Genomic DNA, 72,089 nt, shown 5'->3' on the forward strand with positions numbered 1-72,089 from the left:
AGAATTTTACTTTTATTTTTTAGTTGTTAAACAAATATTCATTGCCAGACACCATGCCAGATTAAGTGTTGGGATAAGAGCTGACTCAAGAAGCAGCTATAGCCCCTGCTGTCATGAGTTTGCAGCCTAGAAGAAGAGGGAGATGGTTTTTTTTGTTTTTTGTTTTTTGTTTTTTATTGTTGGGGATTCATTGAGGGTACAATAAGCCAGGGAAGAGGGAGATGTTAATCTAATAACCACTCAACTATATAATTACAAATTCTCATATGTGCTGAGAACTACTGTCAACTGAAGAATGATGAGGTTCATAAATTTGGAAAGGAGAGCTTTATTTCTTATCCACAAGCACTCAGCTCAACGTCTTCATTAACAAAACTTTTCAATTGACTATCCACATTAACATGTTTTATCATTCCAGAAAACTCATGTGCTGGAAGCTGAAGATGCAAATAGCTATATAGTTTATTTGGGAAAATCCAATTATCCATATGGTAGATTTTCCAAGAAGCATTCTTTAGGGTATATATCCCTTCTCAGGATAACAGGTTGCTTAATCAGGCTCATCAAATGACTTTTCAAGACTGCTCGGAGATCCTTGCCTTTCTGTGTCCATCAATCCTAAGTGATTACTCTGTGAACTTTGTCCAAGCCCATCTGACCTGGTAGTGAATGAACTGCCTTAAACCAGTCTCCTGAATCTTCTCAGTACCCCACCTTTGCCTTCTCCCTCAGACATGCTACTAAGATTTTGACAAGGTTTTGCTTGCTCTTGGCTTGGTAAACAATGAATTCGAAGTTGGCAGTTGATAGTGCTCTGAAGAAGTGTACTACAATTCTAAGAGACTTTATAACAGAGAATGGAAGCCAACATTGGAGTTTTCCCCGGAGAAGTAATGCATGAGCTGAGTTGTAAAGGATGTAAAATAGTTACTGTGGCAAAAGGAGACAAGTGGATGCGAGAGGGCAAGGAATGGGATAAGAGGAGTGTGCAAAGGTACTCGGGAAGAAAGGAACATGGAACTTCAAGGGACAGAGAAAACTCAGAATGGCTGGAGCCCAGGGGCAAGGCCATCACAGTGAAAGTTTAGGCTGGACATGTAGGAGGGTTCAGATCAGCCATTAGGGAAGTGGTTCTCAACCTGTGGGTCATGACCCACAGGAACTGTATTAAAGGGCTGCGGCATTAGGAAGGTTGAGAACCACTGCCCTAGGGCCTCATAAATTGCCCATGTAAGCAATTGTGGCCTTTATCCGGAGAGTACTGGAAAGCCACTGACAGATTTTTTAATTCAATTTTTATTTTTGAAAGTGCTCTCAATTTACAATCAGAAAGAACCATTTATTAGGAGGCTACTATGGGAATCGAAGACTATAGACACCTGAGTAGCTGGCATGAGCGAGTCAGGGTGCTGGCAAGGAGATGGAAAGAAGTGGTAGATTTGGAAGTTCTGTAGAAAGTCAAAGTGAGGGCTGGAGAAATTAAGTAAATTGATCCAAGTCACAGAGTGGGTATTTAAATTTGTATTACTAAAATTATAGGAAGTAAGAAAAAATACTACGTGAAGTTACACATTCCCTCTTCTCAGTGACATCACAAAGGGCCTCCCTTCCCCCTTAGCCCCCAGAGCACTGAACAGAAATACACTACATAAGTGCAAACCTCACTTGAAAGGTAACCATGTGATGTTTAAATGATGCATGTCCAGTTGTTTATTCCTCGTTCATTAGTACATTGAACCTCTTTTCTGTGCACCTCCCATCAGTTTAGCATTGGTGGCCAGAGGGAGGGTGTCTGTTTGTCTGGGGTGTCACTTTTGCACTGGTTTTGTCTTCACCATCTTTGTAGGTCAGATAAGAACTGGGGGAGTGGAGGAATTCTCAGGACCCTTGTGTCATGTCTTGCCACTCTGGGAGAAGTGTCTCAGCCAGGTGACCTGTGTCCTCTCCTCAGGTGCTGATAGGAGACGTGGAAGACGCCATCTGCCTCCACGCCTTTTACTATGCCATATGGAGGCGCTGCGGTGCCCTCCCTGCGCGGTATAACTGGCAGCTGCAGGCCCCTGATGTTCTCTTCTACCCGCTGAGGCCGGAGTTGGTGGAGTCCACGTACCTCCTCTACCAGGTACTAGAGTGCGCTGAGCATGCTCTGTGTGGAAATGCTGGGAAGACTGTAGCCTCTGGTTCTTCATCAACACCTGCTGACTGAGGTAGAATTCTGTGGTTTCCTAATGACTCTGAGAGAGCTGCCAGCTGTCAGTAGTCTTGTTAGTGCTCAGAACTATTCCTGGCCTCACAGGATAGAGAAGGTGTCTACAAATATATTTTTTTAACCTCACATTTTGAAAAGCTGAGTTATGTTTTTACCATAAGACTTACATCTCATATCTTTAAATATTCAAGAGCAACATGTTGCGTCCAGTTTTGTTCTACATTTATTTGATCAAAAATCCCTTTTGGGGGATATAATTTTGTACTAATGTGCTATGGAACCCTGGTCTGTGTAGTAATTATTCAGACAAAAAGAAAAATTTTTTTTCTTGGTTGTAAGTGAAATAATCTGGGATTCATCTGAATGCCCATCTCTGTTTAATTGTTTTTTTTAAAAAAGCAAACATACAGTGTTCATCTTTCATAAAATTACTTTAGTGCCAGAGGGAAAGTCATTGTAACTGTGAAATGTCTTTTCCATGATGGCTGAAGCCAGATCCTTACACTTCTGTGCATGCCACACATGTACACACACTGAGGTCCTCATCCCTCCACAAACACAGCAGCAGAAGCTGCCAGCTTTCTTTTTTTTTTTTTTTTTTGTAGAAACAGAGTCTCACTGTACTGCCCTCTGGTAGAGTGCTGTGGCGTCACACTGCTCACAGCAACCTCTAACTCTTGGGCTTACGCGATTCTCCTGCCTCAGCCTCCCGAGCAGCTGGGACCACAGGTGCCTGCCACAACGCCCGGCTATTTTTTTGTTGCAGTTTGGCCGGGGCTGGGTTTGAACCCGCCACCCTCGGCATATGGGGCCGGCGCCCTACTCACTGAGCCACAGGCGCCGCCCAGCTGCCAGCTTTCTAAGAAGTTGCTTCAGTGCCTTCCACAGGCCTGCAACAGACTCCCACTGCACAGCTTAGTTCTGGTAGATGCAATGTGACTTGCACCAGCTCTGGTGGTAGGAATTGTACTGGGGTTTGGATTTATTAAAAAAAAAAAAGAAAGAAATTATACTGCATCTTTGCCATTTGCTTCTAGATGGAGAAAGGGGAAATCATGTGAACCAGTAATGTTCCTTATGCCTAAAGACTGACCTCATGAATTTTAGGGAATCTCTCAGAAAAGGTAAAAGATGATATCCTTAAATTTGGCCTCTCTGGGCCCCTATAAAGCAAGACTGCCCGTCAGCCTATCCGCTGCCCTCTGAGCGCTCCTCTTGAGATTAGTCCCGTTACCTGTGAGTTTTATCTCTTTGTTTCTGTCAGTGCCTCTTTGCTATTTTCAGCTTCTTCCTCACTTTGGCTAATTTCTTAGGATCTAGAGAATTCTGGCCCTTTCCAGCTTTACCTTTCCAAGCCACACCTTGTGTTCTTTTAATTCAGAGACAGCTAACCTTGTAGCTGTTTGCTTTTGCTGCTGCAAGTTGGCACTAGGCTTGAATTAAAAAGGCTTAAAAATCTTACCCCCACTCAACTGATCTATGCAACCTAAGGCCATAGGTGCATAACCTATATCACCTTAGGGAGATGTCTCTGGAGCCAGATGTCTAGGTTTAAACTCCAGCTCTCTCCTAAAGGACGTGTGGCCATAGGTGAATAATTTAACCACTTTAAGTCTCCAATTCCTTATATGTAAGAGGGGTGTCATATATTTGAAATCATGAAATGAGATCAAACATTTAAGGCACCTAGCAATTGCCTGGCACATCAAGTGAGTACCATTTTGGTTTAGTTATTCACCTACAAAAATGTTCTTGATGTAAATCAAAGTCATACCTGGGCAGAACTACTGGCTTTTTTCACACCTTCCTCCTTCCAGGCCTTGCTTCCTTAGTGCTGCTGTCTGAAGTGGTTAATTCCAGGAAGGGAGACAACCACAGTAATATAATCTGAGAGTTGTAGGGTGCTTTATAATTTACATAGAACTTTCTTTTATATTTTTTCATTGAATTCTTCAGAACAGCATGAGAAATCAGGTTTATTTTTCCCACAGACACAAGACAAGGAAAGAAGAGGTTTAGATGGTTTAAGCAAAATGCCACAGGTCCCAGGAGTTAGGGAGTGGCAGAACGAGAGTCTGAAAACCCAGGTCTTCTGCCTGTGAATATGAGACTCCTTGCATTCTGATGTGCTCTCTGGGGCTGTGGGACAACTGGATGCTTGGTAGTTCCCACGGAGAACAGATGAGTGGTGGATTTCCATAGGTCCCTGACTCTGCACAACTATTTATAGTCTTCACTATTTAGTTTGCAATGATTCTGGTTTCCATCCAGAGACGTCCAACTGTGGCCTGTGGCTGGCTATGAATGCTTATCCAAGAATTGTCTTGGGCCACACATTAAACACACTAGTGTTAATGAAAGATGATAGCAAGGGAAAAGGTCTGTGCATAAATTTCATGCTATCTTCCACCACAAGTAAGCATTCATAGCCAGCCATGGGCCGGGGTTGCTCACCCCTGTTTGAAGCGATGCCTTTTTCTCTCACTCCATGGAGAAGAGACAACCGAGGGCCATCATCAGTCCTGGGGAACAAGACTCTTTCTTTATCTAATCCGAGGTGTATCTCCTCCCGCTCACAGGTCTCTTTTCAGCATGTTCTTTGTACACGCTTTTCTTCTCTTCCTCAGTATGTCACCCTCACATCTGCCACTATGCTGTAGTCCTAGTACTGAATGACAATGACATCGCTGGGATATGGAAGCACACCAATGCTGATTTTCAGTCTGTCTCTCTAAGAGTTTGTTGCTAGTTCAGTTTTAAAAAGCAATCTAGACCTTAGACTTTTTGCTCTCAAGGATGACCATGACAAAGGGCATTTGAGTTCACTGTACCCTCCTTTCACTCCAAGTTGTTCAAAAATCCCACAAAGTCATTCTTTTTTTCTGCCCACTCAGAACCTGTACTTTTAGCCCTAATTGTGTCACTGAAAAGGGAAGCCACTTAGGAAAGAAATACTTGTAACAAATTCACCTAAAAACATTTAGCTCTTTCTAGAAAATGAGTATTGTGGTTTTTCTTTCCATTCTTACAAACTATTTCAGGATCAGTCCTTAGAAAATTGGAAAAGAGGATTGATTTGGCTTTGGTTTTTCAATTGACCTTCTTTCTGCCTTTTTATTTTTGGAGGAATTACTCAGGACTTTGAGTAGTTAGAACTAGAAACCTGGAGATTAATTAATTCATTAAGCATTTATTGAGTTCCTAATGTTTGTCAGGCATTGTGCTGGAGGCTGATAAACAAAATAGACAAGGTCCCTGCCCATGATGTTGACAGGCTAGTATGTTCTCAGTGGTAAGCACAAATCAATGTAAGCATCAGTTTTCTTATCTATCAGGTGGAGATCTTAATCTTCCTCTATGTAACAGAGTTACAAGATCTAGGATACATGACTATGTTTTTAAAATGTCAGGAGTTGCTGTCATACTATTATTCATGAGATATCATGTTTGAGCTCCTTTGCTAATTTCTAAAAGCATTTTGAGTAATACTTCATAACTCTCATGAAGTATTACTTAGATGTAAACTCAGGCTAGAAACTGTAACCCTGGAGAATAGCATCTATCTTCTCAAACTGGAAGTATAACCCTTAGGGTACATAGTAGTAATGTACCTGTGGGTATAACATACAGGGCAGCAGCCTTATTTGATGCCAAATAGTTTAAGTCTTTTTTTTTCAATATAGATCTCAAATTTTAATATTTAACTAAGACAGCAAATCTACAGAGATACTTACAATATAAAACCATTTATTTAATATATGTTACATTAAATGCATTTCAAATAAGATACTGCAATTCTTTAATTTTATGTATATATTTTAAAATCTAATATAAAACTAACAATATTTTAACTTTTTAAAAATTTGAGTAGCAATGCTTGAGAAAACAATCAGAGATGCTGTCTTACTCCATTTTTTTATTGCTTGCAACAGAAAACCTGAAACTGGGTAATTTATGAAGAAAAGGCACTTATTTCATACAGTTACGGAGTCTGAAAAGTTCGAGGTAAAGGGGCCACATCTGGTGTGAAGGCTTTCTTGCTGTCAGGGGCTCTGCAGAGTCTCAAGGTAACACAGAACATCACATGGCAGGGAGCTGACATGCTAGCTCAGCTCTAGCTCTCTCTTTCTTTCTTTTTTTTTTTTTTTTGAGACAGAGTCTCATTATGTCACCCTGGGCACCTAACTCACAGCAACCTCAAACATTTGAGCTTAAGTGATCCTCTTGCCTCAGCCTCTTTAGTATCTGGGACTACAGGCCTCTGCCACAATGCCTGGCTACTTTTCTTCCTCTTCTTATTAAGCCACCACTTCCACTCCCATGAGAGCCCATTAGTCCATTAGTCCATGAGTGCATTAATTCATTCCTGAGAGTAGGGACATCACAGTCCAATCACCTATTAAAGGATCTGCCTCTCATTACTGCTGCATTGGAGATTAAATTTCAACATGAGTTTTGGGGGGGACAAATATTCAAACCACAGCAGCAGATTAAATGCAAAGTTCAAATAACTTTTTAAAATAAAATAGGAAATGTCAGAGACATTTCAAATTTATGATAGCCTACTATACGCCAAGCCTGCAGAAACATGAGGGGTAATCAATCATTTATACTTTTCAACTCTTAGAGATTCTTTGGTTAAAAAGTTTGAGGTGGATCAAAAGGAGCAATCCTACATGACATAGATTAAATCAAGAAAATAGAAAGCTTCTCCTTCACAGACTCAGGATAATGGTTTCCCGCCTGTGCCGATTGTTCATTCCTGGTATTTCAATACAGAGTACAGGGTTCCTTAATGTATTGCCGACAAAACCTGAGTATAAAGCTACAGCTCCTCAGATACGATAAGGAGAGATGGCTGGAATGCCTTCGTGTTCAGTTTAACTTCTGGATAATGGTTTATCTGCTAGCATTACATGTTCCCTTTTATAAAGCACCATCAAAATAAATAAGAATGCAAATTTTGCCTTTCGAGTGTGATCAAGAACTCATTGAGAGTTCACATGTCTTCAAGTCTCCATGTGGCCTAGAACAGCATTGGGTATAAAGAATTTGTACCTTTTTAATGAGTTAGCCAGATGAATCTTATTTTCTACAAGTATTTGAAGTGGCTGTGAGTAGTATAGGCATTCCATAAATAAGCGTAATTTAAACTTGTCTCTGCTCTTCAATAACAGGATATTAACTAGATTTATTCCTGTTGCTTAAAAATTTTGGCTAAGGCTTCAAAAGTGAGATCAGTGGATCTTTGGAATCAACGGATCAATATCTCTTTGAGATATTAATAAAGATAGGAAATCTAATGACTGCTACCCCCATCTGGGCTGGAAAAGGGGAGGCTAGAGGTTGATAGGAGGGATTCTTTGAAACAAATTCCCGTGACGAAGGGAGGGAGATACTTGCTCCCCTTTCCTACCCTTAGTATTTGCAGCACCTGTGAAAAGGGCACCACATTTATTGACCGAAGCTTTCCATGATGTCAGGAAGGAAAGGGAGGCCTCAGCAGGTGTATTTCCATGGTTTTCAGGGGAAAAAAAGAATGAATTCTTGAGTATCAGATGAATCCCAACATGCTGACAGAATATTAACCAAGAGCTTCCTATCAAGGCAAGGGGACCCCTGAGGATAGAAACCACTAAAGGGGGTTCTCTGGAAGGTTGGCTGGAGAACCTACCACTTGAATCGGTATCACTGGGATATCTAAATAACTACTTATGCACCCTACAGAAGCTCCAGAATTTGATGACTCCTGTAACAGAAACTATTAGACAATTAAAAAAGAACTATGAACCAGTAAGTAAGGAACATTTACCTGTTTTTCTTTGCATTCTTTCATTTTTTGCCTCCTCCTTTCCCTCTTTTCAAATATCACATTAAATCAACATTCAAAGATCCAGAGCCAAAAAGAAAGAGTGTCAGAGAAAAAGGAACATGAAAGAACAGACAAGGCCATCCTGCCAGTTATGTCTCTGAGCAAAGGCATGAAGCCTGAGCTAGGGCAGGGGAGGAGAACGGTTTGATTGCCTGGGAGACTGAAGTTTTAACTTAGGCCAGACCAAAATTTTTAATATTTGTACATCTATAGTATTAAAGGGTAAAAGAGAAACATCCATTTATTGCAGGTAATAATTGAGAAGTTAAAGGTAATTCCTGATTATATTCTACTAAATTCAAATGACTCAACAAACGAACTATAGTTAATTGATTCAAAATGTCACAGTCCTTTGATGATTTACCAATTAAACACCCAGAGAAACATATTGAGCACTTCTCATACCCTAAAATCAGAAGACCAGACCTTAGAAGATGAGGGAATGAAGGCTTTGACATATTATAAGAGTACTTTGGAGAGGACGAACAGCAACTCCCAGGAGGGCAAGTGCATCATCTTAAGGGTAAGTAAGATGCTCTTGCCGTCCTGGGACTTGCTGTTCATCCTGCTTTGTTGCCTTAGGATGCAGAGAAATAAAACTCATTCTGACTTTAAAGATAAGTTAAAAATGGAGTTTTCACTATTTATAATGACCCAAATGCCCACCACCACCAGTGGGTACATAAATTGCAGTATAGCCACCCGGTGAAATGGGAATGAACTATTAGAATAGCATGTGAATATGTGGATGATTCTCACATAGGTAACACTGAGGGAAAGATGTCAGAGCGAGAGTGCCTGCCTCGTGATTCAGTTTATGTAAAGTACAAAAACAGACAAAACTAAACTAGTGGAGGTCCAAGTGGGTAGCCTGGGTGGACAGCGGTGGTTTTCTGGAGTATGAAAGTGCTTCTGGGATGCTGGAAAGTTCTGTTTCTTGATCTGGATTTCTGGGTGTTGTTAGTTTCTGAAAATGTGAATTATACATTTATCATTTGTGTGCTTTTATATGCATATATTATAATTCAATAAATCATTCCCAATTTTTTACCCCTCCCAAAAGTAAATCAAACATTAGCAAGGTACGTGGTGGGTGGTGAGAGAAGGATCCTGAGCTATGTGGATATGCTCACTCTGTGAACATTCACTGAACGCATTTAGCTGTACTCTGCTGCGTGTGCATGTGTGTCTATATCTCAATAAATTTGACATTGAATTAATGGAGTACTTGAATCTGTAACTCCACACTTATTTCGTAGGTCCTCCAACTAAAGTGCTACCTATTAGAACTTTTAGTAACTTAATTATTTAATTAAACATTTCTCACTTAACTTTTCACTAAAGTTCAAACACATCAGTGGTAATCAAATATTTATTCATTGGAATAAATCAATACATTTATTTCTCAATCCAACGAAATACTTCTCTGAATTTCTTATTGTGCTTTTCCATTGGCTTGTTGGGATATTACAATCACCGTTTCATTCATGTGAGTGGTGATGTTCCACCTTGCACACCTGTAGTCCTCACGTATGACATACTCACATGGCTCAAAACTGCCCTGCAAGTCTCATAAATATATCAAATCAAAGATTTGAGCACAGTGTCTGAGAAGACTTCCACCAATGCATGCAAGTTGGAAGACTGTTCACCTTTCAGCTCCTAAAAACCAGGCAGCACCTGGAACCACAGATGGCAGATCACTGTGACAGTCAGTAGATTAAGATCCCAGTCCTTAATCTACTAAATACGTACAGACAAGGAGAGCTGCGAGAGCCAGTTTATCAGATCACTAATAAAATTTTGTAAATAGAGTCATTTTATCGGATAACTACATACAAGATCTAAGCTGGCAACAAATTTTTTCTGTTGTTATTGGGTAGTTACCATTTTAATTAGGCTAACGTTTTAATGAGGAAGGTAGTGAAATTATGCTATTCAGAATATAGATAGGATTTAGCAAACATGGATAGAGAATATAAATACTGCATGTATCTTATTAACTTTTCTATCTGCAAAGCAAAATCTGTTTAATATGTTGCATCTGAAATCAGAAACCACTGAATACCCATGACAAATGGTGAGTCACGGGTCCTATTTCATTCACAATTACATTGAAACAATCACTGAAGGACAAAATAGTACACTGTGAAACAGAAATGGTGCTTTTAGTTATTGAGCAGCAAATACAAAGAGTCATGGAAGGAATAAGAAAAGTATAGGAAAATTATTTTATTTTCTGCCTTAAGCAACATGTGTTTGGCAGCTGAAAAATATGGCTGATTTCAACCACATACAGCAAGCCTATTGAAATAATATCAATAAGAAGGAAGTGAATGAGCAGACGTGAGTGTTACCACACCATCTTGATCTTGTATTTTTCTTTTCAAATAAAAGCATTACTCTAGGATACAAAACAATTGTAAAGAACATTCTCAAAAGGTTGCTTTTAAGTTTTTATGGCAAGTAAATGAAACAGCTTGCAAAGGATATTATTAGAGGAAGCATTTTTTTTTTTTTTTTTGTAGAGACAGAGTCTCACTTTATGGCCCTCGGTAGAGTGCCATGGCATCACACAGCTCACAGTACCTCCAACTCCTGGGCTTAAGTGATTCTCTTGCCTCAGCCTCCCAAGCAGCTGGGACCACAGGCGCCTGCCACAATGCCCAGCTATTTTTTGGTTGCAGTTCAGCAGGGGCCGGGTTTGAACCCACCACCCTCGGCATATGGGTTGGCGCCCCACCAACTGAGCCACAGGCGCCACCCTAGAGGAAGCATTTTATTGTGACAGAAAAAAAAAATGGTAGGAGAAAAATCCCCTTTCTGAAATTTTTAGAGCTGTGAAATCCAGAGGAAGCAAAAATTCAAAGAGTTACTATGTCTATTATCAGGGAAGTCGGTGAGACATGAAACAAGGACAAACCCCATTTGCCTGGGCTCTTTGCCCAGGCAGGAAGTAATTGCTAGTTGAGGTGCAGCTGCAGATAGAGGTTGATCAAATCCAAAGATCAAATGGTTATTTCATTCTGATAGAAATCATGAATCAACTTACCCCAGGCTCCGGTACACTCAGGAAATGACTATGTATACCATTTGCACGTAACTGTCTTTCAATGCTTTAAAATGCTGACTGTCACTTTCATTACAAATTTCCTTGATATGAACAATTTATCAAAACACAGGTAGCCATAATTCACATTTTGCTTAGGCACAAGCATGAGATTTCATATTCTTTAGGATTCCATACTCACTAGGGGAAATTTCAAAACAAAACCTAAACTTGGGAGAACCAAGACTCTAAAATCAAAAGTTTGCTACCAACTTCTTGAATGTAATATTCTTCATTTGGCTGTTCTTTATTCATATTGTGTTGACTAAAGATGAAATACCTAAAACATTATAAATTCCTATATAAAATAAAATGGTAAACTTTGAGCCTATTTTCTTCACCATAAAAAGTATTCATAAAATGTCTGTGAAACAAAGAGATATCTAAATACCTTGAGCTCTAGAAAATAGTAGCTGAAAAATAATTCCATATTATTTTCATATCTAAGAAGTTGGAAATATGTGGAAAGGTTTGAGTTGTTTCCACACAAAGAAAGCATGTGAACTGGCTCTGTCTTATGCCATCAGTTTTAGTTACTCTCAATTTGCAGATGACTCACAAAGATATATCTACAGTGTCTGAATTTTGTCTTGAACATCTCAAAGATAACTCCAACTTGTTCAGCACTGAACTCAAGGGCTCCTGCACCTTTCATATATGTATTTCTCTTACCCTCAGAAGGTCTTTGCTCATGTGACTCTTTGCTTGTTTCTTCTTCATTTAGTTAACGCCTACTTACCCTTCAGACCTCAACTCAAACATGATTCCTCAGGAAAACTCTCCCCAACTTCATGGCTAGGTTAGATTTTTCTAGTATACATACACTATCATATCCCTGTGAAACTTGTCTTCATGGCAATTGTCGATCTATAATTTTGCACTTACTTGTGCCCGTATTTGATTTGTATTTGACTCTGCTATGAAACTAGCATAGTATCTTGCACATACATGTACAATAAATGTTTGCCGATTGAATGAAAGAATTAATGAATGACTACAGGAATAAATTCCAGTGTCTTTTAGTCTGTGCTAAATACCAAGCTGAAGGTGATCTCTGTGCTTAGTTTTGGTGTGGCCATGAACACGTGCCTCTCACCCTCGGGTAATGAGTAGCATAATTAACCGATGGCTGTTTATGGAAGATGCAATATTGAAGGCATTGTGGCTTTGTCGTAGTTCGTGTTTCTGAGAATATTTATCCATCATATCTATTCAATATTTTGTACATTGTCACTGTGTGCTATTGAGTTACATAGCAACTGCTTTGTAACTTAATACAAGCAGAAAATACATAGTACTATGCAATTTAATGATGTGTTTAAGATGAAGAACTTACCACGAACATAGGGAGAGTATGGTACATGAGAGACATCACCATCACTACGATCACCATAATTATTGCCACCCCTCTCTTCTTCAGTGGTCTCTGCCCACCTTCACGGGGTGGAGCCAGGTGTGCAACAAAGGCTGTGACTATTCAGAAAATAGTGTGACCTCCAGACAATAGTGTGTGATTGTTTCCAGTGAGGGACACAGCTTGACTAAATCCCAGCCAATGTAAAGAATATTTCAAACAGCCTTTTCATTTCATTCTATTCTTTGGTCAAATGCAAGTCTAGACAAGCAGGGGTTTTTTTGGTCCATCTTTTGCCATTTTGAGCTGATCAAAAATATACTAAGCTGATAATAGTACTTTTGACACATGAGACAGAATCTTGTTAGGACCCCCTTTGATATAGAACAGTTTTTCTGTGATTTAATTATTATTTCTGAGAAATCACAATTGTTTTTGGAATGAATACTTGGTTACTGTAGAATATTTCTGATATTTTCAAATATATCTCTCTGGCTATGGGGAAATACTGTTTAACAGACTTAATTACTAACATGGCTAAAATTTTGTAATCTATTTCAGTAATGTTAGAAGAGATAATGTAGCTTCAATAAAAATGACAAAATAACATTTATTAAAGTGAAATAATCCCAGTAAAAAATAATTTAGCCCTTTACTGTTTTTTTTATTTTCTTTTTTTTTTTTTTTTATTGTTGGGGATTCATTGAGGGTACAATAAGCCAGTTACACTGATTGCAATTGTTAGGTAAAGTCCCTCTTGCAATCATGTCTTGCCCCCATAAAGTGTGACACACACTAAGGCCCCACCCTCCTCCCTCCATCCCTCTTTCTGCTTCCCCCCCCATAACCTTAATTGTCATTAATTGTCCTCATATCAAGATTGAGTACATAGGATTCATGCTTCTCCATTTTTGTGATGCTTTATTAATAATAATGTCTTCCACTTCCATCCAGGTTAATACGAAGGATGTAAAGTCTCCATTTTTTTTAATGGCTGAATAGTATTCCATGGTATACATATACCACAGCTTGTTAATCCATTCCTGGGTTGGTGGGCATTTAGGCTGTTTCCACATTTTGGCGATTGTAAATTGAGCTGCAATAAACAGTCTAGTACAAGTGTTCTTATGATAAAGGGATTTTTTTCCTTCTGGGTAGATGCCCAGTAATGGGATTGCAGGATCGAATGGGAGGTCTAGGTTGAGTGCTTTGAGGTTTCTCCATACTTCCTTCCAGAAAGGTTGTACTAGTTTGCAGTCCCACCAGCAGTGTAAAAGTGTTCCCTTCTCTCCACATCCACACCAGCATCTGCAGTTTTGAGATTTTGTGATGTGGGCCATTCTCACCGGGGTTAGATGATCTCTCAGGGTTGTTTTGATTTGCATTTCTCTAATATATAGAGATGATGAACATTTTTTCATGTGTTTGTTAGCCATTCGTCTGTCGTCTTTAGAGAAAGTTCTATTCATGTCTCTTGCCCATTGATATAAGGGATTGTTGGCTTTTTCATGTGGATTACTTTGAGTTTTCTATAGATCCTGGTTATCAAGCTTTTGTCGGATTGAAAGTATGCAAATATCCTTTCCCATTGTGTAGGTTGTCTCTTTGCTTTGGTTATTGTGTCCTTAGCTGTACAGAAGCTTTTCAGTTTAATGAAGTCCCATTTGTTTATTTTTGTTGTTGTTGCAATTGCCATGGCAGTCTTCTTCATGAAGTCTTCCCCCAGGCCAATATCTTCCAGTGTTTTTCCTATGCTTTCTTTGAGGATTTTTATTGTTTCATGCCTTAAATTTAAGTCCTTTATCCAACTTGAATCAATTTTTGTGTGTGGGGAAAGGTGTGGGTCCTGTTTCAGTCTTTTACATGTAGACATCCAGTTCTCCCAACACCATTTATTGAATAGGGAGTCTTTCCCCCAAGGTAAGTTCTTGTTTAGTTTATCAAAGATTAGGTGGGTGTAAGATGTTAGTTTCATTTCTTGGTGTTCAATTCGATTCCAAGTATCTATGTCTCTGTTTTTGTGCCAGTACCATGCTGTCTTGACCACTATGGCTTTGTAGTACAGACTAAAATCTGGTATGCTGATGCCCCCAGCTTTATTTTTGTTACTAAGAACTGCCTTAGCTATACGGGCTTTTTTCCGGTTCCATACAAAACGCAGAATCATTTTTTCCAAATCTTGAAAGTACAATGTTGGTATTTTAATAGGAATGGCATTGAATAGGTAGATTTCTTTGGGAAGTATAGACATTTTAACAATATTGATTCTTCCCATCCATGAGCATGGTATGTTCTTCCATTTGTTAATATCCTCTGCTATTTCCTTTCTGAGGAGTTCATAGTTTTCTTTATAGAGATCCTTCACCTCCTTCGTTAGGTATATTTTCATTTTCTTTGAAACTATGGTGAAGGGAGTTGTGTCCTTAATTAGCTTCTCATCTTGACTGTTATTGGTGTATACAAAGGCTACTGACTTGTGGACATTGATTTTATATCCTGAAACATTACTGTATTTTTTGATGACTTCTAGGAGTCTTGTGGTTGAGTCTTTGGGGTTCTCTAAGTATAAGATCATGTCCTCAGCAAAGAGGGAGAGTTTGACCTCCTCTGCTCCCATTTGGATTCCCTTTATTTCCTTGTCTTGCCTAATTGTATTGGCTAGAATTTCCAGCACTATGTTGAATAGTAAAGGTGACAGAGGACAACCTTGTCTGGTTCCAGTTCTAAGAGGGAAAGCTTTCAGTTTTACTCCATTCAGTAAAATATTGGCTGTTGGTTTGTCATAGATAGCTTCAATCAGTTTTAGAAATGTGCCACCTATGCCTATACTCTTCAGTGTTGTAATTAGAAAAGGATGCTGGATTTTATCAAATGCTTTTTCTGCATCTATTGAGAGGATCATGTGATCTTTATTTTTGCCTCTGTTAATATGGTGGATAACGTTTATGGACTTGCGTATGTTAAACCAGCCTTGCATCCCTGGGATGAAGCCTACTTGATCATGATGAATGACTTTTTTGATGATAAGCTGTAATCTATTGGCTAGGATTTTGTTGAGAATTTTTCCATCTATATTCATGAGTGAGATTGGTCTGAAATTCTCCTTTTTGTTTGGGTCTTTTCCTGGTTTTGGTATCAGGGTGATGTTTGCTTCATAGAATGTGTTGGGGAAGATTCCTTCTTCCTCAGTTTTTTGGAATAATTTCTGCAGTACAGGAATAAGTTCTTCCTTGAAGGTTTGATAAAATTCTGGAGTGAAGCCATCTGGACCAGGGCATTTTTTAGTTGGAATCTTTTTTATTGTTTCTTTGATCTCAGTGCTTGAAATTGGTCTGTTCAGGAGGTCTATTTCTTCCTGGCTAAGTCTAGGGAGAGGGTGTGATTCCAAATATTGATCCATTTCCTTCACATTGTCAAATTTCTGGGCATAGAGTTTCTGGTAGTATTCAGAGATGATCTCTTGTATCTCTGAGGGATCAGTTGTTATTTCCCCTTTATCGTTTCTGATTGAGGTTATTAGAGATTTTACTTTTCTATTTCTAGTTAGTCTGACCAATGGTTTATCTATTTTATTTCTTTTTTCAAAAAACCAACTCCTTGTTTCATTAATTTTCTGAATGATTCTTTTGTTTTCAATTTCATTGATCTCTGATTTGATTTTGGATATTTCTTTTCTTCTACTGAGTTTAGGCTTAGATTGTTCTTCTTTTTCCAATTCCATAAGATCTCTTGTGAGATTGTTGATGTGCTCTCTTTCTGTTTTTCGAATGTAGGCATCTAAAGCGATGAATTTTCCTCTCAAAACTGCTTTTGCAGTATCCCACAGGTTTTGGTAGCTTGTGTCTTCATTGTTGTTATGCTCAAGTAAGTTAATGATTTCCTGTTTTATTTCTTCCTGCACCCATCTGTTATTCAACAGAAGATTGTTTAATTTCCATGCCTTTTGGTGGGGTTCAGCATTTTTGTTAGAGCTGAGTTCCACCTTTAGTGCCTTATTTTCTGAGAAGAAACAAGGTAAAATTTCAATTCTTTTGATTCTGTTGATATTTGTTTTGTGTCCCAGGATATGATCAATTTTGGAGAATGTTCCATAGGGTGATGAGAAGAATGTATATTCTTTATCTTTGGGATGGAGTGTTCTATATGCGTCTATCAAGCATAGTTGTTCTAGGGTCTCATTTAAATCTGACTTACATCTTTGTTTAATTTCTGTTTAGAGGATCTGTCCAGCTCTGTAAGAGGAGTGTTAAAGTCCCCTGTTATGATGGTATTATCAGATATCATATTGCTCAGACTGAGTAAGGTCTGCTTCAAGAATCTGGGAGCATTTATATTGGGTGCATAAATATTTAGAATTGAAATGTCTTCTTGTTGTATTTTTCCCTTGGCCAATATAAAGTGACCATCTTTGTCTTTTTTGACTTTAGTTCTTTAAATCCACATGTATCTGAAAATAAGATTGCAACTCCTCTTTTCTTCTGAATTCCATTTGCCTGAAAAATTGTCTTCCAACCCTTGACTCGGAGCTTTAATTTGTCTTTTGAAGCCAGGTGTGTTTCTTGCAGACAGCAAATGGATGTCTTGTGTTTTTTAATCCAGTCAACCAATCTATGTCTCTTCAGTGGGGAATTCAAGCCATTAACATTTATTGAGATAATTGATAAGTGTGGTAGTATTCTATTCGTCTTATTTTGTGAGAGTCCATTGCTTAGTTTTATCTTTCGCATCAGTGTGGAGGTTTGGTTCTGTCCTTTGATTTCTGAGTTCTTACCTTGCTGCTGATCCATTGTGGTGGTCAGTGTGCAGAACAGGTTGAAGTATTTCCTGTAGAGCTGGTCTTGTTGTGGCGAATTTCCTCAATGTTTGTATATCCGTAAATGATTTGATTTCTCCGTCAATTTTGAAGCTTAGCTTAGCAGGGTACAGAATTCTGGGCTGAAAATTGTTCTGTTTAAGTAGATTAAAGGTAGATGACCATTGTCTTCTTGCTTGGAAAGTTTCATTAGAGAAGTCTGCGGTCACTCTAATGGATTTGCCCCTGTAGGTCAACTGGCGCTTACTCCTGGCAGCTTGCAGAATCTTTTCTTTTGTCTTGACTTTGGACAGGTTCATCACAATGTGTCTTGGAGAAGCTCGGTTAGAGTTGAGGCGACCCGGGGTCCGATATCACTCTGAAAGCAGTGTGTCAGAATCTTTGGTGATGTTTGGGAAATTTTCTTTTATAATATTCTCTAGTATGGCTTCCATTCCTCTGGGGCATTCTTCTTCCCCTTCTGGAATTCCTATAACTCGTATGTTGGAACGCTTCATAAAGTCCCATAATTCTGGGTGGTGCCTGTGGCTCAGAGAGTGGGGTGCTGGCCCCATATACTGAAGGTGGTGAGTTCAAACCCAGCCCTGGCCAAACTGCAACAACAACAACAACAAAAATACAAAAATAAATAAACTTAATTAAAAAAAAATTTAAAAAAAAAAAAAAAAAAAGTCCCATAATTCTGACAGTGAACGTTCTGCTTTCTCTCTCTTCTTTTCTGCCTCTTTTACTGTCTGAGTTATCTCAAGAACTTTGTCTTCTACCTCTCAAATTCTTTCTTCTGCATGGTCTAACCTGTTGCTGATACTTTCCATTGCATCTTTAAGTTCCCTAATTGACTGTTTCAGTTCCTTCAGGTCTGCTATATCCTTTTTATATTCTTCATATCATTCATCTCTTATTTTATTCTGTTTTTGGATTTCCTTTTGGTTATTTTCCACTTTATTAGCAATTTCCTTCATTGTTTCCATCATTTCTTTCATTGTTTTCAACATGTGTATTCTAAATTCCCTTTCTGTCATTCCTAACATTTCTATACTGGTGGAATCATCTGCAGTAGCTACCTCATGGTCCCTTGGTGGGGTTGTTCTAGACTGGTTCTTCATGTTGCCTGGAGTTTTCTGCTGATTCTTCCTCATGAGTGATTTCTTTTATGTGTTTCCTTGCCCTAATTTTCCTTTCACTTCCTCTTGCTCTTTAAGTTCTTGTGCCTGTGGACTAAGGGTTACAGGACCAGAAGGGTGAGAAGGTTGAAGAGCAAAAAAATGGGATGAAAGAAAGGAGGACCGAGTGATAAGAAAAAAAGAAAGATAGAGAAAGGAGAGGGGGTGGGTATAAGGAATATTGACAAAAAGAAGAGAGGCACAGAAAGAGGGAGACAGGGCAATATAGGTGTACAGTAGGGTACTTTGACACAACCTTAAAAAACCCCACCTTCTGGGGGTGCCCAGTTGCGTGGTTCCCTTGAGGTCAGCAGCTCTTTGCTAACCTGATCAGACACAGTACCCCACCTCCACCAAGTAGAGAGGAAAGACAAAAATGCTATAAATCAAACCAAAACAAGCAAACAGAAGACTTTACGGGGAAAAAATTGGGTGAAAAACCAAATGATATCGGTAGAAACACTAGCAAAAATGAAGTTGTAGTTATTAAAAAAGGCAGCAATGGGAAATTATAATTAAACTAGGAAAATTGAGAAAGAAAAAGGGATCTGTATGGAAAAGATTGAAATTAAAAAAACAAAAGAACATCAGCAATGTCAAAATAAACAAACAAAAAAAACAACCAAACAAAAAAAAAGAAAAAAATACACAACCCAAAAACAAAGCAGTTTGTATATGTTATTGAATATTGTCTGGGCAACACGTGGTCTTCTGGGGTATGAGATGTTAGTCACAGTTCTGATACGACTGGAGGCTGCTGATTTCTCAAACCCCAGCAGGTAGACACCCTAAATCTCTCTTCAGCCTACTTAAAAGGCACTTTGAACTTGTAAACTTGCTGAGCAGAAGCTTTCCCAGCTTTCTCACTGGAATCGCTGCTGAAGTGGCTATCCACTTACCCAGTGTGCCAAAACCGGTCTCACTCTGCCCCTGAGGGTTAGGGCTGCAAGGCGGCTCAGACCCCACCCTTAGGCTACTTGGTTGCTGGGTTACCAGCTTCCACCCGTTTCTAGCTCTGCGACCCTGAGGGCAGAGCTTGCCGGGGCAGATCACTGACAATGGATCCGTGTGACCCACCGCCAAACACTATTAGCTCTGTCTGGCTCAGCGGCTCAGACTGGGGCCCTAGACAATGGCCAAAGTTCTCCGCACTCCCGCTCAGGCCTTCCCCAAGGCAGTTCAACTCAGTGCCAAGTCCAAGGACATCAAAACAGTTCACAGGTAAGGCCTTTCTGGTTTGCAGTCTCGCTGCTACTGAACTTACAGTTGCAGGCGGGTTTAGACGGATTGAACACACGCCACCACTTGCCGGTTTTCCACTGTTTTAGTCCTCCTCTTGGGGTCCAGAAGTCTCTCGCTGACTCCCTGTATCCTCATAGGAGTGATGATAGGCAGTTCCCACCAGCCAGAGATGCCTGGAGTCCTATCTCCCCAGACTCACGGTGCCCAGATGTAAGGAAGCTGTTACTCGGCCTCCCCGTTTTTTTTATTTTCTGCATCTGTGGCCTTCCTCTTAGCAGAAGGATGATCTCTTCTCTTCCCAAGTCCAGGAAAGCCACTTTGGGTACTGAGCTACTAATCAGAAAAGAAAAAAAATTTTTTTCCATTTGCTTATTTGCATCTTGTCTTCTTACTCCTAGAGAAATGAAAACACAGCAATTTATTTTTCTGAGATAGTGACTATGAACACCCAGTAGCAAAATAACTGATTTCAAAAGTAAAATCAAAAAAAGATTTAAGAGATTATTTCTTTTCATTAGGAATATTATATATGTGATACTAATTGAATCTTTAAAATGTTAAAATTATTTTCTATGGGTGGTAGAAAAGTGGAAATTTATTTTTCTTTCTTCTGTGTTATAACATGCTAATCAGGAGGCAGCAAATTAGTAAGTGGGAAGAATTAGCATTGGGCCCAGAAGTTAAGAGTTTAATAGAATTCAGCCTGTCAGATTAATTTTCTGCTCTTTCAAAGACTATGAAAGGATAAAGTTTGAAGTCAAATACCACCTCTTGGAAACAGTGGTCTGAAGCTCTGCTAATTATAATCTCCAGACAATCTGTGGCCAATAACATATTATTTCTCCTTCAAAACCCTTAGAACTATACATTGTATTTTCATTTAAAAAGAAAATTGAAATTTGGAAGAGAAAGAGCCAATATACATGGGATAAGGTTTTTTGGGTTTTTTTTTTTTTTTTTGCAGTTTTTGGCTGGGGCTGGGTTTGAACCCACTACCTCCAGCATATGGGGCTGGTGCCCTACTCCTTTGAGCCACAGGCGTCATCCCACATAGGATTAGTTTTAACCAAGAATATGTTGCTCAGGTGGGGAATATGTTTTTACTTTTTCTTTAATTTACATTCATGTTGGTATCATGTAAACATAAAAAAAATTTCTGCTACTAATCCCACATGTTTTAATGTATGTTATGGTAAATTCATTCATTAATTAGGACCAAGAAGTATAAAATAAATGAAGATTGAATTATAGATCTCTTTTTTAGAATAAAGTATTATTGACCAACTACTTGGAAAATGCAAAAAAAAAAAAAAAAAAAAAGAAAACCTCACTTCACTCTTGGTTGAAGGGGAAAATTGAAATATAGTAAAAAATTACCTGGAAATTAATGATGATAATAAAAACGGTACGACCTATGAACACAAATAAGGTTATGCTCAGTGGAAGAAATCACAGACAAACACATCAGACCAGAAAGACTGAGACAAACAAGTCATGGTTTTAGCATTAAAAGTTCAGGAAAAATCCCCACAAGCTAAACCTAATGAAAGCAAAAGTAAAGAAACTATGAATAAATATAAAGAAATTACAAAGATAACTGAAATAGAGTTAAAACAAAGAATGATGACCAGCCAAGGAATAATGGTAAGATAAGCCATAGGTACACTAATAATTAAAAAAAAGAAAGCATCAATAAACCCAAATGAAGAGAAGAAAAACACCCTAAGATGCAGTGTAAATAAAGAGAACTATATGGTATTTTAAAACATCTAAGCAAAAAAACCAACTATATATATATATATATATATATATATATGCACATACACAGCTAAAATGAGTGATTTTCTAGTAAAATACAAAATGCAAGATTATCCCTAACAGAGGTAGGTAAGTTTAATAGACCCATAGCGATGAATATAATCTAGGAAAAAAATCTGCAAATATTACCAAATAGGATTCAGCATAAATTTAAGGAGTTTTTCTCAGGAATGCAAGATTATTTCAACTCAAATAAATTGATTAATATAGTTCATTAAATTCATAGATCCAAAAAAGAAAAACTGATCTCAATAAGTATAAAAGCCAATTGACACAATATAAACACTATTCCTGATTTAACTGTGTGTAAGTAATAAACTACAAATACAATGTTCTTCACATTGAAGTATTACCATTTAAACATTTTTATTGTAACAGAATGATACTAAAGATCACCCAAAAAATAAACATGTGAGAATATCTAGAAAAGTTTTATAAAATAAAATATGGTTTTATCCTATAGGAAAGTATAACATTATAGAACAAGAATAATTAAAATCCCCATGGACTATGGAAGAAACTGGTTTAACAATAAAAACAATTAGAAAATCAAGAAACAAACATCTAGGACTTTAGTAGATGATTAAAGTTCAAATCAGGTGTGAAAATATGGTGGTATAATCATTGATTGAACAAGTGGAAAAACATCCTGGGTCCTTCCCTGACTTGACTTCAGATTAAATTCCATGGAACCAAAAAAAAAAATCTCAGAAGCCAAAAATAAAAGTATCTAATGTGAATTTTGAGATTGACTTGACAGCAAAATTGGTGTCCAGAATAATTGATTTAAAAATTATGTTTAATTTATTTTAGTTACTAATTCAAAGACCTAGCTCTTCCTGAAGCTTTTAAGACCATCTTAAAATAGTTCTATAAGTCTATTAATTAATCAAGTATATTTAAGGAGGTTTTTGCTTACAAATTAATACTTTCTAACATTTAAAATTACATTTATAAATTTGATATATCCTTTAAGAATCTTAAAAGTCTTATTAACATATGAAAACATGAGTCCTTAAATAAACCTTGAATATAATGTTAAACTTTTAAGCCTGGGAAATTATAAGCTAATGACAGTATTTCAGACTATTTTACAAACATTTCCACTTACAATAGCAATCCATGATCAAAGGATAACTCAGCTGAATGTTTTATTGGATCCACAAGCCTAGTTTGTGACTCTCCTAGGTCACATTCATGCAGGTAAAGCCTTAAAAAAAAAAAAAAAAAAAAAGCAAAAACAGAAAAACCTTTTGTTTTATATATATATATATATATATATATATATATATATATATATTCTTTTTTTTTTCAATATAGTTACTAGATTTTATTATTATGGGAGGAGAGGGCCACAAACCAACACTCCCCATGGCCCATGCAGCCCACAAACGACTAGTTACAGGAATAGCTGCAGCTACTTTTGTAGATTATGGACCATAGAGTGAGCTCTACTTCTTCACCAAAACTTCAGACTATTCGTTTCATAATATTTATAAAAATATAGATAATATATTTATTTAATAATCTGTCTATCTAATTTTACATTTCCCCAATGTTAAAAAAGATTTTCCTACTAAAAAAGCAATGTGTCAATCAAAATTCTTCTGGGGTTACGTTAACCAAAAAACATTTTGAGGGGATATCATTTTAGTCAACTAAAAATGAATGTCGATCAGAAATTTGGAAGATCTGGAGTTGCAAAAACCCAAGGCATTTTTTTTTCCCTTAGGACAACAGGAAGCTCAGTTTAAAAATTTTTAGGTCCATAGGAAATCCAAATTCCCCCCTCTCTAAATGAGCTAATCTGCAGCTAATCTGCAGCCTTAAGATTTGAGTCATCTAATACTGAATTCTTAAGTTATGATGGGGCTGTATTCCTTCAGATAGCCAGTATCTGACACTCTTCACTCCAATTGAATTTTACTTTTCATTAAGCCTTTTACCATATTTAAATGACATACTCTTGGATTCTGCATGTCTTTCTTGATTTTCTGCAGTTTGGGGCCACCATTTTTAAGGGTCTTCCTCCCTAGCTTACTTGCCTAGCACACTTTCCCACTCTGGAGCACTATTTCATACCTTCTCCTCTGTTCTCAAACCAACAAAGCTTGCTTCAACAGCTTCCTCTGAGTGGAAGGCCTTTCTTAGTAGTTCACTGGTGGGAATGAAGTGCTCAGAAGAGAACTCTCAAGTCCCTCCACACACTCAGATGAGTGTCTATGCTTATTCAATACTAACCTCTTTGTTCTTGCCTTCAAAGATCACTCAAGAAATTCTCCTTTTTCCATTTCTCATATGATTTCCCCCTCTCTAGTAGATATTTCCCATCAGCATTTTAAAATGCTGTGATTTTTCCCATCTTATAAAAAAAAGAATGCTCTCAACCTCACTTTCTATGCCAAGCTAGCTAATTCCCTATTTCTATGCTCTTCTGTAGAAAAACCTATTGAAATAATTGCTCATTTCTTCTCTAAAGTTCTGTTAAACCCACTCCAATCAGGCTTTTGTCTTTGCCATTTGTTTTAAACTCATTCCTCAATGTCACAAATGACCTTCATGTTGCCAAATCCAATGAACAATTCTCAGTCTTCATCTAGATGTATTATCAGCATATGACACAGCTGATCCCTTTCTCCTTTCTGACACACTTACACCATATGCTCTTGGTTTTCATCCCAACTCACTAGCTGCTTTTTCTCAGTCTTCTTTGCTATTTCCTTAACTTCTCCTTAGCCTCCTAATGTTAGAGTACTCAGTTTCCTAATGAGTACTCTCATCGTGTATTTATCAACACTCACTTTCCTAATGAAATAATCCAGTCTATTGGCCTTAAGCATTATCTTCCACAACCTGACTATTCCAAAATTTATTTCTTTAGGTCAAACTACTCTTTTAATATTTAAACTCATAAGTCTACCTGCATATTTGGTACCTCTCCTAACTCCAGGGTTAACAGCAAAAACTCAACATGTCCAAAATTGAACGCCTGAATCTACTCTTAAACCTACCTCACCTATATTCTTCAACATCTCAGTTGATTATAACTCTAACATCCTCGTTCAGGCCAAAAATCATAGCGTTATACTTGACATCTCTCTTTCTCTCATACTTAAATGATACCTGACATCTATCTTTCTCTCATACTTAAATGAAATAATGCCAGCTATATATTTAAAATGCATCTAGAATCTGCCTATTTTTCTCCAATGTTGTTCCAAGCCACTGGAGAGAATACGCAATAGTCTCTTACATATCTCTAGTTTATACTTTTGTTCCCTACATTTTACCTCTATTTTCTTCTATTCCTGATGGATCTATCAATGTAAATCATTAATATCTCCTCATTTCACTCAGAATACAGTCATTAAACAGGCCTCTGGGCAATATGTGATCTCCCCAAATTCCCATACAGTTGGCTTCTAGTATATCATGTAACTTATTTACTGCTATCTGTAATGCATATTTTTAATGCCCTCTTCTTCATTTAAGTAAAACTACATGAAGTCAGGGACACTGGTCTTTTTTATTCATTGACGTATCCTAAGCCCTTAGAATAGTACTTGGCACACAGTTGGCACTTAAAGAATTTGCTGATTAATTGATTAATTCTATTGATGGAATATTGGGTATTTAACTTTGAAGAAATTAAATTTATGTTAAAACAATTAAAAGTACCAAGGACAAACTGGCACGATCACTTTCAAGGGCAGAGCGAGATGACTGATAAGAAGGATTGTTCAGCTGAGCTCTCCTAGAATGACTGGGAAAAAGACAGAATTCAGCCATATCTGACAAGGAACCTTACCCAGAGTCATAGCTCAGGGAGCACAGTGAAGAGGTGGTGAGCTGGATAAAGGTGTATGATCTAGAGCAGTGTAAATCTGATTTATTAGACACACCTTACCAAAATCTGTGAGATACAGCAAAAGCAGTCTTAACAGGGAAATTTATCGCATCAAATGCCTACATTTGAAAACAGAAAGAGAGCTCATCAACAAACTCATGAACCATCTTATGGAATTGGGAAAAAAAAGAACAATCTAATCCAAAACCCAGCAGTAGGAAAAAAACAACCAAAATGAAGTCAAAGATTAATGAGATTGAAAATAAAAGAATCATTCAGAAAATTAGTGAACAAAAAGTTTGGTTTTTCAAAGAAATATGTAAAATCAATACACCTTTGGCCAGATTAACTAGACATAGAAAAGTAAAATTTCTAATAACCTCAATCAGAAACTATAAAGGGGAAATAACAACAGATGCCACAGAGACACAAGAGATCATCTCTGAGTACAAGAAACACTATTTCCAGATATGTTAATGAGAAGGAAATAGATCAATACCTAGAATCACACCCTCTCCCAAAATTTAATCAAGAAGAAATAGCTCTCTTAAACAGACTGATTTTAAGAACTGATATGGAAGAAATAATAAAAAAATCTCCCCAAAAAAAGTGCCCTGGGCCAGATGGCTTCATGCCACAATTCTAGCAAACACACATAGAAGAGCTTATACACACACTGCAGAAATTATTACAAAAAATTAAGAAGTAAGGAATCTTCCCTAACATGTTCTACAAAGCAAACATCACCCTGATACCAAAACCAGGAAAAGACGCAACTAAAAAGGAGAACTTCAGACCAATTTCATTAATGAATATAGATGAAAAATTCTCAGTAATATCCTAGCCAATAGATTATATCTATACATTACAGAAATCATTCATCACAACCAAGTAAGTTTCACCCAGTGATGCAAGACTGGTGGTTTAATATACACACATTCATAAATGTAATTCACCATATCAACAGAAGCAAAATAAAGACCATATGATCCTTTCAATAGATGCAGAAAAAACATTCAAACAAATTCATCATCTTCTTCTCATTAGAACACTTAAGAAAGTAGTCATAGATGGGACATTTCTGAATTGATCAAAGCCATGTATGACAAACCCATAGCTAATGATTATACTGAATGGAGTAAAACTGAAAGCTTTTCCACTTAGAACTAGAACCAGACGAGGTTGCCACTACTATTCAACATAGTGCTAGAAGATCTAGCCAATATAATCAGGGAAGAGAAGGAAATAAATGGCATCCAAATGGGGGCAGAGGAGGTCAAACTCTCCCTCTTTGCCAATTATATGATCTTATACTTAGAGAACCCCAGAGACTCAACCACAAAACTCCTGGAAGTGATCAAAAAATACAGCAATGTCTCAGGATATGAAATCAATGTCCACAAATCAGTAGCCTTTGTATATGCCAATAACAGCCAAGATGAGAAGCTAATCAAGGACACAATTCCTTTCACAGTAGTTTAAAAAAAAAAACCTAGGAATATACCTAACAATAGATGTGAAGGACCTCTACAAAGAAAATTATGAAACCCTAAGAAAATGAATAGCAGAAGATCTTAACAAATGGAAAAACATACCATGCTCAGGGCTAGGAAGAATCAACACTGTCAAAATGTCTATCCTTCCCAAAGCAATCTACAGATTCAGTGCAATCCCCATTAAAATACCATCATCGTACTTTCAAGATTTGGAACAAATAATCCTTCATTTTATACAGAAATAAAAAAACCCATATAGCCAAGGCAATTCTTAGTAATAAAAACAAAGCTGGGGTATCACCCTACCAGACTTTCAGCTAAACTACAAGGCCGTAGTGATTACGACAGCATAGTATTGGCACAAAAATAGACATTGACATTTGAAATTGAATAGAAAACCATGAGATGAAACTAACATCTTACAGTCACCTGATTTTTGATAACCAAACAAGAACATACACTGGGGAAAGACTCCCCATTCAATAAATGGTGTTGGGAGAACTGGATAACCACGTGTGAAAGACTGAACTGGAGCTACACCTCTCACCACTTACAAAAAATTGATTCAAGATGGATAAAATATTTAAATATAAGAATTAAAACAATAAAAATCCCCAAAGAAAGTGTGGGGAAAACATTTGAAGATAGTGGCCTGGGGAAAGATTTGATGAGGAAAACTTCCATGGCAATTGCAACAACAACAAAAATAAACAAATGAGACTTAATTAAACTGAAAAGCTTCTGTACAGCCAAGGAAACAACAACCAAAGCATATAGTCAACCTTCAGAATGGGAAAAGATATTTGCATATTATGAATCAGTAATCAACAAAAAAAGACCCAACAAACCCATATATCACTGGGCAAGAGATATGAATAGAACCTTCTTTAAAGAAATCAGATGAATGGCTAACAAACATATGAAAAACTGCTGATCACCCCTACTTATCAGAGAAATGCAAATCAAAACAACCCTGAGGCATCATCTAACCCCAGTGAGAATGGCCCACATCACAAAGTCTCAAAGCTACAGATGCTGGCATGGATATGGAGAGAAGGGAACATTTTACACTGCTGGTGGGACTGCAAACTAATACAACCTTTTTGGAAAGAAGTATGGAAGTACTGATCTTACAATCCCATTACTAGGCATCTATCCAGAAAAAAAAGAAAATCTTTTTTTTTTTTTTTTGCAGTTTTTGGCCACCTCCAGTATATGTAGCTGGTGCCCTAATCCTTTGAGCCACAGACGCTGCTCCAGAAAAAAATCATTTTATCATAAGGACATTTGCACTAGACTGTTTTACAATCGCCAAAATGTGGAAACAGCCAAAATGCCCACCAAACAAGGAATGGATTAAGAAGCTGTGCTATATGTATACCATGGAATACTATTCAGCCATTAAAAAAGATGGAGACTTTGTATCTTTCATATTAACCAGGATGGAGGTAGAACATGGTCTTCTTTTTTTTTATTTTCGGGGATTCATTGAGGGTATAAGATGTATCACACACTGAGACCCCCACCCCCCGTTCTTCCCTCTCTCTGCTCTTTCTTTCCCTCACCCACCTCCTTCTGTCTCCCTCTGCTCTCCCGTTTCTTCACCGCCACCATGTCATTAATTGTCCTCAAATCAAGATTGAATACATAGGATTCATGCTTCTCCATTCTTGTGATGCCTTACTAAGAATAATGTGTCCCATTTACATCCAGGTTAATACAAATGCTATGAAGTCTCCATTTTTTTAACGGCTGAATAATATTCTAAGGTATGGTACATATTCTACTTAGTAAAGCATCACAAGAACGGATAAGCAAGAATCCACTGTACTCAATTATAATATGAAGGCAGTAGATGAGGTAATACAGGGAGTGAGAGCGTTAGGGGAATGAGCAAGTGGGGAGAGAAGGGGGAGGGGGATTGGGGTCATGGTGTATGGCACACCTCTTTGAGGTAGAACACAATCATAAGAGGAACATTAATCTAACAAATGCAATCAGTGCAACCTAATTCTTTGTACCCTAATGAATCCTAAACAATTAAAAAAATCAAATTAGGAAAAAAAAAAAGTTTGTTACATGGCTGACTTTACAGTTGTGAAGATTTGGAATCAACCAAATTGCCCATCAACCGATGAATGGATTATATATAAAGTGTGGCATATGTATACTGTGGAATACTACTCAGCCATGAGAAAATATGGAGACTTTACATATTTTGTATTTACTGGATAGAGTTGAAACACCTTCTTCTTAGTAAAGTATCACAAGAATGGAAAAGCAAGTATTCAATTACTCAATAGTAATATGAAGTCAATAGTCAATTAAATACACACCCACACAAAAGATAAATTCAATTCAAGTTGGGAGGAGAGGTGAAGAGTGGGGAGAGGAAAGGAGGGAGAGGTATGGGGAAGCTCCCACCTAATGGGCCAATTTAAGGGGATATGGCATACCTCCTGGGTGCAGGACAGAACCACAAGAGAGACTACCCAACGAATGCAAACATTGTAACCTAATAGGTTGTATCCTCATATTAATCTGACATTTTAACAAAAAAGGAAAAAAGAAAAAAAAAAACAAAGAAAAAGACCACTTTCCTTTTAATACATAAACAGTTTTTACAAATCATTAAGTAAAGGACAGAGCAAGATGGCAGAGTAGGAGTTAACAACCTTCATTCCCCCAACAAAAAACAAAAATTTGAAAGCCATCTGTGAATGAAAATAACTCTGGAAGGGGTTGTGACTCCACCTAAGAAGCTATATAGCAATAGATTGGGGGAGGAGAGAATAATCACACACACATATAAAACAGTTTCATTTTGCCTGCATCCCCATTCTCCATGCTCTACATAAAGAGGGATTCCTGAACTTGCAATTCTCCCTCACAGATAACTGGAAAGTGGAGTAAGCAACCCACTTGCCAAGCCTTTTGAGGTGCTGCTTAAATGCCCAGCTTCAGTTTCACCTCACCTAGATTTCTTGGGAAACTGGCACCACTGAGACATCTGAAGAAGGAGAGGGACAAAATTAGAAATGAAAGCTATCGGTATCAACCACATACTGGGAGTCATCACAGTTGCCACTGCCCTTCTCTGTCCCAGACTCTAGCAGACTTCTCTGCTTAGCACCTTTATAACCATGAGAGACACTGTGCACTGCTTGCAGCTTTTACCACTGAAGACACTGAAGTGTTCGATGCTATAGACTTCAGCAGCTTGCTCCTCAGAGGACCCCAGTGCCTTGCTCCCTAGAGGACCCTAGGAGCATTTTGCTGCAGACAAAACAATCAAAATAGCCATAGAATAATCCCTGTAGCTTTCACCAGTGAAATCCCTGCAGTTTTTCACCTTCATAGTCTTCAAGTGCTTGAGTCACAACCCCTCTCCCTTGCCACTCCCTGGAGTCACGCTATCTGTTGTCACAGTGGGAATCCCAGCCCAGAGATGCAGCATAGTCTTATGGTGCCTATTTCATACACTCTCACTCCAGAGTCACCCCAGATATGTGCACCACGGCACCTCTGCCCAAGGTCACAATTCAGCCAATGTACATGTGCTGGCAATTGGTCCTGATCTACCCACATCACACGCAATGTGCATTGACCTCTACCACTGCCTACCATAACTCTTTGCCACTGAACCCAGAGAAGCCACTGAGGAACCCAAGAACCGTCACTCCCACTGTGGACTTCACATATCTCTTCCCACCAAGGACTACCTAGTAGCTGATATTATAGAGCCCAGCTATCTCAGCTGATGAAATATTGCAAAACCCCTTAGACCTGGAGCAGCAGATGCCCCTCCCCCATAAGGTGCCCCAAATCACCAGAACTGGTGCCACAGCACATAGCCCCTCAACCCCTGGTGGTGAAATTCCTTCCTTAATGAAGGCAGTTCATAAAGTCTGAAACAGGTGAATTCCTCAAATGTGCAGACACCTTCACAAGGCTACAAAGATCATAAAGAATCAGGAAAACATGACCCAATACAATACACTTCCAGTAACTGACACAGAAGAACTGAAGATCTACAAAGTGCTTGACAAATAATTCAAAATAATGATTCTAAAGTTTAGTGAATCAAAAGGGAAGACAGATAAACAATTTGATAAAATCAGGAAATACAAGAACAAAACAAGAAGCTCAACTGAGAAAAAATTAATAAGAATCAAACAGAAAATTTGAAGTTGCAAAGCACTATGACTGAACTACAAAATTCAATACAGAGCTTCAACAGCAGACTAGATCAAGCATAAGAAAGAAGATAGATATTACTTAAAGATAGATTATTTGAAATTATCTAGTCAGCAGAGAATAAACAAACAAACAAACAAAAATGAAATGGAATGAAGAAAACTTACAGGACCAGGCCTAGGAGACTCCATCAAGAAGGCAAACATTTACATAACAGTAATTAGAGAAGGAGAAAAGGCTAGAAAGCTTATTTAAAGAAATAATAGTGACAGACTTCCCCAATCTAAAGAAAGATAAACATCCAGGTATATCAAGCTGGAAAGTTTACAATCAGATTTAATCCAAAGAAGATTACAATAAATGTGTCAAAGATCAAACACAAGGAAAGAATTTTCAAAGCAACAAGAGAAAAAAGGAATCATATAGAAGAAATAAAGTTGTCATAGATTTCTTAGCAAAAACTTTGCAAGCTGGAAGAAAGTGGTATGTCAAAGTTCTAGAAGAAAAAACATGCAATCAAGAATACTTTACTGAGCAAGTCTGTTCTTTAATAAAGAAAGATAAATCCTTTCCCAGACAAAAAGAAGTTGAAGGAGTTCACCACCACAAGACCTGCCTTATAAGAAATACTAAAAAGTGTTCTTCAAGCTGGAGTACCACTAATAAGTAACGTGAAAATATAAAACTTACTGGTAAAGGTAAACATATAGTAAAATTTAGAATACTAAAGCACTGCAAGGATGGTGTGTAAATTACTTATAATTCTAGTAGAAAGGTTAAAAGACAAAAGCATTAAAATTACCTATTGTTACATAGACTTATTAATTCATACACAATACAAAAAGATGGAAATTGTACCATCAAAACCATAAAATGAAGGGGAGTAAAAAGACAGAGTTTTTGCAAGTAGTTAATGTTAAGTTATTATCAGCTTAAAATAGAGTGGTGTAACTATATTTTAGTTACAAATGGAAACCGGAAAATAAAATGGTAACCACAAAGGAAAAACCTAGAAGAGATATAAGAATAAAGATAAAGATAAAAGAAGCAAAGCATACCACTACAGAAAAATCATCAAAACACAAAAGAAAACAGGAAGAGAGGGGAAAAAAGGGACAAAGGACCTACAAAAAAAAATCCCAAACAAACAAGCAAAAAAACAGAAAACAATTTTAACCTGAGACTATGGGGAAAAGAGAAAGGAGAAAGGGAGGGGATGGGAGGGAAGAGGTTGGGCGGAGGGAGGGTGATTGGTGGGATCACACCTAATGTGCTTCTTACAAGGGTACATGTGAAACTTACTAAATGTAGAATATAAATGTCTTAACACAATAACTAAGAAAATGCCAGGAAGGCTATGTTAAGCAGTGTGATGAAAATATGTAAATGGTATATAAAACCAGTAAAAAAAAAAAAAAATTAAATGGCAATAGCATATCTTTACCTATCAATCATTATTTTATATATAGATAGATTAAACATGCCAATAAAAATACATAGAGGGGATGAATATATATATATATATATATATTTTTTATTTATTTATTTATTTATTTTGCATTTTTTGGCCAGGGCTGGGTTTGAACCCGCCACCTGCGGCATATGGCGCTGGCACCCTACTCCTTTGAGCCACAGGTGCCACCCTGAATACATGTTTTAAGAAACAGAACTATATGTTACCTATAAGAGATTAATTTCACTCATAGGGACACGTACAGACTTAAAGAGAAGGGATGAAAAAAGATATGCCATACAAATGGAAACCAGAAAAGAGCAGGGTTATCAATACTTATATCACAAAAAATAGGCCTTACTACAAAAAGTGCCAGTAGAGACAAGGAAGATCATCACATATATTAAAGAAGTCAGTTCATTAAGAGGATATAACAACTGTAAATGTATATGCACTTGACATCAGAGCACCTAAATAGACGAAGCATATGTTAATAGAGCTAAAGGGAGAAATTGTGAGCAATACAATAACAGTGAGAGGCTTTAATATCACAATTTTTATCAATGGGGTCATTTTTATCAATTAGGTCATCTGGACAGAAAACCAATAAGAACACATTCAACTTGAGCCACACTTTACTAAGTGGACCTAATAGACATAGACACAACATTGCATCCAATAGCAGCAGAATACCTATTTTTCTCAGATGCACATGAGACATTCTCCAAGATAATTATATATTAGGCCACAAAACCAGTCTTAAAAATTTTTGAGGACTGAAGTCATCTCAGTTATCTTTTCTGATCATAGTTTAAAACTGGAAATCAATATTTTTAAAAAGCATAGGCAAAAGGCAGTTCCTGTGGCTCAGTGAGTAGGGCACCTGTCAAATATACCAAGGGTGGTGGGTTCCATCCTGGCCATGGCCAAACTGCAACAAAAAATAGCTGGGCATCATGGTGGGTCCTATAGTCCCAGCTACTCAGGAGGCTGAGGCAAGAGAATCGCGTAAGCCCAAGAACTGGAGGTTGCTGTGAGCTCTGACACCATGGCACTGTACTAAGGGTGGCAAAGTGAGACTCTGTCTCTACAAAAAAAAAAAAAAAAAGCATAGGCAAAAAAAAAAATAAATATACAAGTAGGACTATTTCCAATTAAAAAACCTTCACAGCAAAGGAAACAATCATAAAATAAAAAGGCAACATACAGGATGAGAAGAAATATTTGAATAGAATACTCAATTTTTTATACTCAATAGAAAATAAATAAATTAATTAAAACCTAATTAGAAATGAGCACTGGGATTCCACAAATACGTGGCAGGAGGCACACAGAAAAAAGGAGAGGGAAGTGGGGTTACACATTCAGCTGGATTAGAGGTCCCATATGTGGGTAGAGGGGGTAGGCGAGAGACTCTCAGGACACAATAATTCTACTGAAGACTTTGAAATCCTTGCTACAGGAGGGCCCTCCACCCTCACAGGCCTTCAGAAAGCACAGGGAGCTATCTAGAGACTGCACACCAACATGGCTGCAGAAAGGAGTTATATACGGGGGGGAGGGCAAGATGGCCGACTGAGAGCAGCTTCCAAGGGAGGCTCCTGTCCAAAAGGAAAGATAGTGCCCAGAAACAGTCCAATTAAGATGAAGACTGGGAGCCCAGCCGAGAGAGAGATGATAACTGCAGGTCACGTCTGCTAAGGCAAGCTGCGAATCCAAGAAACTAAGCTTCAAGTACAAAATCATCTGGAAGAAGGAGTGTCCATCCCCTCCCCCAAGAAAGCTGTGGTATTTCTTTGTTTTTCTGTCTCCTTTCTTTTCTCTCTTCATTTGCTCCTACAGATTTTCTATGGACAAGCAGTGAAGTATGGACCTCTTGCCTCACCCCACGAGTGACTGCTGTTGGAAGTGGGGACTACTTCTTCAGAGGGACCCTGCCGTGACTCTGAACAACCTCTTATTAGGCAGAAATATCAAACTAAGATCTTCCCCGCCATTCTGAACTTCCAGTAGGCCCTTCCCCCTTTACCTGATGAACCAGAATACTGACCCCTGCTGAGACTGAGGGAGGAGGTTCTTGAGCAGTGCCCCCCTCCCTGTCTGCAAGACCTAGCACGCCACCAGCAAGAGACTCTGGGGGCCACACTGAGCCCCCCCCAATAGGATCTCCACTGGCAGCCACGCAGCATCACACCCTGAGCCCCATGCCCACCCTGACCTCCATACGAGCTGTGCTGCAAAGTATAAACCGTGCCTGCCAGGACCTCCGTAAGAGCAGTGCCCACCAGGATCTCCATACCAGCAGTGCCGCGACCCATGACCCGCAACCCATACCCACCAGGACACCCATACGCCCACCCTGGGCAGGGAAGCCCCGGTCAGGGACTCGCTGGTGGCCAAGTGCCACACACCTAGGTCTCCATACTTCCAGCCCAGCCAGGGACCAGCCAGAAGCCACATGACACTGCATCCCATGCCCCGCACCCACTGGGCCTCTGCACGCCCTGACCAGAAACTCCGGGAGCCATGCAACCATGTGTCCTCCTTCCCTTACTCTCCCAGCCTCCACACTGACCCACTCATCTGGCCAGGGACTCTGGTAGCTGTGCACCCTCTGGAGCCATCCCTGCCTCTGCGCAGAGCCCTTGTCCTCACCAGAGACTTCAGGAGCCTTGGGCTCTCTGTGCCAAAGTCACCTGGTGCCAGGCACTCCCGGAACTGTGTGCACCACCACCTGCTATGTTGCTGGATCTGGGTGTGTCACACTCTAGAGCTGCTCCCACAATCAGAACTCCCTGCCTGGGGGAGCCCCAGAGGAACTACACAGGGTCACTCCCTACAAAGAGCCAACAACAATAGAGTGATCTCTGGCTTCTAATCTTGGAGAGATACTTCCTCAACTCTGAGGACAGCCAGAGGCAATGGTGAAAAACAATCATGAGGCGAAATCAACGGAAAAACTTTGGCAATATGAATAATCAGAGTAGATCAACTCCCCCAAGGAACAATGAGGCACACACAGAACAAGATCCCATGTACAAACAAATAGCTGAGATGTCAGAAATTGAATTCAGATTATGGATAGCAAATAAGATCGAATTAGAATTCCAAGCAGTAACCCAAAAGATATCTCAAGAATTCAACGAATTCAAAGACCAAATGACCAAAGATTTTGACACATTGAGACAAGAAGTTGCAGCCCTCAATGATCTGAGAAACACAGCAGAATCCCTCAGTAACAGAATAGAGCAAACAGAAGAAAGGATTTCTGACATTAAAGACATAGCTTCCTAATGCTCCCAAACTCTCAAAGAGGAAGAGAAATGGAGGGCAAAAACAATTCACTCTCTCAGAGAGCTCTGGGATAATTTGAAGAAAACTAATATTCGTCTTATAGGGATCCCCGAAAGTGACGAAGTGCCTTCACAAGGCAGAGTCCCTTCTTCATGAGATTAAGAAAGAGAACTTTCCAGACATGCCAAAGGATTCTGAAATTCAAATAGCAGACAGTTTCGGAATTCCAGCATGACTCAACCCAAATAAGACATCCCACAGACACATCATAATCAATTTAACTAAAGTTAATATGAAGGAGAAAATTCTGAAGGCAGCCAGATGAAAGAAAACCATAACCAACAAAGGGAAGAATATTAGAATAACTTCAGATCTCTCTGCTGAAACCTTTCAAGGTAGAAGCGGATGGTCATCGACTTTTAATTTCCTAAAACAAAATAACTTTCAACCCAGGATCCTGTATCCAGCTAAACTGAGTTTCATTTATGATGGAGAAATTAAATACTTTAATGACGTTCACATGTTGAAGAAATTTGCCATAACTAAACCAGCTCTCCAGAATATTCTCAGACCTATCCTCCATAAAGACCAGTGTAATCCTCCAACACGAAAGTAAACCCACCCAGAAAATTTTGATTAAATTCCAACTTCCACAGTTGCAAAAGGATTAAAAATGTCCACCACACTCTCAAAAGGCTTATCAATATTCTCAATTAATGTGAATGGTTTAAATTGTCCACTAAAAAGGCACAGGTTGGCTGACTGGATACAAAAACTCAAGCCAGATATCTGCTGCATACAAGAATCTCATCTTACCTTAAAAGATAAATATAGACTCAAGGTGAAGGGATGGTCATCTATACTCTGGACAAATGGAAAGCAGAAAAAAGCAGGCATTGCAATCCTATTCGCAGATATAATAGGCTTTAAGCCAACCAAAACAAAAAAGGATAAAGATGGACACTTCATATTTGTTAAAGTTAATACTCAATATGTTGAGATTTCAATTATTAATATTTATGCACCCAACCAGAATGCACCTCAATTTATAAGAGAAACTCTAACATTGTGATGGATGTGTAACTTAGTTCAATGTAAACATTTCACGTTGTATATCAAAGCAGTACCCTGAAACCCATAAATGCATCAACATACAAAGTTATGATTTAATAAAAAATAATTTAAAAAAGAGAGAGAGAAACTCTAACAGACATGAGCAACTTGATTTCCTCCAATTCCATACTTGGAGAGTCTAACACTCCTTTAGCAGTGCTGGATAGATCCTCCAAAAAGAAGCTAAGCAAAGAAATTTTAGATGTAAACTTAACCATTCAACATCTGGACATAACAGAAATCTACAGAACATTTCATCCCAACAAAACTGAATACACATTATTCTCATCAGCCCACCAAACATACTCCAAAATCAACCACATACTTGGTGACAAATCTAACCTCAGCAAATTAAAAAAAAATAGAAATTATTCTTTGCATCTTCTCAGAATGTCATGAAATAAAAGTTGAACTCAATAACAACAGGAATCTACATACTCATACAAGAACATAAAAACTAAATAACCTTATGCTGAAGGATAGATGGGTTATAGATGAGATTAAGAAGGAAATCACCAAATTTTTGTAACAAAACAACAATGAAGACATGAATTATCAGAACCTCTGGGATACTGCAAAGGCAGTCCTAAGAGGGAAATTGATAGCACTGCAATCCTTCCTCAAGAAAATGGAAAGAGAGAAAATTAAGAACTTAATGGGACATCTCAAGCAACTGCAGCAGGAAGAATATTCCAACCCCAAACCCAGCAGAAGAAAAGAAATAACCAAAATCAGAGCATAATTAAATGAAATTGAAAACAAAAAAATTATACAACAGGTCAATTAATCTAAAAGTTGGTTTTTTGAACAAGTCAATAAAATAGATAAACCTTTGGCCAACCTAACCAGGAAAAAAAGAGTAAAATCTATAATTTCATCAATGAGAAATGGTAAAGATGAAATAAAAACAAGACCACTCAGAAATTCAAAAAATTCTTAACAAATATTACAAGAAAATTTGCTCTCAGAAATATGAAAATCTGAAGGAAATCCACCAATACTTGGAAGTACGCCACCTACCAAGACTTAGCCAGAATGAAGTGAAAATGTTGCACAGGCCTATATCAAGTTCTGAAATAGCATCAACTATACAAAATCTCCCTAAAAAGAAAAGCCCAGTACCAGATGGCTTTATGTCAGACTTCTACCAAACCTTTAGAGAAGAACTACTACCTATATTATTAAACCTCTTCCTAAATATAGAAAAAGAAGGAATACTACTCAACACATTCTACAAAGCACACATCACCCTGATGCCCAAACCAGAAAAAGACCCCAAAAGAAAAGAAAATTATAGACCAACATCACTAATGAATATTGATGCAAAAATACTCAATAAGATCCTAACAAACAGAATCCAACAACACATCAAAAAATTATACACCATGACCAAGTGGGATTTATCCCAGGTCTCAAGGCTGGTTAAATATACATAAATCTATAAATGTAATTCAGCACATTAACAAACTAAAAAATAAATACCATATGATTCTCTCAAATGATGCAGAAAAAGCTTTTGATAATATTCCGCATCCCTTTATTATCAGAACACTTAAGAAAATTGGTATAGAAGGGACATTTCTTAAACTAATAGAGACCATGTACAGCAAACCCACAGCCAACATCGTATTGAATGGAGTTAAATTGAAATCATTTCCAGTTACATCAGGAACCAGGCAAGGTTGCCCATTGTCTCCATTGCTCTTTAACATTATAATGGAAGTTTTAGCCATTGCAATTAGGGAAGAAAAGGTGATCAAGGGTACCCTCATAGGGTCAGAAGAGATCAAACTTTCACTCTTCTCAGATAATATGATCATTATCTGGAAAACACAAGGAATTCTACTACAAAACTTTTAGAAGTGATCAAGGAATACAGCAATGTCTAAGGCTACAAAATCAACACCCATAAATCTGTAGCCTTTATATATACCAACAATAGCCAAGCCAAAAAAACAGTTAATGACTCTATTCATTTCACAGTAGTGTGAAAGAAGATGAAATATTTGGAAGTACACCTAACAAAGGATGCGAAAGATCTCTATAAAGAGAACTATGAAACTTTAAGAAAAGAAATAGCTTAAGATGTTAACAAATGGAAAAAAATACCATGCTCATGGCTGGGAAGAATCAACAATGTTAAAATGTCTATACTACCCAAAGCAATATACAGTTTTAATGCAATTCCTGCTAAATCTCCATTGTCATATTTTAAAGATATTGAAAAAATAATACTTTGTTTTATATGGAATCAGAAAAAACCTCGAATAGCCAAAACATTACTCAGAAATAAAAACACAGCAGGAGGACCTGAAACTGTACTATATATTGCTACCAGACCTGAGACTATAGTATAAATTGATAGTGATCAAAACAGCATAGTACTGGCACAAAAACAGAGAAGTAGATGTCTGGAACAGAATAGAGAACCAAGAGATGAATCCAGCTGCTTACTGTTATTTGATCTTTTACAAGCCATAAAAACATTCAGTTGGGAAAAGATCCTCTATTTAACAAATGGTGCTGGGTGAAGTGGCTTGCGATTTGTAAAAGACTGAAATTGGACCCACACTTTTCACCACAAACTAAGATAGACTCTCACTGGATAAAAGATTTAAACTTAAGACATGAAACTATAAAAATACTTGAAGAAAGTGCAGGGAAAAATCTTGAAGGAATTAGCCTGGGTGAATATTTTATGACGAGGACTCCCCAGGCAATTGAAGCAGCATCAAAAATACATTACTGGGACCTGATCAAACTAAAAAGCTTCTGCACAGCCAAGAACATAAAAAGTTTAGCAAGCAGACAGCCCTCAGAATAGGAGATAATATTTGCAGGTTATACCTCTGACAAAAGTTTAATAACCAGAATCCACAGAGAACTCAAATGTATTAGCAAGAAAAGAACAAGTGATCCCATGTCAGGGTGGGCAAATGACTTGAAGAGAAACTTCTCTAAAGAAGACAGATGCACGATCTACAGACACATGAAAAAAGCTCATCATCCTTAATCATCAGAGAAATGCAAATCAAAACTACTTTGAGATATCACCTAAACCCAGTAAGAGTAGCCCACATAACAAAATCCCAAAGCCAGAGATGTTGCATGGATGTGGAGAAAAAAGCACACTTCTACACTGCTGGTGAGAATGCACACTAATACGTTCCTTTTGGAAGGATGTTTGCAGAATACTTACAGATGTAAAAATCAACCTGCCATTAGATCCTGTAATTCCTTTACCAGGTATATATTCAGAAGACCAAAAATCACAATATAACAAAAACATCTATACCAGAATGTTTATTGCAGCCCAATTCATAATTGCTATGTCATGGAACAAGCCCAAGTGCCCATGGACCCACAAATGAACTAGCAAATTTTCATACATGTATACCATGGAATATTATGCAGCCATAAAGAAAGATAAAGACTTTACCTCTTTCATGTTTACATGGATGGAGCTGGAACATATTCTTCTTAGCAAAGTATCTCAAGAATGGAAGAAAAAGTATCCAATGTACTCAGGCCTACTATGAAGCTAATTTATAGCTTTCATATGAAGGCTGAAACCCAACTATAGCTCAAGAATATGGGGAAAGGGCCAAGGGAGGGTAAGGGAGAGGGGAGGTCAGGGTGGATGGAGGGTAATGGGTGGGGCCACACCTATGGTGCATCTTAGAATGGGTACAGGTGAAACCTACTAAATACAGAATACAAATGTCTACATACAATAACTAAGAAAATGCCATGAAGGCTATGTTGAACAGTTTGATGAGACTATTTCAGATTGTTTATGAAACCAGCACTTTGTACCCCTTGATTGCACAAATGTACACAGCTATGATTTAACAATAATTTTTAAAAAAAAATTTAAAAATCAGCCATTCAAATAAGCAAAAAAATCACACACTTGGCTTAGCTTTAAATAACTTAAAAAAAAAGAAAGAAAAGAAAAGAAAGGAGTTATAGCAGAATCCTGTAGGCTTTGGAGACCTGAGTACTGCAGCCAGAGTCACTCTGAGAGCCCAGCCCTGGGGTTTTGCAACTGCCCAGTGGTGAGATCTGCCACTGCCAAATCCTCACCACCATTGCTGAGCCAGAGAGGGAGTAAGGAGGCCAGGCACTCAGACACCAAACTGCCATGGCTACATGCCTCTGCTGCCACTGCTCACAGGGGCCCACTCTACTGCTGTTGTTGCTGGGGACTCAGGTGGGAACAAACTCCTAAGAACCTCTGCCTCTACTGCCAGCACACAGCAGGGCCTATCAGCCATGTTGTTGCTACTGCTGGTGCTGTGGGACCCAGGTGGGAGAAAATTCTCTTACATCTGACCAGTTCCTGCTATGGAAGAGGGCATTGTTGCTGCTGCTGGACAATCCAGGTGAGGGCAAACCTGACAGTCACCTGCCACCGTTACTTCTACTGCTCCATTACTACAACTGCTCCTTTTGTGGCACCCTGGTGGGAGCAAACCCCATGCCTCCCTGCCTCCACTGCCACCACTTATACAGGCCTGCCCATTCAGCATTGCTGCTGTAGAACCAAGCAGGAGCAAACCCCCATAAACCCGCAGCCTCTACTGCCACCACTTAGGGGGTCCTGCTCTTTCCCTGCCTGAACACTCACCAGAACTTGCTTAAAACAAGAACATCCACCAGAACTTGCTTACATTGTGACAACCACAGGGGTCTAGGGGTGGGGCATAGGAGAGGAGCATCTTTCCCAGAGTTCTAACTTTTAGGGTAGGCTGCCTCAAGGTGACTAGGAAGTGTTGCGAATGCTTCTTAGGTCAGTGGAGGGCAGAGAACCCACTCTCCTGCACCAGAGAGTACCTGGCTCATGATCTGATGTTGACTGCACCCCACTTATGCAAGTGCAGAGAGGAGTTATTCAAGAGAAGAGTGTGTTCACCCCAGAGCAGAAGTGGCACCAGAACTTGGGAAGAGATGTGGAGATAGGGACCTCTTGTTCGCTAACCATCCAGAGCTGAGACCTAGCTCCCAAGCATGAGCTTTTTCAACGTGGTTCCAAACCAGAAGTCTCAGCCCTGGAGTCTCAATTTCTCTGGATCTGCAGCCAGTGCTTCTTCGTGCCCCCATGGACTGCAGCAGCCATGGGGGACAGAATTCCATGGAGCTTGGGGTTTGCTCCTTTCCCTCTGAAAAGTATTTTTGAGTCACTCAAGTGCCTTTGAGTGACTCAAGGACAAAATCTACCACCTCCCTCAGGGCTAGCAGTCTTTTCTCCAAGTTGTCTATTCTGGAAGAAGCCTCTCTGACAGAACCACATCTCCTCTGCTGGAGTACTTCAGCTGCATTCCACAACCATCCTGACAGCACTGCACACAGCAGGCTGAGCTGCCCCCATCACCTCTGCTGCAGCTCTGCCATGGTGGGAATGGCATATTAGTGCTTTTGGGTCCCTGCAGGACAGAGACCACTGAAGAAGCTCCATATGGACCTAACAGACACATACAGAACATAGCCGAAATTGAGAGGCATAAGTGGCTGTGGTCCCATAGCTGTCAGCCTCTGCAAATCTTGTATCCATCTCTCCTGTCCCAGGCTCACAGTGCATCTGTCTTTTTCCTGCCTGAGTATTCTTCCAGAGCAACAGAGTTCCTAGCAGAGAACAGGTGAGCTAGAAAGGTATCTATTTTGAGCTTAAGCAAAGAGATTCTAGAGGACAATAAATCAGCATAAGAATGGTGGGAATATTAAAAAACAGGCTCCTTTGATTCCTCCCACAAAGGATCAAACTAACTCTGCAATAATGAACACTAACTAAATGGAAATTTTTGAAATGTCAGATATGGAATACAAAATATGAATTGCAAGTAAGCTCAATGGGATCAATGAGGAAGTTGAAAACCAATAGGAGGAGATTAGAAAATAATTCAAGGAATGAATGAAAAATTCACCAAAGACATAGTTTAAAAAATGAATAAATAAAACAGACCTCCTGGGGCGGTGCCTGTGGCTCAGTGAGTAAGGCACCGGCCCCATATGACGAGGGTGGCGGGTTCAAACCCAGCCCCGGCCAAACTGCAACAACAACAAAAAAAATAGCTGGGTGTTGTGGTGGGTGCCTGTAGTCCCAGCTGCTCGGGAGGCTGAAGCAAGAGAATCGCGTAAGCCCAAGAGTTAGAGGTTGCTGTGAGCCGTGTGACGCCACGGCACTCTACCCGAGGGCGATACAATGAGACTCTGTCTCTACAAAAAAAAAAACCAGACCTCCTGGAAATGAAAAAGTCATGTAGCGAATTTCAAAATATAATGGGAAATTTTAGCAACAGATTATATACCAAGCAGAATAAAAAATTTCACAGCTCAGAAACAAAGATTTCAAATTAACCTACATAGTAAAAATAAATACAAAAGGATCAAAGGACATGGAGAAAGTCTCCAAAAAATATGAGATTATATAAACACCCAAACAGAAGAGTCATATGTATCCTTGAGGTAGAAGAGGAAGTCTTGTGGAATGTAAATATCTATTTGAGGGAATAATGGAAGAAAACTTCCTTAGTCTTGCTAGAGATTTAGACATTAAGATACAAGATACAAGGTCAATACACTTCTGTAAGAATTATTGCAAATAGAACATCACTAAGGCATGCAGTCATCAATCTTGCCACCATCAAAGTGAAGGAGAACATCCTACAAGTGGCAAGCTGAACATGTCAAGTAGCTTACAAAGGAAAACCTATCAGGATAACAGCAGACTTCTCAGCAGAAATCTTATAAGCCAGAAGAGAGTAGGGTCTCAACTTTAATACTCTTAAATGGAGTAACTATCAGCAAAGAATTCTGTATCCTACAAAACTACATTTCATAAATGAAGGGTAAATAAAATCTTCCCTGAAGAAGCAAACACTAAAGAAATTTGTCATTATCAGACCTGCCCTACAAAAAATGCTTGAAAGTGCTCTAAACACTGAAAATGGTGGTTGATGTGCACTACTGTGAAAACAATCAAAAGTAAAACTCCCAAGGTGGTGCCGGTGGCTCAGTGAGTAGGGCACTGGCCCCATATACGAAGAGCAGCGTGTTTGAACCCAGCAATGAAAAACTGCAACAAAAAATACCCAGGCGTTCTGCTGGGTGCCTGTAGTCCCAGCTCCTTGGGAGGATGAGGCAAGAGAATTGCCTAAGTGCAAGAGCTGGAGGTTGCTGTGAGCTGTGACTCCATGACACTCTACAGAGGGTGACAAACTGAGACTCTGTCTCTAAAAAAAAAAAGTAAAACCCCCAGCTCCTAAACAGCAGTAACACAGGGAAAATACAAACAAAATGGGTAATAATGAACATAATGACTGGAACAGTATTTCACTGATCAATATTAACATTGAATACAAGTGTTTTAAATTAACTTAAAAAACATAAAACAATCCAAATAGGCCAGGTGCAGTGGCTCACACCTATAATCCTAGCACTCTGGGAGGCCAAGGCAGGTGAATTCCCTGAGCTCACCGGTTTGAGACCAGATTTAGCTGCAGTGAGACTCCCGTCTCTAAAAAATGGCTGGCATTGTGGTGGACACCTGTAGTCCCAGGTACTCAGGAAGCTGAGGCAAGAGAATTGCTTGAGCCCAAGAGTTTGAGGTTGCTGTGAGCTATGATGCCACAGAACTGTACCGAAGGTAACAAAGTGAGACTGTCTGAAAAAAAAGAAAAATCCAAATATATCTGTTGTTTACATCAAACCTATTTAACTCATACCTACTCGGGTTCAAGTTAAAAAATATTCCGTGCAAATGGAAACCCAGAACGAGTTGCAGTAGCTATTATTATATATTCAGATATACAAAAATGGAAATAGTATTTACCTACAATTCACTGTTGCTAAGATCACTTCAATTCACTGAAAACTTTAAATAAACAACAGTGAAAAAATACAAAGATGGTCACTATATAATGATAATAGTATCAATTAAACAAGAAGGTATAACAATCCTAAATATATATGCGCCCAATGTCAGACCTCACAGATTCATAAAACAAATACTACTAGACCTAAGAAATGAAATAAACAGCAACATGATAGATAATAATAGGGGACTTCAACATTCCTGAAGGTCATTCAGTCGCCCTGGGGTTGAATGCTATGGCATCATAGCTCACAGCAACCTCAAACTCTTGGGTTCAAGTAATCCTTTTGTCTCAGCCTCCCCAGTAGGTGGGACAACAGTGCCCACCACAACACCTGGCTATTTTTCTTAGAGATGCGAAGTCGCTCTTGAACTCCTGAGCTAAGGCTTTCCACCAATTTCGGTCTCCCAGAGTCCTAGGATTACAGGCATGAGCCACAGTGAACAGCCCTTACCATCACTATTTCTATTTAACATAGTACTGTAAATCCTAGCCAGAACAATCAGGCAAGATAAACAAATAAAGGACATCCAAATAGGAAAAGATCTAACTATTCTTCTCTTCTGGTGATATGACTTTATATCTAGAAAAACTTACATACTCCTCCAAAGACTCCTAGAATTAATAAACTCAGTAAACTCTCAGATTAAAAAACTTTATGTACAACATGAGTAACATTTATTTGCACTAATAACAGCCAAGTTGAGAATCAAATAAAGAAGTTCATTTACAGTAACTGCAATAATCAAATACTTAAGGATATGCTTAACCAAGAAGGTGAAAGATCTCTACAGGAAGAACTATAAAACACCGATGAAAGAAATCAGAAATGATGACACAAATGGAAAAACATCCATGCTAATGGATTGGAACAACAAATATTGTTAAAATGTCCATTATGCCCAAAGTGATTTATAGGACTCAATGTAATTCCCATCAAACAGCAACATCGTCTCTCACATAATTAGAAAAAACATTCTAAATGTATGTGGAATCAAAAGGAGCTGGAGTAGCCAGAATAATCCTAAGCAAAAAGAACAAATCTGAGGGCATCACACTACCTAACTTAACATTATACTACAAGGGTTTACTAAGAGAAACAGCATGGTAACTTGTGTAAACACATAATCAGTTAGGAGGATAGGGGGAGGATGCCCTATTCAATAAGTGGTGCTGGGAGAACTGGAGAACCACATGCAGAAGAATGAAACTAGATCCCTGTATCTCACCAAAAGTTAACACAAGATTGAGCAAAGACTTAAATGTAAGACCTGTACCATAAAAAAAAAAAAAAAGAAAGAAAGAAAGAAAAAAAAGTTAGGAAAAACTCCTCTGGACATTAGCCAAGTCAAAAATTTGAAAATACTGGTGGCGCCTATGGCTCAGTTGGTAAGGCACTGGCCCCATATACCGAGGGTGGTGGGCTCAAACCCGGCCCCAGCTGAACTGCAACTAAAAAATAGCTGGGCGTTGTGGCGGGCGCCTGTAGTCCCAGCTACTCGGGAGGCTGAGGCAGGAGAATCGCTTAAGCCCAGGAGTTGGAGGTTACTGTGAGCTGTGTGATGCCATGGCACTCTACTGAGGGCCGTAAAGTGAGACTCTGTCTCTACAAAAAAAAAAAAAAAAAAATTTTTTTGAAAATACAATAAAAATAAATAAATGAATAAATGTTTAATTACACTAAACATTATGTGTACAGCAAAAGGAATAATTGACAGAGTAAAGAGGCAGCCTACAGAATGGGAGAAAATATTAGAAAGAAAATATTTGTAACCCCAACAAAGGGTTAATACACAAAATCCACAAGGACTAAAAAATAAGCATAAGACACAGACAGTTATCTTTCAAGAGAGGATAGACAATTTTCCAACAAACTTATTGGAAAAAAAACTCAAAATCACCAATTATCAGGGAAATGCAAGTTAAAGCTGCAATCAGATACCACCTTACCCCTGTCAAAATGGCCATTATTAAAAAGTAAAAAGAAAGATGTCCACACAGATACAGTGAAAAGGGAATTTTTTTTTTTTTTTTGGCCGGGGCTAGGTTTGAACCCACCACCTCCGGCATATGGGACCGGCGCCCTACTTCTTGAGCTACAGGCGCTGCCCGAAAAGGGAATTTTTATACACAGTTGGTGGGAATGAAAATTAGTACAACCTGTATGGAAAACAGTATGGGATTTCTTAAAGAACTAAAAGTAGATCTACAACTTTATACAGAACTCTCACTATTATGGATCCACCCAAAGACAAAGAAATCATGTTATAAAAGATGCACATGCAGCTGCCTGTTTATCACAGAACAATTCACAATTGCAAAGATATGGAACAACCTAAGTGTCTATCAATGGACAGGTCAATAAAGAAAATTTCACACACACACACAGAGCACAGTGCTACTCAGCCAATGGAAGGAATGATGTAAGTTCTTTTGCAGCACATTGGATGGAACTGGGGGCTGTTATTTTAAGAGATGTAACCCAGAAACAAACAAAACCCTCCGCATTTTCTCAGTTATAAAGAGTTAAGCAATGCATGTACATAATCATATAGGGTGACTTAATGGACTTAGGGAACACAGAAGGGGGAAGATGGGAGGTGGGTGTGGGATGAAAAATTACTATTCACTATGCAATTCATCCATGTAACAAAAACAATTGTGTATGCCCTAAATCAATTTAAAGAAAAAAATTAAGGAAGAAAAACAGTTCAGGAAAGAAAAAGCATAGGAAAAAAAGTCAGGGTAAGAAGTTCCCTTCTCTCCACATCCATGCCAGCATCTGAAGCTTTGGAACTTTGTGATATGGGCTATTCTCACTGGGTTAGGTGATATCTCAAGGTGGTTTTGATTTGCATTTCTTTGATAATTAGGGATGATGAGCATTTTTCATGTGTTTTTGGCCATTCATCTGTCTTCTTCAGAAAAGGATCTGTTCATGCCTCTTGCCCACTTACCCTTACAGTTCTGGTGGGCTTGCAGATGAATACGGCCTCTTTGGAAATAAGTATGGAGAGTCCTTAAAGAGATAAAGGTAGACTTTCCATTTGATACCACAGTCCCATTACTGGGTATCTATCCAGAATAACAAAAAAAAAAATATTCTACCATAAGGACATTCACACTAGAATGCTTATCACAGCTCAATTCTCTATTGCCAAGATGTGGAATCAACCAAAAGTACCCATCAACACACGAATGAATTAATAAGCTGTGGTATATATATTCCATGGACTACTATTCGGCTATAAAAAGATGGAGACTTTACATTTTTTGTATTAACCTGAATGGAATCGAAACACATTCTCCTTAGTAAAGTATCATGAGAATGGAAAAGCAAGTATCCAATGTACTCAATACTAATGTAACAAATAGATAAGCAACTATATGCCCAACACAAGAGAAAAATACAATTAAATTCAAATGGATGGAAGGTGGGGGATTGGTAAGCTCTCTTCCAACAATGGACATAATATAAGGGTATATAGCATAACTCTTGGGTACAGAGCTCAAGTACAACTTGGATTCTACCTAATAAATGCAAACAATGTAACCTAATTATTTGTTCCTGCATATGAATCAGAAATTGTTCAAAAAAGAAAAAATCAAAACATCTTTAATTTTTTGAGATTTCTCAAAAATTTAAAAATATACCACCATATGATCTAGCAATCTCTTTTTTGTGTATGTATCCACAGAAAATGAAATCAGGATATTATAGAGATATATGTGTCCTATGTTCATAGTACCCTGTTTCCCCAAAAATAAGACAGTGTCTTATATTAATTTTTGCTCCCAAAGATGCGCTAGGTCTTATTTTCATGGTCTTATTTTTCCATGAAGAAGAATATGGTACACATTTATTGTTAAATGAAAATAAAGGAAATTTATTACCTGTATACAGTACGGTGGTACAGTAGTTGTCAACACAAACCAGACAAACTGTGAATCCTACCTTCAGTCATCATGAGGGCAGCTGCAAGCATCAGGCAGTGTCACCAGAGACAGACCAGCACTCACCACCTTCACCGCGTCCCGTACGCTCTGATCCTCCTGTTCTGAACGCATCTGGGAAAGTCTCATCTTCTCTCCCACCCCGCGCTCACCACTCACTCCAACCTCTGCTCTGCCTACACACAGCAGTGATGTCAGGACTCCGAGTAACATCACTGGTTGCTAGATGCCAGTCAGGGCAGCCCTAGCAACCAGTTTATGTAAATTAATTTTCATTCCAAGACAGAGCCGGGGGGGCCTTATTTAGTGGGGGATGCCTTATATTTCAGCCAGAAGGAACCCTGTAAGAAGGTCTTATTTTTGGAGGATGTTTTATTTTTGGGGAAACACAGTATCATTATTCACAATAGCCAAAATATGGAAACAACTTAAGTGTCTATCAGAAGATGAATGGATAAGAATTTATAGTGTATACAGGGTGGTCATAAAGTCCATGTGCAATTTAAAATAGTGTGCAATTTAAAATTGCACATGAACTTTATGGCCACCCTGTGTATACACAACAGAATATTCAGCTTTTGAAAAGAAGGAGATACTGCATTTATGACAACATGCACGATCCTGGAGGACAGTATGTTAAGTGCAATAAGTGAGGCACACAAAAACAAGTACTGAATAGTATCAATTGAATGTTGAATCTTGAAAAAGTTAAATACATAGAAATAGAAAGTGTAATGGTAATTACAAGGAGAAGCAGGAGTGAGAGGATAGAAAGATGTAGGTCCAGGGTGCTGGAAAACTGTCCTCTATAGAGGCACAGGTTAGCTGACTGAATACAAAAACTCAGGCCAGATATTTGCTGCATACAAGAGCCACATCTTACCTTAAAGGATAAATATAGACTCAGGGTAAAAGGATGGTCATCCATATTTCAAGCAAATGATAATCAGAAAAAAGCAGATGTTGCAATTCTATTTGCAGACACAATAGGCTTTAAACCAACAAAAGTAAGGAAGGATAAGAATGGTCACTTCATATTTGTTAAGGGTAATACTCAATATGATGAGATTTCAATTATTAATATTTATGCACCCAACCAGAATGCACCTCCATTTATAAGAGAAACTCTAACAGACATGAGCAACTTGATTTCCTCCAGCTCCATAATAGTCGGAGATTTTAACACTCCGTTGGCAGTGTTGGATAGGTCCTCCAATAAGAAGCTGAGCAAAGAAATTTTAGATTTATACGTAACCATCCAACATTTGGATTTAGCAGACATCTACATAAGATTTCATCCCAACAAGAGTGAATACACATACTTCTCATCAGCCCCCAGAACATACTCCAAAATCAATTGCATCTTAGGTCCCAAGTCTAACCTCAGTAAACTTAAAGGAAGAGAAATTATTCCTTGCATCTTCTCGGACCACCATGGAATAAAAGTTGAACTCAGCAACAACAGGAATCTGCATACTCATACAAAAACATGGAAGTTAAATAACCTTATACTGAATGATAGCTGGGTCAGAGATGAGATTAAGAAGGAAATTGCCAGGTGGCCTGTGGCTCAGTGAGTAGGACACCGGCCCCATATACCAAGGGTGGCAGGTTCAAACCCAGCCCCTACTGAACTGCAACAACAACAACAAAAAAAAAAAAAATAGCCAGGCGTTATGGCAGGCACCTGTAGTCCCAGCTGCTCAGGAGGCTGAGGCAGGAGAATCGTGGAAGCTCAAGAGCTAGAGGTTGCTGTGAGACCTGTGACATCATGGCACTCTACCGAAGTCAGTAAAGTGAGACTCTGTCTCTACAAAAAAAAATAAATAAATAAATAAAAAAGAAGGAAATTGCCAAATTTTTGGAACAAAATGACAATGAAGACATGAATTATCAGAACTTCTGGGATACCACAAAGGCAGTCCTAAGAGGGAAATTTATAACACTGCAAGCCTTCCTCAAGAGAACAGAAAGAGAGGAAGTTAACAACTTAATGGGACATCTCAAGCAACTAGAAAAGGAAGAACATTCTAACCCAAAACCCAGTAGAAGAAAAGAAATAACCAAAATTAGAGCAGAATTAAATGAAACTGAAAACAAAAGACTTATACAACAGATCAATAAATCAAAAAGTTGGTTTTTTGAAAAGGTCAATAAAATAGATAAACCTTTGGCTAACCTAACCACGAAAAAAAGAGTAAAATCTCTAATCTCATCAATCAGAAACGACAAAGACGGGCAGCACCTGTGGCTCAAGGAGTAGGGCGCCGGTCCCATATGCTGGAGGTGGCGGGTTCAAACCCAGCCCTGGCCAAAAACCACAAAAAAAAAAAAAAAAGAAAGAAAAGAAACGACAAAGACAAAATAGCAACAGACTCTTCAGAAATTCAAAAAATCCTTAATGAATATTACAAGAAACTTTATTCTCAGAAATATTAAAATATGAAGGAAATTGACCAATACTTGGAAGCACATCACCTTCCAGGACTTAGCTAGAATCAAGTGGAAATGTTAAACAGGCCAATATCAAGTTCTGAAATAGCATCAACCATACAAAATCTCCCTAAAAAGAAAAGCCCAGGAACAGATGGCTTCACTTCAGAATTCTACCAAACCTTTAAAGAGGAAGTAGTATCTATATTACTCAACCTGTTCCAAAATGTAGAAAAAGAAGGAAGACTACCCAACACATTCTATGAAGCAAACATCACCCTGATCCCCAAACCAGGAAAAGAACCAACAAGAAAAGAGAATTATAGACCAATATCACTAATGAATATAGATGCAAAAATATTTGACAAGATCCTAACAAACAGAATCCAGCAACACATCAAAAAATTATACATCATGACCAAGTCGGTTTTATCCCAGGGTCTCAAGGCTTGTTCAATATCCGTAAATCTATAAGTATAATTCAGCACATAACAAATTAAAAAACAAAGACCAAATGATTCTCTCAATTGATGCAGAAAAAGCTTTTGATAATATCCAGCATCCCTTCATGATCAGAACACTTAAGAAAATTGGTATAGAAGGGACATTTCTTAAAATGATAGAGGCCATCTACAGCAAACCCACAGCCAATATCGTATTGAATGGAGTTAAATTGGAATCATTTCCTTTTTTTTTTTTTTTTTTTTTTTAATTTTGTACCCTTAGGCTCTTTATTCTTTTTTTTTTTTTTTTTTTTTTTTTTTTTATTGTTGGGGATTCATTGAGGGTACAATAAGCCAGGTTACACTGATTGCAATTGTTAGGTAAAGTCCCTCTTGCAATCAGATCAGGAACCAGACAAGGCTTCCCATTGTCTCCACTGCTCTTTAACATTGTAATGGAAGTTTTAGCCACCGCAATTAGGGAAGAAAAGATGATCAAGGGTATCCATATAGGGTCAGAAGAGATCAAACTTTCGCTCTTCACAGATGATATGATTGTATATCTGGAAAACACCAGGCATTCTACTACAAAACTCTTAGAAGTGATCAAGGAATACAGCAGCATCTCAGGTTACAAAATCAACATTCATAATTCAGTAGCCTTTATATGTACCAACAATAGTCAAGCTGAAAAAACAGTTAAGGACTCTATTCCATTCACAGTAGTGCCAAAGAAGATGAAATATTTGGGAGTTTATCTAACAAAGGACGTGAAAGATCTCTATAAAGAGAACTATGAAACTCTAAGAAAAGAAATAGCTGAAAATGTTAACAAATGGAAAAACATACCATGCTCATGGCTGGGAAGAATCAACATTGTTCAAATGTCCATACAACCCAAAGCAATATACAATTTTAACACAATCCCTATTAAAGCTCCACTGTCATACTTTAAAGATCTTGAAAAAATAATACTTCATTTTATATGGAATCAGAGAAAAACCTTGAATAGCCAAGACATTACTCAGAAATAAAAACAAAGCAGGAGGAATCATGCTACCAGACCTCACACTATACTATAAATCAATAGTGTTGAAAACAGCATGGTACTGGCACAAAAACAGAGAAGTAGACGTCTGGAACAGAATAGAGAACCAAGAGATGAATCCAGCTACTTACCATTATTTGATCTTTGACAAGACAATTAAAAACATTCAGTGGGGGGCGGCGCCTGTGGCTCAAGGAGTGGGGCGCCGGTCCCATATGCCGGAGGTGGCGGGATCAAACCCAGCCCTGGCCAAAAAACCACAAAAAAAAAAAAAAAAAACATTCAGTGGGGAACAGATTCCCTATTTAACAAATGGTGCTGGGTGAACTGGCTGGCAACCTGTAGAAGAGTGAAACTGGACCCACACCTTTCACCATTAACTAAGATAGACTCTCGCTGGATTAAAGATTTAAACTTAAGACACAAAAATATTAAAATACTAGAAGAGAGTGCAGGGAAACCCTTTGAAGAAATCAGTCTGGGTGCGTATTTTATGAGGAGGCCCCCCCGGGCAATTGAAGCAGCTTCAAAAATACACTACTGTGACCTGATCAAACTAAAAATCTACTGCACAATCAAGAACACAGTAAGTAAAGCAAGCAAACAGCCCTCAGAATGGGAGAAGATATTTGCAGGTTATGTCTCCAACAAAGGTTTAATAACCAGAATCCACAGAGAACTCAAACGTATAAGCAAGAAAAGAACAAGTGATCCCATCACAGGCTGGGCAAGGGACTTGAAGAGAAACTTCTCCGAAGAAGACAGGCTCACTGCCTACAGACATATGAAAAAATGCTCATCATCTTTACTCATCAGAGAAATGCAAATCAAAACTACTTTGAGGTATCATCTAACTCCAGTAAGTTAGCCCATATAACAAAATCCCAAAACCAGAGATGTTGGCGTGGATGTGGAGAAAAGGGAACACTTCTACACTGCTGGTGGGAATGCAAATTAATACATTCCTTTTGGAAAGATGTTTGGAGAACACTTAGAGATCTAAAAATACATCTGCCATTCAATCCTATAATTCCTCTACTAGGTATATACCCAGAAGACAAAAATTCACATCATAACAAAGATATTTGTACCAGAATGTTTATTGCAGCCCAATTCATAATTGCTAAGTCATGGAAAAAGCCCAAGTGCCCATCGATCCATGAATGGATTAATAAATTCTGGTATATGTACACCATGGAATATTATGTAGCCTTAAAGAAAGATGGAGACTTTACCTCTTTCATGTTTACATGGATGGAGATGGAACATATTCTTCTTATCAAAGTATCTCAAGAATGGAAGAAAAAGTATCCAGTGTACTCAGCCCTACTATGAAACTAATTTATGGCTTTCTTTTTTTTTTTTTTTTTTTTTTTTTTTTAATTTGGCCGGGGCTGGGTTTGAACCTGCCACCTCCGGCATATGGGACCGGCGCCCTACCCGCTGAGCCACAGGCACCGCCCAATTTATGGCTTTCATATGAAAGCTTTAACCCAGTTATAACCTAAGAATAGGGGGAAGGGGGAGAGGGACGGAAAGGAGGGGGAGGATGAGCAGAGGGAGGGTTATTGGTGGGATTACATCTGTGGTACATCTTACAAGGGTACATGTGAAACTTAGTAAATGTAGAATATAATTGTCTTAACACAATAACTAAGAAAATGCCAGGAAGGCTATGTAAACCAGTGTGATGAAAATGTGTCAAACGTTCTATAAAACCAGTGTATGGTGCCCCTTGATCACATTAATGTACACAGCTATGATTTAATAATAATAAAAAATAAAGATGTAGGTCAAAGGGTACAGATTGCACTTATGTAGCATAAATAAGTCTAGAGAGCTAATATAGAGCAGTAAGACTATTATTAACTACCGTTAATAGTATTGTATTGTGTGTCGAAAATCTGCTGAGAGAAGAGATTTTAGGTGTTCTTACAGCACACACACAAAAGAAACTATGCAAAGTGCTGAATATGTTAATTTGCATGAACTGTAGTAATCATTTCCTATGTATATCAAAACATTTTGAACTTTGGTAAGCCTATCAGAAACTCAAATTGGGGGAAAGACTCCCGATTTAACAAATGGTGCTGGGTGAATTGGCTTGTGACTTGTAGAAGACTGAAACTGGACCCACACCTTTCACCTCTAACAAAAATGGACTCTCACTGGATAAAAGACTAAACCTAAGACATGAAACTATAAAGATTCTTGGAAAGAGTGCAGGGGAAACACTTGAAGAAATTGGCCTGGCAGAAAACTTTATGAGGAGGTCCCTCCCGGGAAATTAAAGCAATACCAAAAATACATTACTGGGATCTGATCAAACTGAAAAGCTTCTGCACTGCCAAGAACACTGTAGTAAAGCAAGTAGACTGCACTCTGAATGGGAGAGGATATTTGCAGGTTACGTTTCTGACAAAGGTCTGATAAACAGAACCCACAGAGAACTCAAACTTATTAATAAGAAAAGAACAAGTAATCCCATTTCACTATGGGCAAGAGACCTGAACAGAAGCTTCTCTGAAGAAGACAGGCACATGGTCTACAGACACATGAAAAAATGCTCATCATCTTTAATCATCAGAGAAATGCAAATCAAAACCACTTTGAGATACCATCTAACTCCAGATGGTACACTGGGAACACTTCTTCACTGCTTGTGGGAATGCAAACTAATACGTTTCTTTTAGAAAGAAGTTTGGAGAACACTCAGGGATCTGAAAATTGACCTGCCATTGGATCTTGCAATTCCTCTACTACGAGTATATCCGAAAGACCAAAAATCACTTTGCAAAAAAGATATTTGCACCAGATTATTCATTGCAGCTCAATTTGTAATAGCTAAGTCACGGAAGAAGCCCAAGTGCCCATCGACCCATGAATGGATTAATAAATTGTGGTATATGTATACCATGAAATACCATGCAGCCTTAAAAAAGACGGAGCCTTTACCTCTTTTATGTTTACATAGAGGGATCTGGAACATATTCTTCTGAGTAAAGTATCTCAAGAATGGAGGAAAAAGTATCCAATGTACTCAGTACTTCTATGAAACCAACTTATATTTACTCACACTTTCTTATGAAAGATAGAACACAACTATAGCCCAGGATGAAGGAGAGAAATGGATAGGGAGAGAGGGGTGTGGGGAGGTTTGATAGAGGGAGGGTAAAAGGTGGGACCACACCTATGGAGCGTATTGCAAGGGTTCAAGTCAAATCTGTCAAGTGTAGAACATAAATGTCTTAACACAATAATCAAGTAAATGAGGCGAAAGCTATGTTGATTGGTTTGATGTAAGTACATCAGATTGTGTAAAAAAAAAATCAACACATTGCACCCCACATATGCTTAAATGTATTCATGATCTATGTGTATATGACTTAATAATAAAAAAATTTCCTCATACACTTAAAAATATACAATAAAAAATGAATTAAAAATCTAAGAAAAGGGTGGTGCCTGTGGCTCAAAGGATTAGGGCACCGGCCCCGTAAGCCAGAGGTACCAGGTTCAAACCTAGCCCCAGCCAAAAACTGCTAAAACAAAATAAAAAAAATCTAAGAAGAAGGCAAATAACCCAATGAACAAATGGAAAATAAAAGAACAGGAATGCAATGGGAAAAGTATAAATGGCCAATGAATTGCTAAAAATATGGTCAATATCACTCAATGAAAACAATGGGAAAAAATTCAATTATACATTTTTTTAATTACCAAGGATTCCACATTAAAATTTATACTGAATATTAACAGTATAAAATAAGAATTTTAATGTTTCTACCTTTCTTTCTTTCCTTCTTTCTTTCTCTGTGTCTTTCTTTCATTCATTTTTGAGACAGAGTCTTGCTCCAGTCTCCTAGGTAGAGTGCAATGGCATCAATGTAGCTCACTCACTGAAACCTCAAACTCCTGGGCTCAAATGATCAATCCTCTTGCTTCAGACTCCGAAATAGCGGTAACTACAGCTGCTTGCCACAATGCCCAGCTGGTTTTTTTATTTTTAGTAGAGGCAGGGTCTTGTTCTTGCTCAGGATGGTTTCAAACTCCTGAGCTCAAGCAATCTGCCTGTCTTGGCCTCCTAGTGCTAGGATTACTGGTGTGAGCCATCATGCCCAGCCCAGCAAATGTTATGAAGAAAACTATCAAGCAAAAAAATAATTACTGTAAATAAAGTGGAGGAGGAATAGCACAAGTAGTATTAGAAGGCAAAGAACGTGTGCTGGTGGTCAAGGCACCCACAGTGATAGGCAGATGAGCATGTGGTAGAGAGGTAGCATGTGGGCAAGAATTTGAAAACTGGGAACTATCTTCTCCCGTTCTGAGGGCTGTCTGCTTGCTTTACTTACTGTGTTCTTGGCTGTGCAGAAGCTTTTCAGTTTGATCAAGTCCCGGTAATGTATTTTTGAAGCTGCTTCAATTGCCAGGGGGGTCCGCCTCATAAAATATTTGCCCAGACCAATTTCAAGAGTTTTCCCTGCACTTTCTTCTAGTATTTTTATAGTTTAATGTCTTAAGTTTAAATCTTTAATCCAGTGAGAGTCTATCTTAGTTAATGGTGAAAGCTGTGGGTCCAGTTTCAGTCTTCTACAGGTAGAATATAAATGTCTCACACAATAACTAAGAAAATGCCAGGAAGGCTATGTTAACCAGTGTGATGAAAATATGTCAAATGGTATATAAAATCAGTGTATGGTGCCCCACGATTGCATTAATGTACACAGCTATGATTGAATAATTAAAAACAAAGAAAGAAAGTGACTTGCAAATGAAACAAAAAAACTGGAAACTAAGTATGAAGAAAGTATGCAACATGAAGCACAGAGAGAGCAAGAAGTGGAAAATATAAAAAATATATAAAAGACAGGTTGATAGACGTAGAAGATACTCTCTGTGTGTGTGTTAATTTGATAAGCCAGGTTTCTAGGTCAACTTTCTGCTAACAATTAAACAGGATAGATAAAATATGGTAAGGTGTTTTTATAAAAGAAATGTAGAGCTCACAAGAGATCAATAAATTATCAGAAGTAAATCTAAGCAAAGGCATGAATCCTAGGAAGTGAGAAAAGCACTGATACCCCGTTAGGCACATTAACCTTTTTTTCTTTTTCTTTTTTTTTTTTTTTTCGAGACAGAAGTCTTACTCTGTCAGCCGAGATAGAGTTACACGGGTTATAAGGAAAGAGGTATTATGTAGGAACCATTCTCAAAGAAATTCAAGGCTGCAGGTAGAACTCAAGCTACTATATGGCAACAATTTATAACATTTTTGTAGTCCTTCAAACTTCATTAGAGTCAGGTAAAAGTAGTCCTTGACAATAAGTGCGCATTGGTATCTGGGAGCAGCAGACATAGAGGCTTTATAGATGAAAGCACTTTCACCAAGGCCATGAAGAATGCCCAGAAATAATTTTCTATGAACAATGAGTCCAAATAAGTGCACAAGGAGACAAGGCAATATAAGGAAGAATTAAATAAAAAAAAAAAATACACCAACACACCACCAGAAACAAACACGAAATGCAGGAATGTTTACAAGTTCTTCCTTTGAAATACTAGATTAGTAAATATTTGAAATATTGACAAATTCCAGAGTGGATGAAACTGAGGTGAAGTAGGCATTTTCAGACAATGTAAATTGGTGACACTTTTTTAGATAACTTAACAATTTTCTGGGTACTTTAACAAAATCTAATACAACTTTAAATTTATATTCTTTTGACTCAAAAAGTTCTGTGCTAAAAATTTATCTTTATATAAACAAGTATAAATATACAAAGATAGGTAGTACTACGCTGCTTCCATTTTCTGCTACCAGAATTATTTAAATGCCGTTTAGTATTGCATACTCATGCAAGGACATCCTCTGTAGCATCACAAAACACAGTACTTTCTTTAAGAATATATAGAGATTTTTACTGGGTTTAGTTTTATTTTAATAAATTTAAACAACTTTAATGTTAAAGAAGATATACAGAATTAATCCTTCTAAAACTAACCATATATTTATTCATGTCAAGCATTTTTCTAGGTGCTGAGTATACACCAATGAACAAAATGATCATGGTACCTGTCACAATAGAATTTTCATTCTATTCAAATAAATTAAATAAAATTATGGCTAAAAGTGATTTGTCATTGTAGGTAAGCAAATAGATAGTTTTAAAGTACCTAAAAAGTGTGTTTCCTTATTATAAATATTTCATTTTATAAGTGCATTTTCTTACCCTGTTGATTCTTATAATAAGATTATTTTCATTAGAAGTATCAATAACATTCTACATATCTATTTTATAAAGTCCTAAAATTTGAAAAAACGTAAATATGTATAGGTTTATTATATAGATAAACTATATGGATAATGATACTAGCCCCTACAACAACCTGCTTGCCATGTTCCTATCTTTTTTTTTTCTTTTTAGTTGACACAAAATAATTGTACATACTGATAAGATACAGAATATTGTCTCATATATATGTGCAATGTGTAATGCTCAGGTCAGAGTAATTAGCCTCTTTACCATGTCAAACATTTATCATTTCTTTATGTTGCAAACATTCAGAAATTCTCTTCTAGCTCTTCAAAAATATGCAATGAATCCTTGTTAACCATATTCACTCTAGCATACTAAAGAGTACCAGAACTCATTTCTAATATCTAGCTGTAATTTTATATCAATTAATCAACCTGTCCCCATCCTCCCTTCTAACACAGTTCTACTCTCTGATTCCAAAGGAAACAATCAAAAAAGTGAAGAGACAACCTGTAAAATGATATAAAACATTTTCAAACTATTCATCCACCAAGGAACTCAAACAACTCAACAGTTAAAAATACAAGCATTCCAATTTATAAGGCGGACAATGAACTGAAGAGACACTTTTCAAAAGAGGACACCGTACATATATGAAAAATGCTCAACATCACTAATCATCAGGGAAATGCAATCAAAGCCACAATGAGATAACATCTCACTCAGGCTAGAATGACTATCATCAAAAAGACAAAAAATAACAAATACTGGTGAGGAATGGATAATTTCCATTCTCCACTGTTAGTTAGTTAGCCTTGGATGGATATAAATATCAAGCTCGCTGCCATTTCCATTCTCACTAACAGTGGAGAATGGAAATTAGCACAGCCATTATGAAAAACAGTATGGAAGTTGCTCCAAAAAACTAAAAATACATACAATCCAGCAATCCCACTACCGGGTATTTATCCAAACGAGAGAAAATCAGAATGATAAGCAGTATCTGCACCCCCATATTCACTGCACAATTATTCACTATAACTAAGACATGGAATCAACAGACAAATGGATAAAGAAAATATTGTATATATTCACAATGGAATATTTTTCTGCCATAAGAATGACACCATGTTCCTATGCTAGTTATGGCAGCGAGCTTGATATTTATATCCATCCAAGGCTAACTAAGAAATGAATAGAAAATGACTTCCCATTACAAATCATTGTCCAGTCACGTCACTAGGGTCTCATTGTCAGCTGGCCTTAAACTGGATATTCAAACTGGACCGGTTATTTTACTACTTATAAGTATTTAAAAAATGAAATAATTATACAGTTAAACTTTAATTTCTTAAGATCAATATTACAAGACTCCATCAAAGAGATAATGTTCAATTTGATAGTTTTATAATAAATATGCTAATGTTCAGGGAGTCTTAGTGCTTTGTCCAAGCTTACTCAATTAGACCTACACAGAGGTAGGTATCTTACCCCCAATCCAGGGTTCTTTTTCCTACAATGTTACTGTGTATCACGTACCATTGATCTAGACACAGCACATGTATACAGTAACACACTAGTAGTGTTACTATATGTCACTGATCTAATTTCCTTCTCTTTATAATCCTCTTATGAGCCTTTCTCACATTTTATATATACCCTTTCTGTGGATGTGGAATTCTCTTCTAATATTTTAATGAGTCTATGCAAACCACAATTACTCTCTCATTTTCTCTTTCTATTTCTATGTAAAATCCAAATAGATATTCACAGGTGCAGACCAAAAGTCTCAGTTGGAAAGAAGAGCAAATAATTTTTTTTTCTAAACACCTTCCCACAGATAGGCAGATTTTTGATGTTGTTAGGAGTCCACTAAGTTAACTAAGTAGCTCTATGATCTGTAAAATCTAGGATAAATATCTTTATTAATAAGAAAATGACAGGTATGGAAAGGAAAAAAAGTTCCCCAATGCTGCAATGTTCCTCTTCTGATTTTTAAATAACTAATTAGCAAAGCCATGTATCTCTTGACTTCATGTTTTAACTATGTAGCACATTATTTAATAATAAGGATAATGATTAAGACTTTTTTTTATTAAATCATAGCTGTGTACATTAGTATGATCATAGGGCACCATACACTTGGTTCACAGACCGTTTGACACATTTTCATCACACTAGCTAACATAGCCTTCCTGGCATTTTCTTAGTTATTTTGCTAAGACCTTTACATTCCACATTTACTAAGATTCACATATACCCTTCTTTTAAAAGAAATGCTCTAATTAGCATTATAACCCTACCTTTGTTTCTGATTTATGTTAATGTTTTGAATGTAAGTATAGAGGAGCAGTTTTTAAAAATCTACTTATAAAATGATGTTTAATTATTTTCAGGGTCAATAAAGTAAACAGTGAAGTGTTGTTTCTAAAAATGGGGACTGATTAAAAATTATTTTAGTTTTATCAATGCATTTTCTGTGTCCAAATCTATACCATATCTGTATGATTATGACAGCCTATGAATGTTTTGGGAGGAAAAAAAAAACGAAAAGGGAAACAAAAAGAAAACAAATGTACCCAAACCTGTGTTGTTTAACTAAATTAAGGAAACCTAAGTTATTTGCTGAGAACTTAAGTAACTTGATATATATATTCAAGTCTATAGAGAAGGAAAGTTAAATATAGCAAATTACACACTGTAAGTACATCACCTTGGAGACAGTAGACATTGTTAGTATACACACTTTCCCATCTTTTCTCTCCTGTCATTCAGGAAAATCACTAGATGAGAGAATTAGTTTTAAAAAAGAAGCATTACCTTTAAGACTTAACATCTTTCTTTCCCTTCAAGTGCAAAGAGAAAGAGATGAATGAGCCCAGGTGAACAACTCAAATCTAATCACCACCTGCATCTGGTCTCTCCCTAGCTCGCAGACACACTCTTTCTTGTATCTATCACTATCATCTCCAATCACTGGCAGACAGCAAATAAAAGCAATGAGGATTGGGGCTGAAAGTTACCAGGTGTGCGGGTTCATTAAAAGGAACTAATGAATGATTGTAACACACAATCTGAATGATTGCAAATAACCAACATATGATTATAAAGCATTAGAAAAATATTGAGCTTTCTGAATGCAAATACTAATAAAATTCAACTCCTCATTTATCTGGGAGACCATTTTAGTGCTAACCCCCTTTCAGGAATGCCTTTTCCTCAGAGACAGGCACGGCAGTGCTTTTGGATAATGAATGACTCAAACCCTGCTTTCTGCCCTCTCATTGGCCCAAGGAAGCAACAGGAGTGAAAATAGAATCAAGCAAAATTTTTTATGCTCTAAATATTTTGAGCAGGCAGTGGGGGGAGGGGGCAGCCTGCAAAAGAAAACCATCTCTTCTCAGAACATTAAATCAAAGAAGGGAGGCAGGTCTGCAGTTGCCTTCCCCATTAGTCATAAGATTATTCCTTATCCAGGTGTTGAATTGTTTGTGTTTCACCTCCAGAGATAGAGGTTGATGTGATTTCTTTGCTCTGTGGCCACCTCTACTACCATGGGAAGGAGAAACGGAAGGAACTATGTCAATGCACATGACACCCCGTGGCAAAAATTTTAGATTTCTTTGTGTATAAAGATGACTTAACTGTTTTTGTTAAAATGCAGATTCCTAGGCCCTGCACCTATAGTAATTAATACATAGTTACTGTGGCTGTGACTGCACAAGAAATATCTCAAAACTTAGTGATTTAAACATTCATTTTTTATTATGCTTACTGTTTTCAGGGTCAGGAACTCAGGAAAGGCACAGATGGGACACTCCAAATGAGTTTCTCACCTGGGTGGGATAAGGTATTGGCCGAGACTATATTTATTTGAAGGGACACCTGGGCTGGACATCCAAGATGGTGTGTTCACACAGTCAGCACTTGATGCTGACTGCTGCCTAAGCTGGCTGGGGCTGTTGTCCAGAGCACGTCTCTGGGCCTCTAGCATATTGGTGCTAGAATAGTTAGACTTCCTAGATGGCAGCTGTCTTCTCCCAGACCAAGTGTCCCAACAGAACAAGGTGGAGCGTCTAGTTTTCCCAGCCCATCCACAGAAAGCCCATAGTATCATGTCTGCGGTATCTGCTGGCTGAAGAATCACAGATGTACTCAAAGCCCTTCAGAAGGAGGGGATTCTGATTCCATCATTCAATGGGAGAATTAGAATTTGCGATTTCTTCTCATAAAACCTTTCTTCCTTCTGGATGCGAATTATGTATATTCCTTCTACTTGCAAAGTACACTCATTTCTTCCTTCTAAATCTCCAAAGTCTCCTCTTGTGACATCAACTTGAAGTCTAGAGCCTTGTCATCTAATTTAGGTCTAATGTGGATGACAAACCTAAGGTTTAACTCCTTAAGTAGGATCCTCCAGATCTGGAGACCCATGAACTAAAGCAATAAGTTATCTGCCTCCTGCCCCACATGTTACAGTTGCCGACAGGCATAGGATAACCAGGCAGGTGCTCCCATTTACAAAGGGAGGGACGGGAGGGAGAAGCAGTGCCTGGCCTGCAGGTAGTTTAGGATCCTATCAGACATGTTTCCAGTTCCTTGAATAATGCTCAGTTATTTTCCAAGGATCTTCACTTTCCTTCTGGATTCTTGGTTTACCTTCCCAGTCATCCTTCTGTTTCCACAAGAAATGGCCCGTGTTTGAACTGAGTGCGATTCTCCCTCTCTTTACTGCCTCTATTCATTTTGTATTATCTCTGTCCTTTTCAACTCAAGCTGATACAATTTTTTTTTTTTGAGACAGAGTCTCACACCCTAGATAGAGTGCCATGGTGTCATAACTCACAGCAACCTCAAACTCTTGGCCTTGAGCAACTTTTTGCCTTAGCCTCCCAAGTAGCTGAGACTACAGGTCTGCACCAAAATGCCTGGCTAGTTTTTGGGATCTTGCTTTTGCTCAGGCTGGTCTTGAACTCCTGAGCTCAAGAAATCCACCCACATAGGCCTCCCAGAGTGCTAGGATTATAGGCGTGAGCCACCAAGCCCAGCCTTCTGATACAATTTCTTTAAAAGCATGGAGACTTGTGTATGTATAAATTTAAAAACTCTTCGACTAAACAAAAGCCACACTCACAGATACCTTTAACATGAGTATCTCTCTCTATCCCTACTCCTTGTGGAACTACTCATACTTCAAGTATGATTTTAACAGAGATTGGAGACACGAGAATAGGGCTGATGACCTAGCAGATAAAAAGAACATGAAGCATAAAGAGAGTAAAAGAGAATATAGAAAAGTGTGTAAGAGACATGTGGAATTCAATGAAAATATCTACCTGTGTTTTTGGTATTCTAGTAGGAATGGGGAGAGAATGATATAAAAATAATTAATATTTACAGAAGCCAAATTATTTATTTATTTATGTTTTCCTCCTTTATATTTTTTGTTTATTTTTTAGAGTTGCACAAAATAAAATCATCTACTTCATGCACACTAGTAGCTTGAGGTTTGGATTTCTGGTACAATAATGTAAAACATTATCAGAAATCATCTCGCCAAGACCTAAAATTTCTTTTTTTATTAATTTTTTTATTGTTAAATCATAGCTGTGTACATTTGTGCAATCAAGGGGTACAAAGTGCTGGTTTCATACACAATCTGAAATATTCTCATCAAACTGTTCAACGTAGCCTTCATGGCATTTTCTTAGTTATTGTATGTAGATATTTCTATTCTGCCTTTAGTAGGTTTTGCCTGTACCCATTCTAAGATGCACCATAAGTGTGGCCCCACCCGTTACCTTCCCTCCACCCAAATCTCCCCCCTCCCTTCTCCTCCCTTGGCCCTTTCCCCATATTCTTGTGCTATAGTTGGGTTATAGCCTTCATATGAAAGCTATAAATTAGCTTCATAGTAGGCCTTGAGTACATTGGATACTTTTTCTTCCATTCCTGAGATACTTTGCTAAGAAGAATATGTTCCAGCTCCATCCATGTAAACATGAAAGAGGTAAAGTCTCCATCTTTCTTTACAGCTGCATAATATTCCATGGTATACATGTACCACAATTTGCTAATCCATTCATGGGTCGATGAGCACTTGGGCTTCTTCCATGACTTAGCAATTATGAATTGGGCTGCAATAAACATTCTGGTACCGATGTCTTTGTTATATTGTGATTTTTGGTCTTCTGGGTATATACCTAGTCAAGGAATTATAGGATCAAATGGCAGGTCTATTTTTAGATCTCTAAGTATTCTCCAAACATCCTTCCAAAAGGAACGTATTAGTGTGCATTCCCACCAGCAGTGTAGAAGTGTGCCCTTTTCTCCACATGCACACCAACACCTCTGGTTTTGAGATTTTGTTATGTGGGCTACTCTTACTGGGGTTAGGTGACGTCTCAAAGTAGTTTTGATTTGCATTTCTCTGATGATTAAGGATGATGAGCTTTTTTTCATGTGTTGGTAGATCAGGCGTCTGTCTTCTTTAGAGAAGTTTCTCTTCAAGTCCCTTGCCCACCCTGAGATGGGATCACGTGTTCTTTTCTTGGTAATACGTTTGAGTTCTCTGTGGATTCTTAGACCTTTATCGGAGGTATAAGCTGTAAATATTTTCTCCCATTCTGAGGGCTGTCTGCCCTTGCCTTACTTACTATGTTCTTAGCTGTGCAGAAACTTTTTAGTTTGATCAGGTCTCAGTAGTGTATTTTTGATACTGCTTCAATTGCCTGGGGAGTCCTCCTCATAAAATATTCACCCAGGCCTATTCCTTCAAGAGTTTTCCCTACACTTTCTTCAAGTATTTTTATAGTTTCATGTCTTAAGTTTAAATCTTTTATCCAGTGAGGGTCTATCTTAGTTAATGGTGAAAGGTGTGGGTCCAGTTTCTGTCTTTTACAGATCTCCAGCCAGTTCACCCAGAACCGTTTGCCAAATAGGGAATCTTTTCCCCACTAAATATTTTTAATTGGCTTGTCAAATATCAAATAACGGTAAATAACTGGATTCATCTCTTGGTTCTCTATTCTGTTCCAGACATCTACTTCTCTGTTTTTGTACCAATACCATGCTGTTTTGATCACTATCGATTTATAGTACCGTCTCAGGTCTGGTAGCATGATTCCTCCTGCTTTGTTTTTATTGCTAAGTAATGTTTTGGCTATTTGAGGTTTTGTTCTGATTCCATATAAAACGAAGTATTATTTTTCCAAGCTCTATAAAATATGACAATAAAGCTTTGATAGTAATTGCATTAAAATTATATATTGCTTTGGTTAGTATAGACATTTTAACAATGTTGATTCTTTCTAGCCATAAGCAAGGTATGTTTTCCCATTTGTTAACATGTCCAGCTATTTCTTTTCTTAAAGTTTCATAGTTCTCTTCATAGAGATCTTTCATGTCCTTTGGTAGTTAAACTCCCAAATATTTCATCTTCTTTGGCACTATTGTGAAATGAATAGAGTCCTTGACTGTTTTTTTTGGCTTGGCTATTGTTGGGATATATAAAGGCTACAGATTTATGGGTGTTGATTTTGTAGCCTGAGACATTGCTGTATTCCTTGATCACTTCTAAAAGTTTTGTGGTAGAATCCCTAGTGTTTGCCAGATATATGATCATGTCATCTGCGAACAGTGAAAGTTTGATCTCTTCTGACCCTATGTGGATACCCTTGATCACCTTTCCTTCCCTAATTGCAATGGCTAAAACTTCCATTACAATGTTAAAGAGCAGTGGAGACAATGGGCAACCTTTCCTGTTTCCTGATCTAAGTGGAAATGATTTCAATTTAACTCCATTCAATACAATATTGGCTGTGGGTTTGCTGTAGATGGCCTCTATTAGTTTAAGAAATGTCCCATCTATACCAGTTTTCTTAAGTGTTCTGATCATGAAGGGATGCTGGATATTATCAAAAGATTTTTCTGCATCATCGAGAGAATCATATGGTCTTTAATTTTTAGTTTGTTTTTGTGCTGAATTACATTTATAGATTTACATATTTTGAACCAGCCTTGAGAGCCTGGGATAAATCCCACTTGGTCATGGTGTATAATTTTTTGATCTGTTCTTGGATTCTGTTTGTTAGGATCTTACTGAATATTTTTGCATCAATATTTATTAGTGATATTGGTCTATAATTTTCTTTTCTTGTTGGGTCTTTCCCTGGTTTAGGGATCAAGGTGATGTTTGCATTGTAGAATGTGTTGGGTAGTATTCCTTCTTTTTCTATATTTTGGAAGAGGTTTAGTAATATAGGTACTAGTTCTTCTTTAAAGGTTTGGTAGAATTCTGACATAAAGCCATCTGGTCCTGGGCTTTTCCTTTTAGGGAGATTTTGTATAGTTGATGCTTTTTCAGAACTTGATATAGGCCTGTTCAACATTTCCACTTCATTCTGGCTAAGTCTTGGTAGGTGGCGTACTTCCAAATATTAGTCAATTTCTTTCAGATTTTCATATTTCTGAGAGTAAAGTTTCTTGTGATATTCGTTAAGGAATTTTTGAATTTCTGAGGGGTCTGTTGTTATTTCATCATTACCATTTCTGATTGATAAAATTAGAGATTTTACTCTTTTTTTCCTAGTTAGATTGGCCAAAGGTTTATCTATTTTATTGACTTGTTCAAAAAACCAACTTTTGGATTATTGATCTGTTGTATAATTCTTTTGTTTTCAATTTCATTTAATTCTGCTCTGATTTTCGTTATTTCATTTCTTCTGCTGGGTTTGGGGTTGGAATATTCTTCCTGCTCCAGTTGCTTGAGATGTCCCATTAAGTTATTAATGTCCTCTCTTTCCATTTTCTTGAGGAAGGCTTGCAGTGCTATAAATTTCCCTTTTAGGATTGCCTTTGCAGTATACCAGAGGTTCTGAAAATTTGTGTCTTTATTGTTGTTTTTTTCCAAAAATTTGGTGATTTCCTTCTTAATCTCATCTAAAACCCATCTATCCTTCAGCATAAGATTATTTAGCTTCTATGTTTTTGTATGGGTATGCAGATTCCTGTTGTCATTGAGTTCAACTTTTATTCCATAATGGTCTGAGAAGATGCAAGGAATAATTTTTATTTCTTTAAATTTGCTGAGGTTAGATTTGTGGCCTAGGATGTGGTCGATTTTGGAGTATGTTCCATGGGCTAATGAGAAGAATGTGTATTCAGTTTTGCTGGGATGGAATGTTCTGTAGATGTCTGTTCAATCCAGATGTTGAATGGTTAAGTTTAAATCTAAAATTTCCTTGCTTAGCTTCTTTTTGGAGGATCTATCCAGCACTGCTAAAGGGGTGTTAACATCTCCAACTACTATGGAACTAGAGGAAATCAAGTTGCTCATGTCTGTTAGAGTTTCTCTTATAAATTGAGGTGTGTTCTGGTTGGATGCATAAATATTAATAATTAAAATCTTATCATATTGAGTATTACCTTTACCAAATATGAAGTGTCCATCCTTATCCTTCCTTATTTCGGTTGGTTTAAAGCTTATTGTGTCTGCAAATAGGATTGCAACACCTGCTTTTTTCTGCTTTCCATTTGCCTGAAGTATAGATGACCATCCCTTCACCTTGAGTCTATAATTGTCTTTTTATGTAAGATGTGATTCTTGTATGCAGCAGATATCTGGCTAGAGTTTTTGTATCCATCCAACCTGTGCCTCTTTAGAGGACAATTTAAACCATTCACATTAATTGAGAATATTGATAAGTCTTTCAAGAGTCCAGTGGACATTTTTTATCCTTTTGCAACTGTGGAAGTTGGAATTTGATCAAAATTTTCTGGGTCGGTTTACTTTTCTGGTGGAGGATTATGCTGGTCTTAATGAAGGATAGGTCTGAGAATATCCTGGAGAGCTGGTTTAGTTGTGGCAAATTTCTTCAACATGTGAATGTCATTGAAGTATTTAATTTCTCTTCATAAATGAAACTCAGTTTAGCAGGGTACAGGATCCTGGGTTGAAAGTTATTTTGTTTTAGGAGATTAAAATTCGATGACCATCCTCTTCTAGCTTGAAAGGTTTTGGCAGAGAGATCTGAAGTTATTCTAATATTCTTTCCCTTGTAGGTGATGGTTTTCTTTCGTCTGGCTGTTTTCTGAATTTTCTCCTTCATATTAACTTTAGTGAAATTGATTATGATGTGTCTGGAAGATGCCTTATTTGGGTTGAGTCGTGCTGGAGTTCTGAAACTATCTGCTGTCTGAATTTCAGAATCTCTTGGCATGTCTGGAAAGTTTTCTTTCATAATCTCATGGAGAGGAGACTCTGTGCCTTGTGAAGCCACTTCATCGCTTTCGTGGATCCCTATAAGACAAATATTGGTTTTCTTCTAATTATCCCAGAGCTGTCTGAGAGAGTGATCTGTTTTTGCCCTCCATCTCTCTTCTTCTTTGAGAGTTTGGGAGCATTCAAAAGCTTTGTGTTCAATGTCAGAAATCCTTTCTTCTGCTTGATCCATTCTGTTACTGAGGGATTTTACTATGTTTCTCAGATCTTTGAGGGCTGCAACTTCTTGTCTCAATGTGTCAAAATCTTGGGTCGTTTGGTCTTTGAATTCGTTGAATTTTTGAGATATGTTTTGGGTTACTGCTTGGAATTCTAATTTGATATTATTTGCTATCCAGATTCTGATTTCGATTTCTGACATCTCAGCTATTTGTTTGTGCAGGGGATCTTGCGCTGTGTCTGCCCCATTGATCCTTAGGGGAGTTGATCTACTCTGATTATTCATATTGCCAGAGTTTTTCTGTTGATTTCGCCTCATGGTTGTTTTACACCATTTCCTCTGGCAGTCCTCAGAGTTGGGGAGGTGTGTTGCTGGACCTTGTAGGGAGTGATTCTGTGTAGTTCCTCTGGGGCTGCCCCAGCCAGGGAGTTCTGGTTGTTGAAGCAGCTCTGAAGTGTGACACAACTGGATCCGCCAACAGGGTGGGAGGTGGTGGGCACAGTTCTGGGAGTTGCTGGCACCCAGTGACTTTGGAACAGAGAGCCCAAGTCTCCAGTAGTCTCTGGCCAGGAGAAGGGCTCCACGCAGAGGCAAGAGGCAGGGAGGGCTCCAGAGGGCACACGGTTACCAGAGCCCCTGGCCAGATGAGGATGAGCAGGCCAGTGTGGAGGCAGGAAGGGTACAGGAGGGAGGACACAGGGTTGTGTGGCTCCTGCAGTTCCTGTTCAGGGCATGCAGAGGCCCGGTGGGCACAGGTCGCAGGTCGGGGTTTTTGGCGCAGCTCTTATGGAGGTCCGGGCGGCACCAAGCCCAGGAGTTTGAGGTTGCTATGAGCTGTGATGCCACAGAACTCTACCCAGGGCAATAGCCTGAGGCTCCAGTGTGCCAAAACCTGTCTCATTCTGCCCCTGAGGGTTAAGGCTGTAAGGCAGCTCAGTCCTCGCCTTTAGGCTGCTCAGTTACTAGGTTACTAGCTCCCACCCGATCCTTGCTCTGCAAGCCTGAGGGCAGAGCTTGCCGGGGCAGTTCTCTCACAATGGCTCCCTGCAGCCCACAGCTGAACACTATTGGCTCCATCCAGCTCAGCGGCTCAGTCTGGGGCCCTACACAATTCCCAAAGTTCTCTGCACTCCTGCTTAAGCTCTCCCCAAGGCAGTTCAACTGAGTGCCAAGCCCAAAAACACCAAAACAGTTCACAGGTAAGGCCTTTCCGGTTTGCAGTCTCACTGCTGCTTGTACCTACAGCTGCTGGTGGGATTAGGTCAATTGAACACACGCAACCACTTGCCAGTTTTCCACTGTTTTTGTCTTCTTCTTGGGGTCCAGTAGTCCCTTGCTGACTCCTTGTATCCTCAAAGGTATGATTATAGGCAGATCCCACTGGCCAGAGATGCCTGGAGTCTTATCTCCCCAGACTCACAGTGCCTAGTTGCAGGGAAGCTGTTACTCAGCCGCCATCTTGCTCCACCCCCCACAGATTCTTTTCTGAGCTGAATTCATTTCAAAAATTTGTTCATGGACACGCACACTGTGCTATTCATTGAGCACACAAAGGTGAATGAGGTTGATCCTTCCCTCAGCTGACATTCTGTGAAGTTGTAGAATAGAACTTGGAACAATAAAATGTGAAAATAACATTGGTAGACACTTTCGTTGTTTGGAACCATCAGGAAAGATTTCTCACACTGAGACAAGAAATATTTTTTCAGGAAAAGGGTTAAGTTCTAAGCATTATTACTGTTTGTATTCCTTGATTATATCACTGCCCAAGGCACTACAATCTCTTGTCATTGGCAAGATTTATGCTTGACTGTTTCAGAATAATAAGAGCTCCCCCACTCTGCTCTTTCCAGCCTGGAACCTGATAAAGACAGAGCCTGTTGTGGGGGCCTGGCTAAGCCATTATGCCCTGCTCTTCCCACAATAGGCATGATATAAATTTAAAGCTTGCACAGTTTGCTGGATTGGAATGCAGTCTCTGTCCAAATGTCCTTAGCCCACACAGAAACTCCTACCAGCAGGAAAATGGCCATGTGATAAAGCTCAAAGGATGTCAGGCTGGGCTGTATAATTGGAGATGCTCTGACTTTCCAACCACCCTGACTCATTACAGAAGAGTGCTTTCTAGAGCAAAAGAGGACTTAGTCTTGGAGTGAGCACACTGTTAATAAAAACCTCTTAAAAAGCATCAGTCAACCAACATAGCAATCCACAAAGGTAAATCCCAACATTTCCTCAACTGTATTACTTAATGCAATAAGAGCAACAATCCAAAAACAAAATCAGCTTAAGATAGCACTGAATCTGTGTACGTGACACAGCAAGCGCCCTTTCACAAAGTCGTGGGAATGCCTTTGTTTTGCCCTTGTACAGTCTCCATACAAGCTTTAAAATATTGCCAAAGTGCTGGGTGGCTGCCAAGCTTCTTGATGTAATAGTAAATTATCGTCTATAGCAAGCTCTGATAATGTCCTAATTTGATTTATAAAAACTAAGTTTTAGTTATCTATATTGTAAATTTTTTTCTTTCTTTTTTTTTTTTTTTTTTGTAGAGACAGAGTCTCACTGTACCGCCCTCGGGTAGAATGCCATGGCATCACACGGCTCACAGCAACCTCTAACTCTTGGGCTTACGCAATTCTCTTGCCTCAGCCTCCC

The sequence above is a fragment of the Nycticebus coucang genome, chromosome 8, assembly GCF_027406575.1.
Source record: "Nycticebus coucang isolate mNycCou1 chromosome 8, mNycCou1.pri, whole genome shotgun sequence".
NCBI lineage: Eukaryota > Metazoa > Chordata > Mammalia > Primates > Lorisidae > Nycticebus > Nycticebus coucang.